At 37.5% G+C, this 71,078-nt stretch overlaps 5 protein-coding genes across 7 annotated transcripts; 3 read left to right on the top strand and 2 right to left on the bottom strand.

Annotated features, from left to right (window-relative positions):
• Window positions 1–15,170: 15,170 nt before the first annotated feature.
• LOC127135850 (uncharacterized) lies at window positions 15,171–20,771 on the bottom strand. The gene is made up of 2 exons (XM_051062481.1): window positions 17,079–20,771; window positions 15,171–15,833 (listed from the first exon to the last, which is right to left on the bottom strand). The coding sequence occupies exons 1-2, from the start codon at window positions 20,769–20,771 to the stop codon at window positions 15,171–15,173; spliced, it is 4,356 nt and encodes a 1,451-aa protein (XP_050918438.1).
• Window positions 20,772–30,370: 9,599 nt separating this feature from the next.
• LOC127138626 (zinc finger CCCH domain-containing protein 64) lies at window positions 30,371–35,931 on the top strand. The gene is made up of 10 exons (XM_051065111.1): window positions 30,371–30,569; window positions 30,643–30,916; window positions 31,458–31,587; window positions 31,715–31,834; window positions 32,648–32,765; window positions 33,139–33,578; window positions 33,776–34,061; window positions 34,361–34,454; window positions 34,840–34,985; window positions 35,150–35,931. The coding sequence occupies exons 1-10, from the start codon at window positions 30,498–30,500 to the stop codon at window positions 35,276–35,278; spliced, it is 1,809 nt and encodes a 602-aa protein (XP_050921068.1). The 5' UTR covers window positions 30,371–30,497; the 3' UTR covers window positions 35,279–35,931.
• A 738-nt stretch (window positions 35,932–36,669) lies between these two features.
• On the top strand, window positions 36,670–41,030 carry LOC127138624 (receptor-like serine/threonine-protein kinase ALE2). Of its 2 annotated transcripts, none has more exons than XM_051065106.1 (8): window positions 36,670–37,080; window positions 37,163–37,498; window positions 37,608–37,727; window positions 37,814–38,185; window positions 38,328–38,621; window positions 39,126–39,524; window positions 39,880–40,123; window positions 40,274–41,030. In XM_051065106.1, exons 1-8 carry the CDS (start codon window positions 36,990–36,992, stop codon window positions 40,872–40,874), a joined length of 2,457 nt encoding a protein of 818 aa, XP_050921063.1. In that variant the 5' UTR covers window positions 36,670–36,989; the 3' UTR covers window positions 40,875–41,030. The 2 variants fall into 2 exon arrangements, with proteins under 2 accessions (XP_050921063.1, XP_050921065.1); XM_051065108.1 differs by having other exon boundaries at window positions 36,674–37,080; window positions 37,163–37,438.
• Window positions 41,031–44,081: 3,051 nt separating this feature from the next.
• Window positions 44,082–46,308, top strand: LOC127138627 (uncharacterized). Its single transcript, XM_051065112.1, has 4 exons — window positions 44,082–44,269; window positions 44,353–44,453; window positions 45,932–46,010; window positions 46,098–46,308. Exons 1-4 carry the CDS (start codon window positions 44,267–44,269, stop codon window positions 46,143–46,145), a joined length of 231 nt encoding a protein of 76 aa, XP_050921069.1. The 5' UTR covers window positions 44,082–44,266; the 3' UTR covers window positions 46,146–46,308.
• Window positions 46,309–51,744: 5,436 nt separating this feature from the next.
• Window positions 51,745–56,392, bottom strand: LOC127138625 (beta-galactosidase). Of its 2 annotated transcripts, none has more exons than XM_051065109.1 (17): window positions 56,091–56,392; window positions 55,920–56,015; window positions 55,706–55,818; window positions 55,540–55,606; window positions 54,770–54,862; window positions 54,501–54,644; window positions 54,229–54,423; window positions 54,058–54,145; window positions 53,801–53,919; window positions 53,547–53,711; window positions 53,260–53,432; window positions 53,056–53,165; window positions 52,838–52,947; window positions 52,637–52,747; window positions 52,434–52,544; window positions 52,148–52,353; window positions 51,745–52,061 (listed from the first exon to the last, which is right to left on the bottom strand). In XM_051065109.1, exons 1-17 carry the CDS (start codon window positions 56,250–56,252, stop codon window positions 51,953–51,955), a joined length of 2,172 nt encoding a protein of 723 aa, XP_050921066.1. In that variant the 5' UTR covers window positions 56,253–56,392; the 3' UTR covers window positions 51,745–51,952. The 2 variants fall into 2 exon arrangements, with proteins under 2 accessions (XP_050921066.1, XP_050921067.1); XM_051065110.1 differs by having other exon boundaries at window positions 54,501–54,640; window positions 54,766–54,862; window positions 56,091–56,390.
• Window positions 56,393–71,078: the final 14,686 nt, after the last annotated feature.

Raw genomic sequence — 71,078 nt, 5'->3', positions numbered from 1 at the left:
AAAAGTGAGAATGAGTGGTAGGGAAGAGATATCATAGCAAGTGGGGCCCAATATTGAAAATACCTAAAATCACAAAATTTGAAAAATTTACCCGTTACAAACAACACGGCCGTGTTCCTGCACACGGGCGCCCGTGTTAATTCATTGTTTAGATTAACACGGCCGTGTGTCACCACACGGGAGCCCGTGTTAATCCACTGTTTAGATTAACACGGCCGTATGTCACCACACGGGCGCCCGTGTTAATCCACTGTTTAGATTAACACGGCCGTGTGTCAGCACACGGGTGGCCGTGTGGATGCCCTATTTTCCTCAATTTCTGAATTCGGCAATGCTTCTTTGGTCTGGCATCCTCTCGCTGGGAAGTGATCATGACTATACTCTCCAAGTCTACTCCTTACCTGCAACAACGTTTCATACCCATACAGAAAAGAAAAGAAAGAAACAAAAACAAAATAAGTTAACAATCGAACATGTGGGTTGCCTCCCACGAAGCGCTTCGTTTAACGTCGCATGGCTCGACGGTTGCCCACCTCATTAGGCGAGGCGCATATGGTCAATCAATCCAGTTTGTTGGCCTTTGTAATAGGGCTTCAGCCTCTGGCCATTCACCTTGAATATATCTCCATTGTTTTGGTTCTTAATCTCGATTGCTCCGTGAGGCAAAACCTTATGTACGACAAATGGCCCGGACCATCTTGACTTTAGATTCCCAGGAAACAACTTGAGCCTCGAATTGAACAACAATACCAGTTGTCCTTCCCAGAAATCCTTCCTGATGATTCTCTGATCATGCCACTTCCGTGTTTGCTCCTTGTACATCTTTGCATTCTCATATGCCTGATTACGAAATTCTTCTAACTCGTGAAGTTGAAGAATTCGGGATTCACCGGCTTTTGCAAGATCACAATTTAAGAACTTGGATGCCCAAAAGGCTTTGTGCTCTAATTCCAGAGGAAGATGACAAGCCTTACCATAAATCAGCTGATACGGAGACATGCCAATTGGTGTTTTGAAAGCGGTTCGGTACGCCCATAACGCGTCATCCAATTTGATTGCCCAATCTTTTCGTGAAGCACTCACGGTCTTTTCCAAAATCTTTTTAATTTGTCGATTAGACACTTCAACTTGCCCACTCGTTTGGGGATGATATGGTGTGGCAATCTTGTGCTTCACATTATATTTCTTCAATAAGTTCTCCATGAGCTTATTCAAGAAATGTGTTCCTTCATCACTGATAAGTGCTCTAGGCACACCAAACCTTGAGAAAATGTTTTGTTTAAGGAAGTTTACCACTGCTCTCGCGTCATTAGAAGGGAGGGCTACGGCTTCCACCCATTTGGAGACATAGTCCACAACCACCAGAATATAATTTTTTCCAAAGGAGGGTGGAAATGGCCCCATGAAGTCTATCCCCCAAACATCAAATAATTCCACTTCAAGCATGCCCTTTTGAGGCATCTGATTCCTCCTAGAAATATTTCCTGTCCGTTGGCATCTGTCACATTCCTTCACAACCAATTGGGCATCCTTAAACAACGTGGGCCAGTACAACCCTGATTGGAGGACTTTTGCGGCTGTCCTGTCTCCACTAAAGTGTCCCCCATAATCTGAGTCATGACATGCCTTTAAGACTTCATTTTGTTCTTCCTCAAGGACACATCGACAAATTAGTCCGTCTACCTCTTTCTTATACAAGAATGGTTTGTCCCACAAATAAAACCTGCAATCATGAAGAAACTTTTTCTTTTTGTTATAATCAAAGTCATCAGGAATTATACCACCCACCAGGTAGTTTGCATAGTCAGCAAACCAAGGAACACCCACCACCGCGAGGATTCTTTCATCTATAAACTCGTCCTTTATGGGATGTTTCTCTTCTGTTTCTTCAATCGGAGACATTTGAGATAGGTGATCAGCAACGGTGTTTTCACACCCCTTTTTGTCTCGGATTTCAAGGTCAAATTCTTGCAACAGCAAGATCCATCTGAGCAGCCTTGGCTTCGAGTCCTGTTTAGAAAAAAGATATTTCAACGCAGCATGGTCAGTATAAACAATTACCTTTGTTCCCAACAAGTATTGCCGAAATTTGTCAAAGGCATAAACCACAGCGAGTAACTCCTTCTCTGTGGTGGCATAATTCATCTGGGCTGGATTCAACACATGGCTAGCATAGTAGATGACGTGGAGGCGTTTGTCTTTTCTTTGCCCCAAGACTGCCCCTACTGCTATATCGCTCGCATCGCACATTATCTCAAAGGGTAGAGACCAGTCAGGCGAGACCACTATAGGAGCAGACACCAATTTATTTTTCAGAGTCTCGAAGGCTTCGTTGCACTTTTTGTCAAACAGAAACGGAGTATCCTTCACAAGCAGGCTAGTCAAAGGTTTTGCAATCTTGGAGAAATCTTTTATGAACCTACGATAGAATCCTGCATGTCCCAAGAAACTCCGTATCCCTTTCTCATTCACAGGATGAGGGAGATTGGCGATTACTTCCACTTTTGCCTTGTCAACTTCTATCCCTTGATGGGAAATTTTATGACCTAGTACTATCCCTTCTCTCACCATGAAGTGACACTTTTCCCAATTCAGAATTAAATTGGTTTGTTAACATCTTTCCAGCACAAGTGAAAGATTATACAAACAATTTTCGAAAGAAGATCCAAAAACCGAAAAATCATCCATAAACACCTCCATATGCTTCTCAAGCATATCGGAAAATATGGATGTCATGCACCTCTGAAATGTCACAGGTGCGTTGCATAAACCAAATGGCATTCTTCTATAAGCAAAGATTCCATATGGGCATGTGAACGCTGTTTTTTCTTGATCCTCAGGTGCCACAGCAATTTGGTTGTACCCTGAGTACCCATCCAGAAAACAGTAGAAATCATGACCTGCCAATCTTTCCAACATCTGATCGATAAAAGGTAAAGGAAAATGATCCTTCCTTGTAGCAGTGTTCAGTCTTCTATAGTCTATGCAAACTCTCCAACCTGTAACAGTACGGGTGGGGATCAACTCATTTTTCTCATTTTTTATCACAGTTGTCCCTCCCTTCTTTGGTACCACATGAACTGGGCTTACCCACGAACTGTCAGATATTGGGTAAATTAACCCCGCATCTAAAAGTTTCACAACCTCCTTGCGAACAACTTCTTTCATAGCTGGATTCAGTCTTCTTTGAGGTTGAACGACCGGTTTCTGATTATCCTCCATCAAAATCTTGTGCATACACATCGTCGGGCTGATTCCTTTCAAATCGTCCATCGCCCACCCAATAGCACCCTTGTATTTTTTTAGGACTTTGATTAGCTCTCCTTCTTGGGTCTCTCTCAACCCTGAATTGATGATTGTTGGACATTTTTCCTCATTGTCAAGAAAGACATATTTGAGATGTTCTGGTAGTTGTTTCAACTCTATCCCCTTTTTTATATCCTGTTTTGATTCTGAAGATGTTTTAGGTCGAAGCTCCTCCCACCGTTGTGGTCGGGAACGAACCCAAGGCGGTTGTTCCTTTAACATCGCTACCACTTCGGATTCTTTCTCATCAATTCCTTCAGTATCCTCAACAATAGATAAACTCAAAACTCTCTCCAAAGGAAGCTTGGGTGTTGTAATCTGTATAGATTGAGCAAAAACTGTATCTAACACTTCAATACTTTTACTCGCCCCTTCGTCATCCTTGAATTTCATAGTATCCCTCACATCAATTTTTAGCTTTTCATCATAAACTTTGAGGGTCATGGTTCCTTCCTCAATATCTATCATGCATCTTCCAGTTTCCAGGAAAGGTCTGCCCAATATGAGAGGAATCTCCTCATCTTCCGGCATCTCGAGTATCACAAAATCCACCGGGAATACAAATTTATCAATCTTCACCAGAACATCTATTGCTATACCATAGGGTCTCTTCATAGAATGATCCGCAAACTGCAGTGTCATGCGAGTATCCTGCACCTCCCCTAACTCAAGTTTTTTGTAAATTGAGAGGGGCATTAGACTCACACTTGCTCCCAAATCGATCAGTGCCTTTTTGAATGATCTATCTCCAATGGTACACGGAATAGTGACTGCACCTCTATCTTTTTTCTTCATCGGAATTTTTAGGCCCTGCAAAATAACACTACAAGTTTCAGTTAGCATGACTGGCTCGCTGTCGATCGACCTTTTCTTTGATATGATGTCTTTCATGAATTTGGCATAGATCGGCATTTGTTCCAGAGCTTCAGCAAAAGGTATGTTGATCTCGAGCTTCTTGAATAATTCTAAGAATTTCTCAAAAAAAAAATCATGGAGATCTTTCTTCTTTGTTCTTGTCGGAAAAGGAAGAATGATCTTTGGTTTTTGTTTCTCTTGCTGGCTTATCGGCTTGACCACTACTTCTTTAGTTTGTTTCGGCTCTTCTCTAATTTCCAAGTCAACTTCCAACAATCCATCTTCTTCAACCTGTTCGTCAACTTGTGGTTCCTTAGCTTTTCCTTTTCTGGTGACCACAACTTTAATGTGACTTTGATCACGGGGATTAACAACTGTCCCACTAGGAAGCGTGCCAGGTGCATAGGAGTTTGAGGCTAACTGTTGGGCGATTTGACCCATCTGAATTTCAAGATTTTTTATGGATGTTGTAGTGTTCTTCTGATTATTTCGAGTTTCCTCTTGGAATTGGATGTTGTGAGCTGCCATCTTTTCAATTGCGATCTCCCAATCTGCCTTCTTAGGTACCTGTTGTTACTGCTGCTGATATTGATTTTGATATTGACCCTGTGCCTGCTGTTGCACGTTCCCTCTTTGATCTTTCCATGCAAAATTGGGATGATTTTTCCACCCCGGATTGTATGTGTTGGAGTAGGGATTGTTCTGCTTTAAAATTTTTATATCTTCGATCTGTTGCGGTGTTGCAAAACAATGAACAATATTGTGTGGTCCATTGCAAATGTCACACACTTGACTCGGTGCCTGTTGCACTTGAGCCACTTTCTGAGCACCTATGTTTAGTGCTCTCAACCTTTTTTCTACCTCCGCAGCAACAGCTTCTTCAATTTTCACCTGTTTATTTGTTTCCAGTTTCAAGTCAATAATTGCAGATTTGCTTGATACCCTGTCATATAACTCTAAATGTTCGTTCGAGGCAATAGCTTCAATTATCTTCTTCATACCGGTGGCTGTTGCAAAGTTGGCTGAGCCACCAGCTGCTGAATCAAGGATTTGTCTTGTTTGAATTCAAAGACCATTGACAAACATTTGCATTTGTTCAGTTTCATCCATGTTGTGAGTAGGACAAGCCACTAGGATTCTCTTGAATCGTTTGTAGGCATCTCCTAGTGACTCACCCTCCTTCTGTTTGAAGTTTAGGATCTCATATCTTTTCCGCAATGACACCGATGCGGGAAAATACTCCTGCAAGAATGTTGTTTCCATGTGCTCCCATGTAGTGATACTACCAGCAGGTAAGGAATAGAACCACTCTTCAGCCTCATCTGCTAAAGTGAATGGGAACATACGAAGTCGGACTGCTTCTTCGCTATGTCCAGGCATTTTCAGTGTTGTGCTCATGGTTAAAAATCTTTGCAGATGCTTGTTGGCATCTTCATTCACTCTTCCAGAGAAGGACCGTCTTTCAAGTTGATTGATGATGCTGGGATGCAGCTGAAATTGTTCCACATTAACCGGTTGGTTGACAATTGTCATACGACCACACGGGGTGTTGGTTCCACCATAGTCACCGAGGAGTCTCTCTAGTGGTGGTGGATTAGCAACCATGATTTCAGGAACTGTTTCTGCGTCTGAATCTGAATTCTTTGAGTGCACTGAAACAACTTCTTTCTCCGCCTTCTCTGCTAATTCCAGTTTCTTTCTCTTAGCTTGTCTGAGTCTAGCGCGAAGAGTTCTTTCTGGATCTGCGTCAAAAGGAAAATCCGCTGAGGCCTTACCTCGCATAAACAAGTTAGACAAAGATTAGAATTGAATAACAAAATTGTCACAGATAAAATTTTAGTTGGCGAGCAACAAAATTTCGATAGAATAGAAATTAAAATATGTAGTTTGGCAATCCCCGACAACGGCGCCAAAAACTTGATCGGAAAAATAGCAAGTGTACTATTTTTACGGATGTAGTAATAAGGAGTTTTATTTCCAAGTATCGATCTCAGGGATTGCGTAGGAAATACTTATTTTAATTTGATTCTATCAGAACAAAAAGATAATGGTTTGGTTGTTTTGGAATTTATAATAGTAAACACAAAAATAGTAAAAGTAATTGATTAAGATAAAAGATGCTAGGGTGAGTGGTTGATCTAACCAGTTATGAATTCAGTCAAGATTTCCTTAATACATATGAAACATTCAATCACCTAACCTAAGAATGTTCTTACTTAAGTCCTTAAGGAAGAAACTATTAAACTACCAATTCTTACTCAAATGTCCATTCAATTAAGCATTGGTTTTAATCATACATAATGTCAAGGTTTACGGTGATTTACGAAAGTTACTAGTCCTAGATGATGCATTCATAAACCCAATTGTGTGAAAACCCTAACAATCACAATCCTGTTATTGAAAGTCATAGATCAATTTGTATTTGTCCGATACAAAAGCATAATAACATCACACAATTGAATTGAAATAAGTAACATAGTAATCAAGAAATCATTTGTTCAAATTCATAACATGCGATAACATCAGGACCACCCCCCTAGCATCAGGGGGTTTAGCCTCTCATAGTACTTAAAGAATTCATAATGTAAAGATTAGACATTACAAAGAATTAGGAGAGTTTGATCTTCAATGGTTGATGCCCTTGAATCTCGCCGTCTTCAAATCCTTCGTATTCGTTATCTTCTCCAATGCAATGTTTTCTTTCGTCTGTCAAAAAGTGCCTTCTTCTTTCTCTTCCAAGCCTTCTTATAGCTTCAGATGCATATCTTCCAAGCAAAAGGTCCAAACTACCCTTAATGAGCAGAATCGGTTCACAAAGCAAAAATTAGGTATTCCAAGCTGCGTCCAATCAACACGGTCGTGTGTCACCACACGGGTGGCCGTGTTGTTCTCCATAATTAATTATTTTCAGCACAATCTACAGAGGCAACAACACGGGCCGTGTTCCTACACACGGGTGCCCGTGTTGATGCACTGTTTTAATCAACACGGCCGTATGGTGGAACACGGGTGCCCGTGTTGATCTCTGCTTTTCTTCTCCTCTCTTGCTCTGCCTGATCAACAACACGGGCAGTGTTGTGGCACACGGGTGCCCATTTTGACCTGCTGTTTCTTCATATTTTTGCCTTTCAGAGTGTCCATAACTTCACCATTCTTGCTTTTAAACCTGTGCAATGGCCTGTAACAATGACACTATCAAACGAAGCATAAACGAGATCTTTTTGACATAAACTTGTAATCGAATGCAATGTGATACCAAACCAACAAAACATGATAAATGACTCCAAAGCAACTAAAAACAAACATAAATCTTACCAAAGTGATGAAAATATGTCAGATCAACGGCGGGAATTCAATGGAAATGGTGACCGATCAGTTGCTCAAATAACTTAATTGGAAATAAATAATGGTTGATTAATTTTGACTATAGAAAGAGGACAAAAATCACATGTGCCGATGATAAGTATTTGGATGCTGAAGGAATGAGAAATGTCAAGGTCAAAGTGAAGAATGGAAAAAACCGCTATGATCAAGGATGTTTGGTATGTTACTGACATGAAAAGAAAACTAATTAGTGTAGGTCAATTAATTGAGAAAGGTTTCTTAGTTACTATGTAGGACAATCTCTTGAAGTTGTATGATTCTGATCAGAAGTTGATTATGCAATATGAATTGTGAAGCAACAAAACATTCAAAGTGAATGTGGAAACAACTGAAACTAAATGCCTTAGTGCAGAAGATGCTGAAGGTGACAGTGAGTTATAGCACAAGAGATTGGAGCATCTGAACTTCAGAAGCTTAGGACATATGAGTTCTAAGAAGCTGGTACATGGCATTCCTAAGATTGTGAAGCATGTGAAGTCATGTGATATATACATGAAAAAGACAAGCAACCTAGATTTTCATTTGCATCAAAAGTGGCCCCAAGAGCAATACATGCTTTGGGAGTATTGCATTATGATGTATGTGGACCATTTGAATCACCTTCACTTGGAGGAAACAAGTACTTTATGAAATTTGTGGATGAGTTCATAAGAATGACATGGGTAACACTCATCAAGTTTAAGCATGAGGTGTTTGTTGAGTTTTATAAGTTCAAGGTGAAGGTTGAAAAACAAAGTGGTCAGAAGTTAAAAATTCTCAAAACTGATGGTAGAGGTGAATACAAATCTACAAATTTCAAGAAACATTGTGAGAGAATGGAATTGAGCATGAGGTTATTGCTCCATACATTCCTCATCATAATGGTTTTGCTGAAAGAAGAAACAAAATTTTGCTTGATATGACAAGGAGAATGCTGAAGGAGAAGAATACCTTTTTATTTTCTAGTAAAAATTTATTCACACCTCTCTATATATATTAATTTTTACAATTTAAAAATATGAAAATACCCTTTTTATCACTAGTAATAATAATTTAAAATATAAAAAATACTCTTTTATATTCTATTAAAATATATTGTCTCTCCTCTCCTCCACCTTCCTCTCCTCTTTTAATATTTATATAGGTATTTTAGTAAATTTTAATTATTTTATTTGTCATGTTCATTATTCATCAATATTAAACAAGACAAAAACTTGTCAAGTACTTTAAAGATTTACCCATTTACAAATCAAACGTACTTTAAGGGTGTTCGCGATGCAGTTTGGGTAGTTTTATCGTTAAAAATCATGCGAATTGTTAAGAGTCCCACATCGGACAATATATGGCCTGAACATGTGTTTATAAATGGAGGCAGTCCTCACTCTACGAACCGGTTTTGTAGGGTTGAGTTAGGCCCAAACTACACATTCTTAACATGGTATCAGAGCCTCGTTTAAGATCCGGTGGGTCACCTTTTATGGTTTCCGCTATCGGGTCACCACCATTTATTTCCACGCTCCAGATGTCCAGTCCTGGGCGTGAGGGGGTGTGTTAAGAGTCCCACATCGGACAATATATGGCCTGAACATGTGTTTATAAATGGAGGCAGCCCTCACTCTACGAACCGGTTTTGTAGGGTTGAGTTAGGCCCAAACCACACATTTTTAACACGAATTACAAGAGAAAAAATATGTGGTTCAGTTTGGTTCGGTTGACTTTTAAAAATAAAATCTAATCAAACCAAACATATCAATGCAATTTGAATTGGTTCGATTATTTACATGATTTTTATTAAGGCAAACATACACATATTGAGGACATAACTTTGTGTTTTGTTGTTCATTCATTACCAAATAACAACAAAAATTCATCATATTTGGACAACAAATTCCTATTTAATATACAAAAATTAGATGAGATAAAAGTGACATATGTTATAATTGCATGATTATGGATGTTCATCGATCAGAAGATTTAATATTGATTTTCTATTTATTATATATGTCATATAAATAAGGCTCATACTATATTTGAATGACTCACTCTAAATGATATATTTGAATCACTCACTCTAAATGAAAATAATATAATAAACTACCTTCTTCTCTTTCTCTCGTTGGTCTCTTATTATCTTGATAAGAGATTATAATAAACTATCAACACGGATAATATGTATTTGCAATTCTGCTTCATAGAAGAATTAGATGAATAATGTTAAAATATCTTTTAAAAATAATATTTTGTTATATACGGAGTAGTTCCTAAATAACTCATGAAACATCTACGAAGGATAATAAAATAATAATTTTATTATATAATTTCTGAAGAACTTATTAAACATCCATAAAGTATAGCAAAATAATAATTTATATACTTCTTGAAAAACTTATATAGCATCCCGGAGGATTGCATGAAAAATGTTTATCTTTGTCCTTGTTTGAAGATCTATGATCTATTAATCGGAAAAATATCGATGACGATTTTCATAGATCCTAAAAGAATCGTATTAATCAGAAAAATTTCGATGACGATTTTCATAAATCCTAAAAGAATCGCATGAATCATGTTATACAATCTCAAAAGTATTGCATCAATAATATTAAAGAATTTCATAAGGATTAAATCAATAATGTTAAAGTATCGTGGAACGATTGCAAATGTTGTTATTTTTATTAATAAAAGATTTGTAATTAAATTTCTAAATCACTATTTTAAAAAATAGAAAATTAATATGAAATTTCATAATTGATTAACATCCATAATCATGTCATTTATAACACGTTTATTTGGATGTACTCTTTTTTTAATAAGGTTTTAATGAGTTATATCTTAAACAAATATATAAGAGAGAGTATTACAAATGACATGATTATGGATGTCCATTAATTAGGATATTATATATATATATATATATATATATATATATATATATATATATATATATATATATATATATATATATATATATATATATATATATATATATATATATATTATGGAAATAATATAATAAACTCTCTTATTCTCTTTCTCTACTTCTCTTTACTCTTCTATTATATTGCTTCTTATTAATTTTATAACAGAATAAAAAATATAAAACAATATTAAAGAAGATGAAAAATAAATAACATAAGAGAGGGGAGATTAAAGAAAAAGAAGGGTGATAAAAACGAAATTGAAAGAGAGAATAAATATCATAAAAATGAGAATATGAAAAAGAATATAAGAGATGGGAGATTGAAAAAGAAGAATCGATGTATACTTGCGAAGAAGATGAGAAGAATGCATGATACTTCTAAGAGAGATTTGATAAGGTTGAAATTGAAATCCTAAATGTAAGGAAGTCGTTCGGTACACTTCTGGTAAAAAGACTCAAACACTTCCAATTTTTTTTTTTTAATTTCAATTAGATTTTGTTCGATTATAAATTTTTTATTGGACCGGTTCTATTTTAAATATCTGTAATCTCTACTAGTAAACAAGATTTGACATTTAAATTACACTAGAAATCAAATAATATCATATAAACTCTTATTTTAGACTTCTAATATTTAATGAGTTTAATTACTGATCTCACCTGATCAGGAGGGCCTTCCAAGGTCTTGGTGAATGGGCCGGAGAATGAAATGAGAGGGGGGGTGTACCTGCAAGGTGCTCCAACGCTTAAGTCAGAAAAGGTACAGAATGAGGTTATCAGAGTGTGAGTTAGAATACCTGCCCCTTTGCCATGAAAGGGGTATTTATATTGAGCCCCCAGCGCTGGGCCAAGGCTCCTAATGGGCTGGATTAGCTAGGCCCAAGGAGGAGCTGCCAGGGGACGCGTAAGAAGCGTTAAGACCTAGACCAAGGTCTGCCCCCTGGTCCAACTGCCCCTATCCCTAAGGAGACAATATAGGGGAGTTGGGTGACGTGGTGAGTGAGATGCCGTTATGGCTCTGCCCGACACAACTTAGGTGTCCGCGACGTGGGTCGACGATGAGTGGATGGAGATCATATGAGGAGGACCCGCTCGTTGTCCGACACGTATTTAAGGGGCCGGGGAGACATTCTTCGGGCGGACGGTCGTTCACCTGACGTGTCCTCGTGGTCGCTTGGACACGGTCGTTTGGACGTGGGCTTGGCGAGCATTGGGCCGTGCCGTGCCTAGTGTCATGGCCCAGTCCAGAACAGGAGCCCCCCAAGTCGAGTCTCTGAGCCAGAGAGATGACTTATGTTTCAACTAAGGGTTCCCCGAGACGATGGGGAAGCTTGATCGTTAGACAGGTGAGGTTGTAACAGACCTATTCATGACTGACATTTTCTCCGGGAATGTCGGGGATGGAGGTGATCGGTTGGTCTGCACCTTCCTTGTAGTAAACGTGGGTACGACGCGGGGAGGTGGCGTCTTGGTGAGTCGAGGAGACGGATAGGTGCTCGGGTCGTTTCAGCTTCTTATCTTTGATAGACGTGTCTCACGATTAGTGGCGTCGCTTCGTTTCGCGCGCAAAGACGGCGTAGGCAGGCTAGGCAATGATGACCTAGCGTGTTGGTCTACGTGCCAAGCCCTATAAAAAGGGGTTGAGTAACTTCATTTCTACCTTTTTTTCTCGCTCATACGTTCACCGGAGTTCTCCACCTTCTCTCTCGTTTGCTTGCTCAACCGTCTGGACCGCCGTCTCCGCCCGTCCTCCTATCTGAACCACCGCCTTCTGCTCGGATACCACCGTACCCCTTTCAACTTAACTATGTCAGGTATGATTTTCCACTGTGACCCATTCTTTTTCCTTGTTGTTTTCTGTCAAACGCATGCTATTTTTGTAGAAATGTGGTTAGGTTTAACTTGGGAACAGTGTAGTGGACTGTAGGTGTATATTAGATGGTGGAAAATAGGGTTGGGATCCTACTGTACCGGGCATAAACTTCATATGCTGGGCAATACTTGCATAGGCTGTATGAAGTTTATGCCCGGTCTCCATAGAATGCGTGCGCCACCGAGTTGAGCGCGGTTAGTGTCCGTCGCCGCTACGCCCTTTCACTTGACCTGCGGTGGAAGGGTGGATTTGATATGACGTCGAATTCACTCTTTCTGTCTGCGTTTCAGGTGCTACCGGGCGCTTACGACCGAGGAAGGAAGATTCTGGGTCCTCCACCGAAGACGCGACAATCGCTCGTCTCCCTGTCGGGGATGGGAGTGTCCGAGATGGTACCGAACACGCCTCCTCTTCCGGGCAGGTCGACTTCTCATGGGTTGCGGACGAGCCCTTGGAGGAGGAATCGGACTTCTGTGACGAGGCCATCACTGCTCACGCTATGGTCGAGACCATAAGCCGGGAGGATCCACCAAACTGGTATTGCTGCGCCCCCAAGGAAGAAGACCGCATTTGTCATCATTTCCCGGGGAAGCAGTTCACCATGTATGAATTTGCTTTTCGTGAGGCGGGGATTAGACTGCCCTTCAACTCCTTCCAGATGTCGGTCTTCAAGTGGCTCCGGCTGGCGCCGTCCCAACTACATCCTAATGCTCTCGCATTTATGCGGGCATTCGAGTTAGTTTGCCAGTTCCTCGGCATTGGTTGCACCCGGGCTCTCTTCTTCCACGTTTTCCATCTCCAGAGGTCCGGTTCCCGTGGTCGCCACAGTTGGGTTTCTTTCAAGCAGCCCGTGCGTCTGTTCAAGACGTACGAGGATTCTGTTCGCCATTTCAAAAGCCGGTGGTACGTGGTGATGCCGATTACCCGGGCTGCCCTTCACTCTCTCTACTACTATCAACGGGAACCCAACGGGGAGGAGACGCTGATGTCGAAGATACCGCTGAGGTGGCAGCGTGATCATTTCGATCTCTCCACAGCGCATTACCGGGTCAAGTACGCGATGCTCGGCGAGGAGGATAGGCTCGCGTACAAGAAGCTGGTCGATTACGTGCAGAGCTTCAGCTTGGCGTTCTGGGCGAATCGACAGGGCGTGCCCTACCTGGATGAGGCCGGGGAGCTAATCACCGAGACGCGTTATATCAATACGAAGGCTCTGCTCGAGTGTGATACCGAGGAGGAAGCTCTGGCGTTATTGAGTAGGCAGACTTTGTTTAGCTTTTTATTTCTGTTTATGACTTCGGTCGCTAACGTTTGTGTGTAATTTATTTGCAGGTGCCATGCCCAATGCTCGTGATCGGGTGCTGAAGCTAGCGAATCAGGTCGGCGCTCCTGACCGGGTGCCCAAGAAGAAGAAGAAAACTGCGGCCCGTGTCTCGGAGACTGCTGGCGATGCCGGGGTCGGTCCCTCGCAGGCGGCGAGCGTGATTCCTTCCTCTCCTCCTCGGTCTAACCCGATCAACATTCCTGACAGCAGCCCGTCGCCAGCGGCTTCTCCCCTCCATAAACGGAAGCGTCCGGCTGGGGCCCTTACCAGGTCGTCTCCAGGAAGTCCGAACGGACCGGGGAGCTATCTTCTACCTCCCTGCTATGTGGAACGGTCGTTCTTCAAGGCCGAGGAGTCGATTGTTGTGCCCGCGCCTGAGGCCAAGGCTATTCTGGACCAGGATGCTGCTGCTCGGAGAAAAGATCTGGCCAGGGATATTGCTGCTGTCATCCGGGTGATGGAGACGGCCATGGTTTTGACCGACACTTCGGTCTCCACTGCCTCGCTGGAGGGTGCCCTTTTGCAGGTCCGGGCGGAGAAGGAAAAATTATCTAAAGATCTGTCGGACTACAAAGAAGAGCATCAGCTGCAGGAAGGGCTGAGCCGGAAGCTGGAGGAGGTGGAGAAGGAGAGGGACCAGTTGAAGGCTGCGACGGCGAGCTTGGAAGAGCAGGTGGCCGACCATCAGAAGCTGACCGAGGACAACGCTGGCCTACGGGCTCAGGTTGCGTTTCTCGAGGGAAAGGTCCGTCCTCTGGCAGATGAGACCGAGGAGGAACGCGCCCTTGGTTCGCGCGGTGAGTTGCTAGGGCATATTCGGACTCTCAACCAAGATCTCGTGGCCTGCTTCAAAGAGGGTTTCGACAATGCTGTCGAGCAGCTCGGGCTTCTGAACCCTGAGTTGGTGACAGCAGGGTCGGCCTATAACTACTGCGTCCGGGATGGTGAGATTGTCTGCCCGTTCGAAGTGGAGGAGGAGCTGGGGGGAGAAGAAGAAGAAGAAGAAGAGGATGAAGAGGTGCTCCGAGCGGAGTCTTAGTTTATCTGTTTTTCTTTGATTCTAGTTATCATGGCCTGCGTGCCTTATGTATTTTGGCCTTCGGGCGTTGTAATATGGCCTTCGGGCGTACTTGGCTTCGGCTACTGTTATCGTTTTTAATGTATGAATATTTTCGTTATCATTCATTGTGCTCGTTTGTGTCTGATGCTTGTTTGTATGAATTCGTACTCTGCTCGACTTTGTTAATCTCCTCGGTTTAGGGAACCGACGAAGTGTCGGGCTTTGTGCCCGTGGGTATCGAAGCCCGGGTCCGTTGTTCGAACCCTGGTCCCGAGGCTTGGGTCCTCCCATCGCGAGCTGGGTGCCCTGCCAGTCTTGGTACTTCGACGTTGAGCCTTGGTCAAGATCCCAACCGTCGGGGAGGGTTGTGTTTGTTATGTGACCCCGGATCGTTCCCGGGTCTCGTGGTTCCTCCCTGGGGTTTTGGGGACGAAGAGCGTGGTCGTACCTGCCACGTCTCCCCGTGGTGTATTTAGCTGTAATATTGTCTAAGTTTTTCTGCGTTCCATGGTCGAGCGAGTTGTTCTCCTTGTAGGTTTTCTAGGTAATAGGCCCCGTTGCTCGTTTTGTCGCGGACGCGGTAAGGGCCTTCCCAGTTGGCCGCCAGTTTGCCCTCTCTCGGGTTTTTCTGGTTTCTTCTGAGGACCAGGGTGCCGACCTGGAACTCTCTTTTTATGACTTTCGCGTCATGGCGTAGTGCTATCTTTTGTTTGAGGGTTGTTTCCCGGAGAGCTGCTTCGGAACGTATCTCCTCGACTAGGTCGAGCTCGGCTCTAAGGGTTTCATCGTTCATTTCCTCGTCTAGGGGCTCCTCTGTCCTCCTCGTTGGCGTCCGTATCTCCACCGGGATGACTGCCTCGGTGTCGTAAGTTAGTCGGAACGGGGTTTCCCCGGTGGTAGAATATGGTGTCGTGCGGTAGGCCCATAGGACGCTATGTAGCTCCTCGACCCATGCCCTCTTTGCCTCGCCGAGTCTGCGTTTGAGGCCACGTAAGATTACCCTGTTGGCCGCCTCTGCCTGCCCGTTCGTCTGCGGATGCTCGACAGACGTGAAATGCTGTGTGGTGCCCAGGCTGGCGATGAAGTCCTGGAATCCTCCGTCCGTGAACTGTGTCCCGTTGTCTGTGACAAGTGCCTGGGGTATACCGAACCGAGCGAGGATGTTGCGTTTGAAGAACCGGAGAATGTTCTGCGCGGTTATTTTAGCCAGTGCCTCCGCCTCGATCCATTTGGTGAAGTAATCCACCCCGACGATGAGGTATTTATTCTGATATGATCCGGTGACGAAGGGTCCGAGGATGTCCATGCCCCACCACGCGAAGGGCCATGGGGAAGACAGTGATTTGAGGTCGTTCGGGGGTGCGAGGTGCATGTCGGCATGTCGTTGGCATTTGTCACATCTTTTGACGTGCTCTTTCGAATCGTTTTGCATGGTCGGCCAGTAGTAGCCTGCTCGAAGGGCTTTTCGTGCGAGCGATCGTCCGCCGAGGTGTTGAGCGTTAATTCCCCGGTGTATCTCTCCAAGTATGTCGGGGACTTTCTCTTCCTCGACGCATTTGAGTAGTGGGATGGAGAATCCTCTCCGGTAGAGTTTGCCTTCGAGGAGTACGTACGAGCATGCGCGTCGTTTGACGGTGGTCGCCTCTTTCGGGTCAGCCGGGAGTTCGTCTCGTGTGAGGTAATTGTAGATGGGTGTCATCCAACAGTGGGCATCTCCAATAGCGTTGACCTCGAGTGGAGGCGGTAGTTTGTCGATGCTGGGCCGCGGGAGAATTTCTTGGATTACTGATTTATTCCCACCCTTTTTCCTCGTGCTGGCTAGTTTCGAGAGAACGTCTGCCCGTGTGTTGTGCTCGCGGGGTATGTGTTGAACTTCCCATTTTTCAAATCTATCAAGTTTTTCTTTGACGAGGGACAAGTACCCGAGGAGGTTGTCGTTCTTGGTTTGGTATTCTCCTCGCACTTGTGAGGCCACGAGCTGGGAGTCGGTGGATATTTTTACCTCTTTTGCTCCCAGGTCCTCGGCTAACCTCAGGCCTGCGAGGAAGGCTTCGTATTCGGCTTGGTTGTTTGATGTTGGGAACGCTAGCGCTAACGATACCTCTATCAGGATCCCTTCTTCATTTTCGAGGATGATCCCGGCCCCGCTGCCTGATGTGCTAGAGGCGCCATCGACGAAGATCGTCCATTTGTGGGCGCTTTCTGCTGGAGTCGGGCAGTGGGTCATCTCCGCGACGAAGTCGGCCAGCGCCTGAGCTTTCAAGGCTTTCCTACTTTCGTATTGTATGTCGAATTCGGAGAGTTCTAGTGACCACTTGAGCATCCTCCCGGCCATATCCGGGCGCCCGAGCAGCTGTTTGATTGGCTGGTCGGTCCTCACCTTTATCGTGTGTGCGAGGAAATAATATCGTAGTCTCCTCGCTGTGTTGATGAGGGCCAGGGCGACCTTTTCGATTTGCTGATATCGGAGCTCGGGACCTTGGAGTGCTTTACTCGTAAAATAGATGGGCTTTTGTCCTTCGTCGGTTTCTCTTATTAGAACGGCGCTGACGGCCTCGGTCGCCACGGATAGGTATAAGTATAGGGTTTCCTTTTCTGATGGCCGTGATAAGACCGGGGGTTGGGACAGAACCTTCTTTAGATGGAGTAGCGCTTGCTCGCATTCATCGGTCCAGTCGAAGGTAGCCTCTTTGCGAAGGAGTCTGAAGAATGGCAATGCGTGCTGGGCGGACTTGGCGATGAAACGGGAGAGTGAGGCGAGCACTCCATTGAGCGACTGGATCGATTTTTTGGTTTTCGGGGTCGGAAACTCCGAGAATGCCCGGCATTTGTCGGGGTTGGCCTCGATCCCTCTTTCGGTGAGATAGAAACCGAGGAACTTGCCTGCCCGGACTCCGAACGTGCATTTCTCGGGGTTGAACCTCATTTTACACTGTCTCGCCTGCTCGAATACCTTCGTAAGGTGTCGAGCATGGGTTATCTCCTCGTGTGATTTGACGATCATGTCGTCCATGTATACTTCGAGCATGTCTCCTATTTCGTCCTTGAAGACTTTGTTCATCATGCGTTGGTATGTAGCGCCAGCGTTCTTGAGCCCGAACGGCATCACGTTGTAATAGTAATTGCCCGTTGGGGTCATGAACGCTGTGTGTTTCTTGTCTGCGGGCGACATAGGGATCTGGTTGTATCCACTATATGCGTCCATGAAGGACAAGAGTTTAAAACCTGCAGAGTTGTCAACGAGCGAGTCTATATTAGGGAGGGGGAAAGCATCTTTCGGGCAAGCCCTATTAAGATCAGTATAATCAACACACATACGCCATTTTCCATTATTTTTCTTAACGAGGACTACATTAGAGAGCCAGGTTGTGTACTGGGCTTCAGAAATAAAATTTGCCTCTAAGAGGTCTTTTACAGCTCGCTCGGCAGCCTCTGCCTTTTCGGGCGATTGCTTGCGTCTATGCTGTGCTATGGGCTTGGCTGCCCGGTCTACAGCTAGCTTATGACACGCGATCTCGGGGTCCAGCCCGGGCATTTCTGCGGCATTCCACGCGAAGAGGTCGGAGTTCTCTTTGAGGCATGCTACTAGCTCTTCTCTTGTTTCCTCGGGTAGTCCCTTACCTATCTTCACCGTCCTTTCCGGATCGTCCCCAAGAGGAATGAGTTCGAACTCCCCGTCGGGGATTGGTCGGACCGGGTGTTCGAGAGAGCGTTCCTTGGGGAACCTCCCCTCTTCGGTCTCGTCCAGCCCGATGCGACAGTCGAGGTCGATGGCGTTGACTCCTCGGGCGGGATCCTCGGTCTTGAGTTTTTTGTTGTTGCAGTTGCTCTTCGTGCTGACTACGGCCTGTCCTTTTACTGCGGCGTCGTAGCATCGCCGGGCTGCTTCGATGTCACCATGGATGGTGACCACACGTCCCAATTTGGTGTAGTATTTCATCTTCAGGTGGACGGTGGATGGGACCGCAGTGAGTTCGGCCAGTGTCGGGCGTCCAAAGATGCAATTGTAGAGAGACGGACAGTCTACGACCAGGAATTGGATTTTGACTTCCCTGGCCGTTTCTTGTTCGCCGAAGGTGACGAGGAGCTCAACATATCCCCACGGTCTGGTTGTTGCTCCGTTGAATCCTTGGAGATCTGATCCGACGTAGGGGGCTAAGTTGGTCTTGTCTAGCTTCAGAGTCTTGAAGAGGTGGACGTACATGATATCCACTGAGCTGCCTTCGTCGACCAGGATGCGTCGTACGTCGAATCGGGCCATCTTTGCTCTTATCAATAGTGGGATGGCCGAGTTCGGGGATCCGCCCGGGAGTTCCTCCAGGAAGAAGGATATTGGGTTGGATTTTCCCCGGTATTTTGTCAATGTCGCTTTCTGCTCGGGGGCAGTCAGTAGGAGTTCGTCGAACTTACGTTTGACGGAGAGGGCCGCGGATTCCCCGTTAGTTCCTCCTCCTGATATCACCAGTGTGGTAGGGAAGTCTTCCCAGGGGCTGAGTGCAGTGATCTTGCCCTCGGGCAATGGTTCGGGGAGGAAGAAATCTTCCGGTCGTGACACGCAGAGGGCCACTTGATAGGGAGAGTTGTCGGGGGGTGTGTTTTCCCGGGGTCTCTTCTTCTCTGGCTCGTCGTGTCTGGGAGCTTCGTTCTTCCTCGTGTACTGCTTCAGGTGCCCTTCTTGGATTAAAATTTCAATCGCATCTTTCAGGTGGACGCAGTCTTCGGTCACGTGCCCGTGACTTCTGTGGAACCGGCAGTACTTTGATTTGTCGGTGTGGGGCTTTGGTGCAGACGGTTTTGGGAACCTGACCCTGCCCTGCTTAAATTCAGAGTTGATACATTCTGCGAGGATACGCTCTCGAGGAGCTGTCAGTAAGGTGTACTCGCTATATCTGCCCGCGGGGCCTCTTCCTTCCCGGAGCTCGCGAGGTCTTTCTTCTCTTCGTTTGTCTCCGTTGCGACGGGAAATGCTCGTGTCCTCGCGTTTTGAGTGCTCGGTCTCCCCAGCGTTACGTCCGCTGCGGGCATTGTGTGCCACCTGCTTTTCCTCGTATCTGATGTAGGCCTGGGCTTTATGCAGGAGCTCGTTTAAGGTGCGGGGAGGCTCGATCCCTACGGCTCTGCTAAGTTCACTGCCGGGTAAGAGACCTCTCTCGAGGAGATACTTCTTCATGTGCTCGGTGGTATCTACCTCGACAGCTTCCTGGTTGAATCGCTCGATGTATGAGCGCAGTGTTTCATTCTTCTTCTGCACTATGGCTTCAAGGGTCGCCTCAGTCTTGGGGTGACGACGGGAAGCTGTAAAGTGCCGGGTGAACATGGACCTCATGACTCTCCATGACGTAATGGACTTAGGGGCCAAGCTTTTGTACCAGGACATGGCCCCTTTCCTGAGGGTCGTTGAGAACAGTCGGCATTTGAGGTGCCCGGTTATATCATTGCGGTAGTCGAGCATCGCGTTGACGTTGTCGACGTGATCGTCGGGATCTGTAGTCCCGTCGTACACAGCTAGGTTTGGCGGTTTCTCCATGCCTTTGGGGAGCGGGGCTTCCATTATTGCCCGAGATAGGGGGCAATGCACATCTTCCTCGTCGCTCCTTAAGGGAGACAGTTCGTTGTTGTCGGGGCTGTGCCCGCGCCTTGGTGATGTTCTCGCTCGACCACCGTCACGACGGGCGCGTGCCCTGCTGGCGTGGGGTTCGGGAGAGCGACGTCCTCGCTTCTTCGTTGGCTCCGAACGTTGTTGTATCCTACTCACCGGCTGGGGCCGGGCCTCTTGTCGTTCGGCTTCGAGGGCCATGATTCGTTCGTGCTGCTGGTGGAGCATAGAACCGGCCTGATTGAGGGCATTCACCATGGCAATCATTACGGCGTCTCCTTCAACGGGAACGGGAATGGGATGAAATGTCTCTGCCCCTAAATTGTGGGCGTGAGAGGCATCTCCGTTGTTTTGGGGCTCTGGAGACGGGGTGGATGGATGACCGTCCCGAACGTCCGCTTCATGGGATGGCGGGCCGTCGTCCATGTTGTAGTTGACGAGGGGACGGCTGTGATCGCTATGTTGTTCTCCGGCCATGTTGGAAGGACAGAAATAAATGAGCTTTTGATCCTCGTTTGATGAAGATGGGGGTAGCTAGTTCCCACAGACGGCGCCACTGATCTCACCTGATCAGGAGGGCCTTCCAAGGTCTTGGTGAATGGGCCGGAGAATGAAATGAGAGGGGGGTGTACCTGCAAGGTGCTCCAACGCTTAAGTCAGAAAAGGTACAGAATGAGGTTATCAGAGTGTGAGTTAGAATACCTGCCCCTTTGCCATGAAAGGGGTATTTATATTGAGCCCCCAGCGCTGGGCCAAGGCTCCTAATGGGCTGGATTAGCTAGGCCCAAGGAGGAGCTGCCAGGGGACGCGTAAGAAGCGTTAAGACCTAGACCAAGGTCTGCCCCCTGGTCCAACTGCCCCTATCCCTAAGGAGACAATATAGGGGAGTTGGGTGACGTGGTGAGTGAGATGCCGTTATGGCTCTGCCCGACACAACTTAGGTGTCCGCGACGTGGGTCGACGATGAGTGGATGGAGATCATATGAGGAGGACCCGCTCGTTGTCCGACACGTATTTAAGGGGCCGGGGAGACATTCTTCGGGCGGACGGTCGTTCACCTGACGTGTCCTCGTGGTCGCTTGGACACGGTCGTTTGGACGTGGGCTTGGCGAGCATTGGGCCGTGCCGTGCCTAGTGTCATGGCCCAGTCCAGAACAATTACTATTTATTAATTAGTATAAAAATTTACATCATCAATACATTGTTATTATTCAAATATATTATTAAAAAATTAAATAGTAATTAAACATTTTAATAAATTTAAGAATGTAATTAAGTAACGTAGATAATACTACCTATAATTGCATATGAATTAAATTTATAAATAATAAGCTAAAAATATTTAGTTGATCCCTATTCATAATTAATTATCAATTAAATATTAACCAAATTCTTTTACTAATATTTTAAATATTTTGAGTTGTTGAATCATGGTTGTTGAGAGTTTGACCGTGTATTATTTATTTTTTTGGCCTTGTCGGTAAAACTATAATGAAGACAAACTTGTTATCCGTTTTGATTGGGTACGTCTTTGAAAAGTTGACCCGCTAATTGTGATGGAACAAAACACATAAAAATAGTGAAAACTTGGTAAATAAAATTTATGATAGATACACAGATACAGTAGTTTATAAATGAGTTGATAATTGATAACAAATAAATTAAAAAATTAAATTTATAGTATTTAATAAAATCAATAATTAAATTAACTTATACTTATAAAATAATAAAATTATAGCAAATGAAACATAAAATATAAATTCAAAATATATTTTTTCCAAAAACAGCCATAAATTCTTTTAAAATGGGAAAAGCCAAAAGGTTACATAAGTATTAGGCTATAGATTCTTATCAAACAAAAACTTATAAAAAAAATTACACATGATAACATTTTCATTTTATAAGAAAACAAAAAAAAAGCAAAAATTAAATAAAAAAAAGAGAACATCTGTGATCACTTTTTTGGGATAATTATAATGGCCTCCTTTAGTATGGCTTTATGTTTTAAATTTAGATGATGTTTTATAAAACCAAGCAGGCAAGCAGATCTTAATATGGAAAATCGACGTATGCATATGTTAACACACCTGACCTATGCACATGCTCATGCATAAAGCTTAAACTTTTCTTTGTGCTGTTACCATCAACATGAGGATAAGACAGATTAAAAACACCTTATAAATAAAAATAAAATAAAACACGATTGGAAAATTCGAAATTTCTACTAGTGAGTAGCGAGTCTAGTGACCCTGCTAATTGGTTATCCTAATAATATACAATATTTTGGTCTTTTATTAGATTTAGACACTTTAAAAAGTAAGAATGACTCGGCAGGACAAAATATAAAGTAACATGATGGATGATGCAACATTTTCAAAAGTTGGGTGTTCACATGTTCAAGTCTAGATCTAATTCAATTATAATCTACAATATTTGGTTTGTCTTTCTCACGTTTTCTTTAAAGTTTGGATTCAACCAAAATTAATTCGGCTAAATTAAAATTGGTTTCGTTATTATTATAATTCTTGCATCTCAAAAAATATGATATTATGGGCGTATTGCACGTTTGGGGATGACGAATAGAGTAATTATCGGATTTTATTTATTCTCGAAAAGGAAAAGGGAAAAGAAAAAATATCGATAAAATCATTGAAAGATGACAAAGATAGAGTCGTCGCAACAAAATCGGATTCGGAAGTTGATTATGCAAGAAAAGGTATTAGCACCCATTATATTCGTTGTATTCAACGAGAACCATTTGGTTAGGTTTTGCGTGAAAGTGTTAGCTTAAAAATATTTGCTTCCTCGAGTTATTAAAATGTTTAAAGAGAAGAAGAAATGAGTCACAAAAAGTTTTTTATTAAGGTGTGTCTGACAAGATTGCTACATATCTCCGGATGCGATGGAAAACTCAAAGCTACGTAGTTTTGGGTAGAAAATATTTGTTTGTGGGTCGATTTTAGCGAAATATATTTTGTCACCATCATCAGAAAATCATTACTTACCCAAAATTGTTAGAAGAGGGGACATTTACATCACAATAGAATAGATTTATATATCAAGATTCGCAGGAAAATGTCACTTAGCTCACTCTCACATGTGTGGACGAAGCGTTGTTGAGTTGTTTTTAATAGTGAATATTATTTACAAATAAAAGAAAGGTAATTTTTTATATCTTTTTAGATAAGTTAAATTAAAATGGAAAGTTTCTTATTTAATTTTTTATTAATCTTTTTTATTTAAAAGAGGAAATAAAATTAATTACTTATAAATAAAATGAGTGTGAGTTTTTTCTTTTTGAAATGATTGATATTTTTAAAATCTAATTTTAATTATACTAATGTCTAATTAATTAAAAAACAAAACAAAATAAAAACATAAAAAAAAGCATAATCAAAAGAAATAAAAATAAGGATAATGGGTCAAGCGGTAACCTAATCAAAATACATCCAAAAAGAAAATAAAATAGGAGGAGGGTAGGCCACATGATCATCCAAGACCACATGATCAAAATATCACCCAGTAAAACATGATTTAAAGGGGCTAAGGAGTGTGTCCACAGGGCTTGAGTGCGGATTCCCTCATGGAATCCCTGATTGACTTGGTATAGTCAACATATCAGAGGGCTCACAAGGAGCCACTTGGCAAGCATGCATGGACAGTCAGAGGAGTATGTAAACGCGTTCAGAGAGAGATGAGAGCTTCATTTTTAGAATTTTTTCTCTCTCTTCCTTTTCTCAGTCTCTTCGCTCTCTCACCAACCCCAAGAACAAACAGATGGCCACCATATGCACAACCGCCCTCCGCCCTAGGAACCACTGTAAAACCTAGTTTTCAGTTGAGCTTCAACCAAAAACTCTATCCTCTACCAAAAATTTCCAGAAACCGTCAAATCAAACCCAATCCAAAAACTTCCAACCTAACCCCACCCTCAAATTCTCTTATAAAAACAAGCACATTAAAGGGGAAAACAAATGAGAAGTAAACAATTACCACTCCAGAAGTTACTGGAGGGACGTTTCCACGTAGGTACCTCTTTAAACCGTTCCTCTTTTTTTGTACTTTTGCTTCAAACTTCTTCCCTCTCACCTACTCGTCTATTTGCTTTGTTGTTGTGTTTTTTATGGTGTTAGGTGGTTGTATAGCTTAACTATCCTTAATCAGAGATAGAGTAACTAAGGAATACCGTAATGTACGGTGCACTTAAGTGAATTGTAGAACATCGTAAGGTACGGTGTACTTAAGTAGAATACAAAATATGGTAAGGTACCACGCGCTTAAGTGATATTGGCATATTATAAAATATGGGCCCCATACACTTGAGTGGGCTTTTTAGCTTGCAGCCCACGCAAATGGTTCTATAAATAGAACCGTTGTGTAGAAGCATTTGTGCAGTTGCAATTTCATTTCTCTCTCTCTCTCTCTCTCTCTCTCTCTCTCTCACACACACACACACACACACACACACACACACACTCAAAGTCTTCATTCGTAGCAGCTAGCACTGAGATTGAAGGAATTCGTTCGTGTGTACTGAGTAGAGGCGTTGTCATCGTTCAATGTTCGTGATCGCTCCGTAGATCTGCATCAAAGGTTATAATCACCACAAGAGGTAACGATTCTATCACTGATCATGCCCATTCGTTAGGATCACTAAAGGAGAAATTTTAAATTCCTCTGCGTTTTGGATCGCCCTTCTCCTTCAGTGGTATCAGAGCCACTTACGAAACCATGCATCTGATAGCTGTTTATTTTTTGTATTTTCTGTATTAATACGATTAAAAGACAAAATGAATCAAAGAATAAATGAGTAATTAAATTTGGCATCATGTGTGTACGATTTGGATGATTGATGTTGACTATGCTTCAGAATCCAACATTAGTATGGTGAAACAACGATATATCGATCATCCATAGGTTATGCAATTGAGATCGATCAAGTTATATATATGATATAAGTAATCCTGATGCAAAATATGGTATATATGATATACTGTTTCTGTTTCGTTCATTCAAACACTTAATGGTTGTTTTCCTTTGAGCGATCAATGATCGTTTGCTTCTCGATCCGACATTAGTATGGTGAAGCAATGACATATTGATCAATCATACTGAATCAACAATCGAGATGTGTTTGACGGTCTGAAATTGGTGCATTAGGGTTAATGACGGCACAAGGGTTATGTTGTCAAAGAGTTATGCGATTAGGGTTGTGACTGCGCAATAGTTGTGCTTTAAAGTATCAAGTGTTGATGCGAAAAACGACGTCGATTTCAAATGAATTATTTATTAAAATTTTCGACGCGGGGCAGCGGACCCCCGACTAACTCTACGTAGTGTGATTGGTCGCTGAAATTTAATTTGGTTTTAATTAATTAAAAGAATTAAAATTAATAATAATAATGTGTTTATTATTATTGTCTTGTGGTGAGCGGTTATGATCTTAGTTTTCCTTTATTTTGTTTTGGGTTTTTAAAATACGACCTGTGTGTCGTGCTTCTCTTTAAATCTCATAATGTAACTTCTTTTCTCATCTCATTCCCTCGTATGTAAAACGATTTTCTTTTATGTAATGTAATGTTATGAAGAAAGAGAAGAGTTCAATATCAAAGGAGGACAACCTTGAAGATCTTGCTTGGAGAAGCTTAGATCGTTACTAGGTTAGCTTAGGTTCTCTCATTGGCTTGGGAGAACAATTGTGCTAGGGGCCATAACTGTTTCATTATGTATGTATGTTGATGCATGTAAATGTATGTTGATGCATGTGAGAGATGATTTATATGATAAATAAGCCGGTGAGATCAGAATAATTGCAAATTCCCTCAAATTAAATATTAAGTTTATGCTTTCCAAGTTTTAACACTCATCAAGACTAGTATTGGATAATGTAGGTTTCGCCTACGCGAGGTGCATATTCTATATTAGTAAGGTGCGATGGGATAATTGTAATATCCAATTGTTAAAACAATGGGTCAAACTTAACTAAACAAATTATAATAAGATTATATATGTTTAGAAGCAAGAGTTGGAAATGATCCATGTGATGGATTATAATAAGGAGTTATTCACCCAACTAAAATATTCGAGCGTTGTATTAGATACAATTGGAAGGAGTTCCTACCTAAATAACCTAGTTTTGTGTAATCCGCTTACGCGGACTTAAAACAAAGTGAAAGATGGATCTCGACCCACTAGAAAATCTTCCAACGGGATTTTCCGAATCAAATGGTGAGGGTCATTTGTTTTGAGTAAAATAGTGGGAGCATATTTAATTAAAGGCCTAATTAAATATGTTATTAATACTTATATTTTCATTATTTTCATGTAGATTACCATGACAACAAACACCTCTAACAATATTTTGCGATCAATCCTTGACAAGGAAAAATTGTCTGGGACAAATTTTTTGGATTGACACCGAAATCTGAGGATTATCCTCAAACATGATAGAAAGTTGTATGTCTTGGAGAAACCTATTCCTGGAGAGGAACCTTCTAGTTCTGCACCTAAAGCAGAAAAAGATGCTTATAAGAAGCATGTTGATGATGCCAATGAAACTGCTTGTCTCATGATAGCTACCATGAACTCAGAGTTGCAAAAGCAACATGAGAACATGGCAGCATTCGATATGATCGAACACTTGAAGATGCTCTATCAAGAGTAAGCAAGACATGAAAGGTTTTGAAGTTTCAAAAGCCCTTTTTCAAGGCAAGTTACCTGAGGGAGCCCCTGTAGGTCCCCATGCGCTCAAGATGATTGGGTATGTGGAAAACCTTGAGAGGTTGGGTTTTCCCCTCGGAAAGGAACTTGCGACTGATTTGATCTTGCAATCGTTGCCAGATAGATTCAGTCAATTTATCCTAAATTTCAATATGAATGATATCGACAAATCTCTTCCTGATCTGCTAGCCATGTTAAGAACTGCTGAGCAGAATCTGAAGTCAAAAGGGAAGTCCGTTCTGATGATTGGAAAGAGACAGAACAAAAGACCCACCAAGCAGGGTAATTATATAATCGTGCTCGTGGTGAAATTTCGCTTCTAATCATGCATTCATTTGATTGAAACAGTTAAGAATTGTGATTTTGACATTTTCGTGTTCTTGAGTTCATGAGAGTTTTTGAACAATTTTTTTGAAAATCTTAATTAAATATGTTTTCATGCAGTTAATGATTGATCTAGAAATTTATTGATGTACAAGATGAACACGAAAATATGGATTTAGATGAGAAGATAAAGATTAAAGATTTTGATCTATGAGGTGCATATACGGTACATAGTAATGGTGTGCACCATATAATCCTGCGTGACATTAATTAAGTCAACACTACTTTTTGATTGGACAAATTATGACTTCACAAAAAAAACTAATTTGACGACTTCACCTTAAAATTTTCCTATTATTAGTGATAAAGATGATAATGAGTTAAGAGTTCCTTGATTTTAAATGGTAAAGTTCACATTTGAAGAAAGTCATGCAAAAGGAAGAGGTGATGACAAGGTGCCGGTAGGATGTCACACGTGCAAAAATAGACATCTTTAGTGAGAATTAGACATAAATGACTTATATGATACAATTTTAATAAATAAGGGATCAAATTAACCATTTTAACAGATAAGAGACCAAAATGGACCCATAAGTATACTTAAGAGATAAAAAAAAGGGTATTTAGCCATGATATAACTATAAATTATAAGTTTAGTTTTGAAAGAGGTATAAACAATTTTAGATATGTAAAATTGAATTTAGTAAGATTGTTTATTTATGTATTTGATTTTTTTAAAGTAGAGTTGGTGATATCTCCATAATTGATTCTACTTAAGTTAGAATTTGTAACTTTTGAATTTAAACATGACTTTTATATTAAAGTTTATTATTCAACTCATTTCTAAATAAATATACAAACATAAATCACTTTATCTTCAATTCACATTTAACTAAAATCAATTTTACAGAATCAATTTATTCAAAATCATTTTTTTTCGGCGCAAAACTAAAACATACTAAGTGTGTGTATTGTTATGCAGTGATGAGAATTGATTTTAGTTGAAAAAAGAGTTACATGTAAAGTGATTTATGTTTGGAGAGGTCAGAGGCAACTTTTAGTCAAAATGTGTTTGATGAAGTCAAAGACATGATGGGCGTAAAGACTGTGATATCTCACTCGCGATACCTAGGTCTCTTCGTGGTCCTTGGAAGATCCAAGAAGGAAGTTTTCTCCATTGTTGTTGATCATTTGTGGAAGAAGATGAATGTTTGGAAGGAGATGTTTCTTTTGAGGGTTAAGAAGGAAATTCTAATAAAGGCGGTAGCTCAAGCAATTCCAAGTTATATCATGAGCTACTTCAAAATTCCCGAAGGGGTGTGCAAAGACATTAAAGCGTTGATGCCCAAGTTTTGGTGGTCGCCAATAATGGTGAGAGGAAACTGCATTGGGTGAGTTGGGATAAACTGGCTACGAAAAAAGGATCACGGGGCATGTGATTTAGAGGAATTGGTGATTTTAACTTAAGTCTCATATATAAACACTTCTAGAGACCACACACAGGGGGATAATCTCTTCTGGAACGAGTCTTAAAGATTAGGTACTACCCTAACAACATGATTCATGAGGCGATGATGGGTTTTCCCATAAGCTATGCGTGATGAAGCATCTTGAGCTATGAAGAGTTGATAATGGCAGGATCGAGGTGGAGGATTGAGGACGGTTCAAAAGTTAAAATATGGGAGGATAATTGGATGCTTGAGAATGCAGGTTTTAAAGTGTTTATTGCAGTTAGAGGTTTGGACAAAGATGCCATGGCGAAAGAGCTTATTGATCGCGACTTTTCCTGTGGAAGAAAGACATTTTAAACGTATGCTTTGACCCTCCAGAAGATAAACAAATCGATAATATCTCTCTTTCCCTTAGAAGATCGGAAGACAAACTCATTTGGCAAAAGGAAAAACATGGGAAATACTTTGTAAATTTGTCTACTACGTCTTGGGTGCTAAGAGAGCTTCAAAGCATGCAGGCCCTTCAAGCCCACCTCACGCTAAGTTATGGAAGAAGATATGACAATCTCCGGTGCACACAAGAATTAGGAACTTCATCCGTAGGCTTACAAAAATCATTATGCCAACAAAGCACAACTTGAAGAAGAAAGATATCAGGTTAGAATCCCTTTGGCCACTCTCATGTAATGCCTAAAACCACTCAATACTTGTTTTTGGATTGTTGCTCATAAAAATGGTCTAATTCTCCTCTCCCGTTGGTTTTCAGATAACTCCAAACTTTGACCTCCTGGTCTGGTTTGAAAAATGTTTGGGATTGGATGACCCGTTTGAAAATCAGTTGGTTTGCACCACATTATGGAAAGTCTGGTGAGCCAGAACCAATGTGTGTCTATAGTCAACTGCAGACCCCATCTGATAGCCAACGCTTCAGCCAAACTCGAGTCAGTGTTACTTCCCCCCTCTCTATCATGTAATGCCTAAAACCACTTAACATTTGTTTTTGGATTGTTGCTCACAAAAACGGTATAATTCTCCTCTCCCATTGGTTTTCAAATAACTCCAAACTTTGACCTCTTGATCTAATTGAAAAAATGTTTGGGATTGAATGACTCGTTTGAAACTCAGTTGGTTTGCACCATATTATGGAAAGTCTGGTGAACCAAGAATCAATGCGTGCCCATAGCCAACTGGAGGCCCCATCTAATAACCAACTTTTCAACCAAACTCAAATCAGTGTTACTTCCCCATCTCTCTCCCTCTATCCTTCCCCCTTCACTCACTCATATTAAAAGATATGTTATTAAAAGGTTTCATTGAAGCATCTATGAGATTAGTGCCCACCGTATAGTTGGTGTTGGTAATAGAGTAGGCTTTATAACGTATATGAATTGCATCCCTAAAGATTTGATGATACATATTTGTATTCTTATGTTGGTTGATTTGGTTGGTTTATTAAAATAACCTTTTTATAAAAATATGAATAAAAATCACTTTAAATTTAAAAACTATAAATTATAATTTCACGAAGAGTTGAATCAATTTTAAAAACCCTCCAAAATCAATTATGCATTTATTACTTTTACTTTTCCATTTCCAAAATTTTAACCAAAACTACATTCTTGATAAATTACTCCTTGAAAGTTACAGTTGACCCCAAATAGTGTGACATTGTGCTTTGGCCTCCATTTCAATCAAAGTTCATTTCGTTATGGCCCCTAGAATCCTACTCTGCGGCGACGTTTTTGGCCGCCTAAACCAGCTCTTCAAGCGCGTCTCATCGGTTAGCACCTCTCTCTTTCTTTTTCCAGGGTTTTGTTTTGTTTTGTTCATAATTTCAATTAATTTTAATTCAGGTGAACAAATCGGCCGGTCCTTTCGACGCCCTCTTGTGCGTCGGCCAATTCTTCCCTGATTCACCGGAGCTGCTTGATGACTTCATGTCATACATTGAAGGCGGCTCTCACATTCCCCTCCCAACGTACTTCATCGGCGACTACGGTGTCGCCGCCCCTAAAGTTTTGATGGCGGCTACTAAGGATTCCGCCAACCGTGGTTTCAAGATGGACGGCTTCAAGGTTTGCGATAATTTGTATTGGTTGAAAGGCAGTGGCAAGTTCAACCTCTTCGGTATGCTTTTTTTCTTTTTTTACTTCCTGTAATTTTTTAGTTTCTTTCTGGTTTTTAATTTCAATTTCAATGTTAATTTCCAAAATGCTTCGCAAAAATGTAACTGCTGATTAGTACTTGCCAGAGTTATAGGATCACATTTTGTTCATTTTTTTTGCCTGCATGGAATGCATATGTCTATTGAGTGAGGGGCCTGTTTGGATTAATTTATTTGAGTTAGGCAATGTGAAACTGTTTGGAAGAGTTTATCCATAAGCGCTTATATGACAAAGGTGCTTAATTAAGCTCTTTATTCAATCATGATGAGGGTATCTAAGTGTGGATTGGGAAATGTGTTTTGCTTTTAGTTGTTGATTATGCTTATGTGATCCGTAGTAGACATTGGTTTAGGTAGTAGTTGCATAGCGATTACATGACTAAGTGATAAGTTTTGGTGATCACAATTATAAATAATTGGTAATGTTTGGCTTCCTGATTTGTCTTTCAACAGTGGAATACTTGTTGGGAATTGAGTTTAGTTCCTTGTTGTACTTATGTGCAGGGTTATCTGTCACCTATTTATCTGGTAGGAAATCGTCGAATGTTCAGCAGTTTGGAACTTTTAGTGAAGATGATGTTGATGCTTTGCGTGCGATAGCTGAGGAACCTGGAGTTGTTGATTTGTTCTTGACATATCCTTGTGTCGATGTTAATTAATTCTTGATTATTCTTTGTCATACATACTGTATTTGGGCTTAATGGCACTTGCTTGTTTTCTAAGACACAATCTGTCTGTTGATTTCCTTGATTCATTATTACTAATGAATGGCCAAGTGGGGTTACAAATGGAGTAGCTGCTTCAGACATTCCTGCTGGATTCTCGGAATCTAGCGGCAGCGATTCAACCATATCAGAGTTAGTACAAGAGATTAAACCACGGTAAATATTGGATAGATAGCTCACAGTCTCTCCCTTGTCTGATTATCTATGCCCCTCCTCTGAAACACAAAAAAGGATCAACTACATTTTCTTGCAGAATGTTTCACATGCGCACAATAGTGATAAACAAATTCCGAACTTTCTGTTCAACAAACATAATTGTATGCATAATCCTGATTTCATAGTATTTGATGCTCTGCACTTTTAGCTTCGAAAAGATAAGCCCTCAAGTTCTTTGTTCTATTGAATGTATTTTGTGTTTTTCCATATACTACCTTTATCAAATGTAAGCTCATTGAAAAAAAATTGTCCCTTTGTATGAGTCTCTTTTCTAAATGGCTAGATGTGCTCAATCTTTTTTAACAGAACTACCCTTAATTATTCAAAAACTTTGGAAAATCATTAGTTCAGGGATAAAATAAGTCCTAATAATTGGAGGGCAATTTTGAAAAATCAATACACGTTGTTGATAAATTTAATGTAAGTAACAAGATTACTTAATTTTTTTAATTCTAGCAAATTGGTTAACAGACTTGTATTTAGGGACACACGTAATACGTGTTATAGGTATTATATTTGCAATCCTTATATCTGGGAATGGCAATCTCGAAGTGGTAAAAAGAAAATGGGATTTGATGGGACTCATTGTTAGCAAGATTTTCTAATAAGAGGTTAACTCATTCACTAAATCAGTATTAGTGTCTTATTTTTCTGGAGGAATTTGCTATGTCAATTGTGCCTTTTGTGGAATCTCTTTTAGTCTTTGCGAAAGCCGATTCTTTGATCATAACAGTTCTTTCTATTTTTTTGTAGCTATCATATTGCAGGTTCTAAAGGTATCTACTACGCCCGCGAACCATATTCCAATGTTGATGCCGTGCACATTACCCGTTTCATCGGGCTTGCATCTGTTGGAAATAGGGATAAGCAGGTTTGGCTATTCTTCTTTAGCATACTGCTGTCTGATATTGATTTGATTTGATTATATTTTATTTGATCAAAGTTCATACTTGTGAGTTCTTCTAGATTTTTTCTTTAGAGTAATGCCCACGAGCTGTTATGCAAAATATCTTCTCTATCTGTTTGTGTGTGCCACTAGTTGCTGTTTATTATATACATATCTTTGGATTTTCTGGAGAAGGGGATGAAAGACAGGACTAATCTTATAATTACTTAATTACGGACCTGTCAGTTTAAATCATACATTTTTTCCTTGTGAAGAAAATAAACCTTCCTTTAGGTATCTCTCTCTGTAAGGCAAATACTTTCATTACCGTTAAATTTTGGTCACTTTTGCGTTTCAGAAATTTATTCATGCAGTTTCTCCAACACCTGCATCCACCATGTCTTCAACTGATATTGCCATGAAAACCACAAATACTACCTTATCACCATACACGTCCCCAAAGGAAAAAGCTTCTCCTAATGACACCGCAAAGAGATCTGGTGACTCTGATTCTCAACATTGGAGATATGATGTTTCGCAAAAACGACAGAAACATGAAACTGGAGATAAGTTATGTTTCAAATTTGTATCTTCTGGCTCTTGTCTACGGGGAGAGACATGCAATTTTCGACATGACACAGATGCAAGGGAGCACTGTTTGAGAGGTGTTTGTTTTGATTTTTTGAACAAGGGAAAATGTGAAAGGGGTCCAGATTGCCGCTTTAGGCACAGCTTGCAGGATGAAGGTGATAAGCATCCTTCCAGGAAGCCTGGATCAGAAAATACAAGGTCTAGCAGGTGTGTCTCTTGATTAATTATATTCTGTAGTGAATGTATATTCTGTTATTTAGTGATTCTTGACTTGTGAATTTGTGAGTGAAGATAATTCTGAAGTGGTAACTAGTAAGATTTTGGTTTTATTATTCCTCATCTGTTTATTTGATTTATCCTTTTAAAGCATTTTTCCCTTGACAAATTCTACAATACAACTGCAGATCAAGAGAATGCTGGTTTTGCTTGTCAAGCCCCAATGTGGAGTCACATTTAATCATAAGCATTGGGGAAAATTACTATCTAGCACTGGCTAAAGGTCCACTTGTGGAAGATCATGTGCTGATAGTACCTGTTGAGCATATGCCAAATACTTTATCTTTGTCTTCTGAATCTGAAGCTGAGCTCTTACGATTTCAGAACAGTCTAAAGAGATGTTTCAAGAACCAAGAAAAGGAAGTCATATTTTTTGAGTGGGCTTCCATACGCGGCACTCATGCCAATCTTCAGGTAAATGAAGTTTCTGTTGCTAGTTGCGAAGTAGTTGAAATCCGGACTAGGAAATGCTCTTGCACTATGTTTATTTAATTGAGCTGGCTTTCCACCCCCTCCTCTGTACCTTTCATGGCTGTCCACCTCCCTTTATATGATTTGCTTAATTCCACATTAGATATCCAATCTGTTCGTCACTTTTTGGGTTCACTATTTTCTGTTCTAACAATAGTGGCTTCTCAATTTAGTTTCATTTATTTCTTGCTTGATCAACTGTAGTTTTATATTCTCATTGGCATTCTACCCTTTTTATGCAGGTCATTCCCATTCCCTCTTCCAAAGCAGTTATGATTGAAAAAGCATTCAACTTAGCTGCACAAAAGTTGGGATTTGAATTTGTGGTGAAAAAATGTAAGCATTAATCTTTAGGCCGTGCTTTATATTTCAATTCTATGAAACACTGACACCAGACATGACACTGATACATCGACGCCGGTAATAATTGAAAGAATGAATAAGCTAAATGTAATCACATGTGTTGGTGTCGTGTTGGACGCCGGATGTGCCTTTGTTCAGCGGTGTTGGTGCTTCAGGTTATTTCATTGCTTATGTGATCACTGTCAGACCTAGATCTTTTAAGTTCTCCATAACCCGTATTCCCCCTTACTTTTCATACCAATCTTCACTTATTTGTTATTTGGCTTGAAAAATAATCCTCAATTTATTTTATCTGGGAAGTACAACTTTTTTTTTGGGTTTCTGTTGCATTCATATGCTGTTTTTCTTGGCAACTCAGTCGATAGCATTTCTGATGGAAGAAAGTTTTTGAAGACACAAACTGATGGGAATTCAAGCTTGTTCTATGCTGAAATCCCAGGAGGCACAATTCTGCTGCACCATGTTGAGGAGAAAGACACATTTCCTGCTCAGTTTGGACGTGAGGTAGGCTTCTAAAAGCAAATTACTTAGTGAACACAGAAACATATCAATATATATGTCTTGACCATAATTTTTTCTTGAAGAGGTCTTCAATGATTAATTTATTCTTTATAAGATTATGACTATTGTATTTATCAGAAAGAGTTAAAACTTGAAAATTGAACCAGGTTCTGGCGGGGTTGCTTAATATGGCAGATAATGCAGATTGGAGGAATCGCAAACATAACAAAGATGAAGAGATGAAAATCGTTGAAGATTTCAAGGACCGATTTCAAGAATATGATCCAAACCGTTGATTGTTCCTTCATTAAATTCTCAATTTACAGTGATCCCATGATGATTATGTTGACTCACGCAAGCAGGATTTCGAACTGAGGTGTATATCTGTTTAAATTTACAATCAACACTTTTCTGTTGCTTGGTTATTGGGACCAACTGATTTTACACCATTTAACCTCATGAGTTGGTGTTGGGATGCAACTTGATAGTCCTACAGGATTTCAATCGGTCACTTTTTGCAGCAGTTTCTGTGGTGAGCTTCACTTTCCTTTCAAATGGACTTCTTGGAGCTTGTATCTTCAAGTCTGAATGGCAACTTTTGTGTGACTATATAAGCACATGTCTAGAAACCTCAACCGTTGGTATTGGCGTTCTAAATATTTTCCAGACTGTGAATGACCCAAGCTGAAGTGGCTATCATATCATCTAGGCTTTATGCGTTGGTAAATGGTTAACCAGCAGCAGCTGCCCGCATTTATGTTTTGAAACAGTTGGGTTTGCACCCGCGTTATGTAATTATCAATATCCTTTTTTTAAATGTTCAGATAAAAGATACTCTTGCATTTCCCTAGAGTGACACATTTGTATCATCTCTAAATCCGGCTTCAACCTTTTTATGGAAATTCGACTCTGTAGAAGCTAGTTTTGGTATTTATTTTCTTTGATTTGATTGTTCCTTTTCATTTGTATTTTTGGTGTCCAAGGACTATAACATACTCATTCTGTCCATAATCAAAACATTTTATTGTTGTTTTATAAAATCAAAATATAATTAGCAGGTTTTTTTCCCCTTCATACCCTATCCTCTTTTGCATTTGAGACCAATGCTCATTCACTACAATCCAAGTAAACAATCACGGAGATTGGCTGTTGTTGAGGGAAATATTAGAAGTCAAATCCCTATGTCTCTTGTCTCTTTCTGTCTCCTCTATGACAATACCTTAGATTCCCCTATTAATTATTATTCTCATCATACTGAGTACTTTTTTTCATTGAATCTTAGCCCCTCAATATCTTTCGGCAAATGTTTGGTCATTATTTAATCAATTAATATGAAAAGGTTATTGCATGTTTGCTTTTAGTCACGGGTGCTACATTTTTCATTTGTATTCGCCAAAAAACAGATGGACTCATCTCACCAACTCACATTGGAGTTTAAACCCTTTCAAAATCAATTATAAACTGACAATTAGTGTTATTTTAATTAATAATAGTTTAAATTTTTCTAAGATTACTGAAATATACAAATATATATATATAAAACTAGGTAGCCTCTCTGCCCCACTAAACTGCCTCTATCAAAGATGAAAAAAAAATGATTTTCAACTCACCATTTTTTAATTCTTTTGAGGTCCCTTAGAGTGCTTATGGACTGTGAATTCACGTGTTAATATGTCTGTTCATTAAACTAACCTCATGGAAAAAGGTTTCAAGGTTTCAACTTTTAGCTTTCACATGGAAATTTCTAAACTCTACCAATGCCAGTGCTGATTTTCGCTAGAGACATATTGATTTGGCCTTTTGGGTTTTGTCCTTTACAACAAAAACAATTATTGGTTGTACTCCATAAATTGTCTTATCATTGTTTTTGGTGTCAATGTGACAGTCTTGCTTTATATGTGGCTGTGTACCTTCTTCAATGTAACCTGTTCTTTTGTTCTTTGCTATTTCTGGTTACCAACTTGAGAATCAGTTGATTTGAATCACTTCTGAGGAGATTGGAATGGGATGGAAGTGGTTTTGGCACTGATGATGCAGTTGTTGAAGCTCTGCATCATCATCATCATAGGTTTTGTAGTGGCAACCCAAGGATCCAGAGGTAGGTGCTTCCTTAATCTTCACATTTCTTTGTTGATGTTAATGAAATAGTTTTGATTAGTGCAAAAGAAAATCACTTGCAGGGCCATTATCACCTCCTGCATCAGCTCCAACTCCTCAAAAGAGTAAAGAAACCAAACCATTCATATCTCCAAGTTCAAGTTCTATAGCATTATCACCACAATATGAAGTTGTTCCTTCTCCAACAACACTGCAAGGAAATATGCCACCATCTGTAGCTCCTGCAGCACAAAAGGCAAGACAATTACATCATGCTCCTCAGCCATTAACTTCAGCTCACTCTCCTGCGTTGACACCTTCAGTCTCAAACTATAAACATCATCATACAAGGAACATAGGTACCATTCCTGCTCCCGCATCATCGTATATGGTTTCTCCTCCTATTTCAAGACCCCGAGGTTTAATCGCCACACTCTACTTGACTGATTTATTAAATTGAGTTACAAATAAAGTTCTTGGCTGCAACTGAATATATAAGTAGTTTTAATTTTACAATTTTTGATCTAGATAGAGCAATTCCTCCCTCAATATCACCAACAACTGGTAGACAAAGACATCATGTTCCTCCTAGAGTATCTCCACCTGGTTCTTCTTCCAAGACACTGCCACACCCACCTCCTAATGAAGGTTAACACTTTGTTTACTTAGTATTTTTTGAAATTGTTCTGAGCCTTATTCATCATAATTAAATTTAATTTTTTTAATCTTTTCAGATTGTTTATCAACTGTATGCACAGAGCCTTATGTAATTTCTCCTCCTGGAGCACCTTGCAGATGTGTCTGGCCAATTCGAGTAGGTCTTCGCCTTAGCCTTTCTCTTTATACGTTCTTCCCTTTGGTCTCGGAGCTGGCTTCTGAGCTTGCCAGTGGGATTTTTATGAAGCAAAGTCAAGTTACAATTGTGGGAGCGAATGCAGCAAACCAGCAACCTGATAAAACAGTTGTCCTTATTGATTTGGTGCCACTCGGGGAAAAGTTTGATAATGCAACAGCCTTTTTGACTTCTCATAGGTTTTGGCGTAAAAAGGTTGTTATTAAAGCCTCCTACTTTGGCAACTATGATGTATTATATTTGAACTATCCAGGTAGGAACAATTGGCCGAATTCTGTGATCAAATCTTGTGTATTCTCTCTTTGCACATTCCGTATTTGTTTCCTTTTGAACGAGGGTTGTTTCTCTAACATATCCTATTATTATTATTATTATTATTATTATTATTATTATAGGTTTACCTCCTTCTCCTCCTTTACCACCTTCAAGCATTACAATAATAGATGGTGGTCCTTATACCACTGGTGGCAATAATGGAGGGACAATAAAGCCCATTGGAGTTGACATACAGAAGAGGCAGAAAAGAGGTGATCTTAGCAGAGGATTTATTGCCATCATTGCTATTTCAGTTTTTGTAGCAGTTGTTTTATGCCCTGCAGCTGCCTGGTTCATGTTTAAGTTCAAAGTTCCTGTTACTCATCCGGCATCAACTCCGTGGCTTTCATATCCTTCTCTTACCAAAGCACCAGGTAAATACAACCAGGTGAATCAGTTAGTGCATTTTACCCTCAGTTTATTCCTTTGTCTCAATGTTTGATTGTTAAAAAAGAATGCTATATTGTTAGACTTCTCATATGACTTAGCAGTTATGTTTTTAAATAACAATTATTATATTATTAAGAGTGGTTAGTGGAGAATTATTATATTATTAGGAACAATTACGTTTTAAGATAAGGGAGAGATTATCACGGTGGAGTTTGATAGGAAAAAGGCTATTTTGGTATTATGGAGGTGCAGACCCTCGAAGTTCTTTGGTACTACTTTGTAATTAAAGGGATTTTCCGTATTTTCTTCGATGTTCTGTGGTACTACTTTGTAATTAAAGGAATTTTCCTTATTTTCTTTTATATATCAGTTGATTCGTATCGTATATCTACAAATAGAAAATTATGTTTCTTAGCACATGTTAATTGTGACGGTTTGATTCTTTTATCATTCTATAGCCCTTTTCTTACAAATCTTATGAATTTCAGGTACTGCTGGATCATTAACTGGAGATGAAAGGGTTGATTCTGTTTCCTCGTCATTTGAATCTGGCATGGCCGCTTATAAAGCGTCTGTTAAGACTTTCAGCATGAATGACATTGAGAAAGCTACTGATAATTTTGATTCTTCAAGAATACTTGGAGAAGGTGGTTTTGGGATTGTTTTCGGAGGTGTCCTTGGAAATGGGACAAAAGTGGCAGTCAAGGTTCTAAAAAAGAGGGATGATCTTCATAGTAATCATGAATTCTTATCTGAAGTTGAGATGCTTAGTCGTCTTCACCATAGAAATCTGGTCAAGTTGATTGGTATATGTACCGAGGAAGACAGCTTCCGCTGCTTGGTTTATGAACTCGTTACAAATGCAAGCTTGGAATCACATTTACATGGTACTTGAATCTGCTTCTTGTTTGCTTAATTGAGTCTTTTAGGCTTTGTTTTGATAAACAACTTAATTAAAAGCATATCATAACAGCATTACACTTATCATATAAATGCTTTTGAATAAGTTATTTCTATACACAAAAGATGAAAACAAAGTCAAATTGTTTTCATAAGCTATTATGGAGAACTTACAAAAATAAGCTGAAAACAATTAATGTTCATGTCATAAGCTGTTTCCATAAGCTCTCTGAAACAGTCTTAAAAATCCTTATACAAGTAGATAAGTTCAAATAAACCAATTCCATCAAGCCTTTAGTTGTTCAATATAATGTTTTTTTCCCTTACTTGGTCTTGTGATAGGGGTTGACAGAGAAAAGTGTGCACTCGATTGGCGTGCTAGGATGAAGATAGCTCTTGGTGCAGCTCGTGGTTTAGCTTATCTGCATGAAGATTCAAGTCCATCTGTTATTCATAGGGACTTCAAGTCTAGCAACATATTGTTGGAAGATGATTTTACTCCAAAAGTATCTGATTTTGGATTGGCCCGGACCGCCGTGGACGAGGAAAATAGACACATATCAACTCGTGTCGTGGGAACATTCGGGTACAAAGTTTTCATACCTTATTTTCTCTTCATGTTGAAGACTTAGAGCATGTTTGGTTTGTGAAAACGATGTCTATTTGTCTGTTTTTTTCTGGTTGATTTTCACAATCACGCATTTCCTGATTTTGACGATTGAAAAAATGAATTCAGCTACGTGGCTCCAGAGTACGCAATGAACGGCCATCTTCTCGTCAAGAGTGATGTATACAGCTATGGCGTCGTTCTTCTAGAGCTTCTGACAGGAAGAAAACCTATAGACATGTCACAAACTCCCGGCCAAGAGAATCTCGTTGCTTGGTCTCGTCAATTTCTCACAAGCAACAAAGGATTAGAAGCAATAATAGATCCATCTATAGGACTCGACGCGCCTTTTGATAGCGTGGCCAAAGTAGCAGCCATTGCTTCAATGTGTGTTGAGCCAGAAGTATCGAACCGTCCATTCATGAGTGAAGTTGTCCAGGCTTTAAAACTTGTATGCAGTGAATGTGAAGAAGAAGAAGCAAAAGAAGATGATGGTTCAAGAAGTTATAGCCAAGAGCTCGAGGATTTATCGGTTGTTGATAATGATATTGAAAATGGTTTGTCAGCATCAGAACTATTCAGTTCTTCTGCTAGAATTGGTAGAATGGAGTATGAAACATTTAGAAGAAAATCATATTCAGGTCCTATGGGAAATGGAAGAAGCAAACAATTGTGGCAGATAATGAGAAGGCTTTCTGGTGGTAGTGTTAGTGATCATGGAACTATATGATCAAGTAATTACTATAGAGAAATAGCGTCTTTTTTATTTGTCTAATTTGTGGATATTGTTTTTCATGTATATTAAAAATAAACAAAATAGATAGAGATGATGATTATTTTTTGATGTGCTTTTAAGTTTTTAATAAAATATAATGTTTTGAGAGTAGTATGTAGTTTTAAATAAAAGATAAAATTAGAAAGTTTTTAATAAAATATAATGTTTTGAGAGTAGTATGTAGTTTTAAATAAAAGATAAAATTAGAAAAAGTAACTAATAATATTTTGGTGCGATAAAAATGTAATTGAAAGAAAAAATAATAATATAAAAATGAGAAGATGAAAAAGAAAGAATATAAGAGAGAGGAGATTTAAGTAGAAGAGGTGAGACATACATGACAAAGAAGATGAGAAGAATGTGTGATACTATTAGAAGAGATTTGAGAAGGTTGAAACTGAAATCCTAAGTGTGAGTAAGAGATAGTCGTTTTTAATTGGAAGGTTAAGCATAATAGGTTTCAGTTTTTGGTTGGATGTGAGATGAGTGAAGTTTGGGTTGTAACATAATGCAGTTTGATTTGGTTTAGTTTGGTTTGCAAAATAGAAACTTCAAACCAAATCGAACCGCGCAGTTTTGTTGAAAAAGTCCCAAACAAATCCGAATCAAATGTGATTTTTTTGCGGTTTTGGTTTAGTTCGATTTGATTTGCAGTTTTCTATTGGGTTGATTCAGTTTTGAAAACCCTTATTCGCATCCACTTAAATCAGACCATTTGACGCGTAACGATAAAATGTACTTCACATGACCTTTAGATCTTCATTCGTCTTCAGTTCAAAGCTGGTGAACTGCATCTTCAGTTTGCTGTCAAACGAAGGTGAACGATACCCGAGTTTGACAACTCTCCGATTATATGTGTATCGCAGTTTCTGTTTGATTTTCAGATCGACGAGAAGTATGTCTTCTCAGAAATCATATTAAATTTCATGTATAATTCACCTTACAATATCCGCGCAATTTAAAACACACTCACATTTTCTTGATCTAGTGTCATCACATTTCAACTTCTGAATTGGTGGAACATACGTGCCACTTCTCTCGCATCTCATGGTTGTAAATGCTTGTCTTCTATTTGAACCATTGTTAGACCTTTCGATTATATGTCAAACTCCAATTTACTGGCCTCCATGCGGACCCATTCACGCATATGTTCACTAGGAGCAAACATTTGTTTATTTCTAAAATGTTGATCAAAATCTATCTCGACAAAAATCAGTTTAATATCATCATTCACTTCATCCGGATTAACATCATCCTTCACTACGTCCGGTTTTACATCATTACTCACAGTAGCTTTAAAAAATATATCCGGGTGCACCATATCTAGTACGAAGCAAAAAATAAAAATGGTTTAAAAAACTCACGGTAGCAGTAAAATCTAGATATGCACATCCGAAACATAACCAGTTAAATTAAGAGATGCACATCCGGACGTAACATACATTTTTTATAGCTCAAGAACAAAATTAATGCAAGCGATTGGGGATAAAATAAGTCAACTTTATCATAAATCGCAGTTTCTTTTACTCTTTTTGATGTGATAAAACACAAGAATGATGATTTAGAGTGGAAAAATTGATTGAGAATGAATTCTTTTTAAGGGTTTTGGGTTATGAAAGTAATATGAAGTGTGAGAGAGATGATCATGCAAGGTGTTGTTATATTCAATTTTATGCTTGACATTTTCGGAGATGCATTTATGAAAATATCATTGAATGGTTAAATAAATCAGCTCAATGAAAAATGTGAAGTAAACGGGGTTCGGGGTTACTTTCGGAGATTCATCTTCGAATACACCCTAGAAAATTTTGCTGATGCATCTCTGAATCAATTTTTATGCAGAATTGAGTGACAACTTGATTTACAAAGGATGAGGTGATCTAAGGTGCATCCAGAGATGCATATCTGAAAACAGTTGAGGAAAAATTCGAGTTTTCAATGATGTGAGTCGCATCCTAAGGGTGAGAAAAGAAATCGCCAAATGTTATACCGAACATGAATCCAACGACAAATAAAGAAAATAAAGTCCACCATTAGTCTACATAACAAACACCGAAGAGGAAAGAAAATAAAAAAGGAACTACTCCAAGATAACACGGGATATAATTCGGCCCAAAAAAGAAAAAAAAAACTTTCAAGACACCACCAAATACTCTCCACCACCAAAGCTAAAATTACTTCCCCTCCTATTGGCTTAGACAAAGAGTAGGATTCTCATGACACACCAAAAAAATACAAGAGTTTTTCGCCTACCTACCAAGATATTATTTCTAAATAGGAAAAATTCTCTTATCTTCCACATCCTTTAGACCGGTAGACGAACCTGAAAAAACGATATCATTCAGGATTTTTCAAATTGCTCAAACAATCGTGTACTATATGATAATTAAACCACCTATCACCTTAAACCTACCTCCCAACTAATAAAAAATACAAGAGTTTCCCTCGTACCAAAGAGTTTCCCTCATACCAACCAATATATTATTTCTAAATAAGAAAAATTCTCTTATCTTCCACATTCTTTAGACGGGTAGACGAATCTGAAAAAAACAATATCATTAAGGAATTTCCAAATTGCCCAAGCAATCGTGTACCATATGATAATCAAACCACCCATCACCTTAGACATACCTCCCAACTAATAAAATACAAGAGTTTCCCTCATACCTATTAATGTATTATTTTCAAATATGAAAAATTCTCTTATCTTCCACATCCTTTATACCGGTAGACGAACCTAAAAAAACGATATCATTCAAGAATTTCCAAAAATACCTAAACAATCACGTATTATATGATAGTCAAACCACCCATCACCCTAGACCTACCTCCACACTAATAAAAGAAAATGAACTAAGATTCCTTAAAAGAATAAAGCACCATCCCGAATATACTCGACCAAACAAACTCTCTTTTCTATTGCAATGTTGAACCCTCTCCTTTTTATAAATTTTTAAGAATGATTCAATTTATGTAAATTTCATTTAAAATTACAAATTATCATGTTAAATTAACGATGAATGAATTAAAATATATTATTATTTTATGAATAATATACTAAAATTTTTTTTGAGGGAAATTAATCACATATTTAAACTGTGTTAAAATTAATTAATTTAAAGTTTTTGTATAAAAGGGTGCATGGGTGAAAAGTGGGCGTGTTGAACAAAATATGGGCCTTGACAGTTGGGCTTATTACAAATAAAATCTTTTCAGTACAAAAAGTTGACCGGAAAAGGAGACGAGAAAGTACATAACCGAGTTCAGTGAGTGAGAACAAACGAGTTTGTGTTCACTTTGCAGAAGCTTTTTCAAGTTCGGAAGGTGCAAGATCTTCGCATTCTATCATGGTAATCCTCCGAATCCATTCAATTTCGTTTTCAATTTCATTCTACATATTTTGATTTTGCGTTTTTGTTTCAAATTGTGGAAGGCTGCAAAAGCGATCGCGAGTCCTATCCCTGATTCGTTGTACCCTACACTCTCCGTTTTCACACTCGCAATCGGTCTCATCTTAACCGCTTCTTTCTTCATGTAAGTTCCGATCTCATCCTTCTTCCTTTTCGATTTCTACATTTCTGGATTTTTATCTGAATTTGCATGGATTTAGCAATTTGATTGTATGTTAGCAACTCTGGATTTGATTTTGAGATCTAGACTGTTTCTTGAGGTTAGTAACGAGTTAAGATAGATCATTTTTTAGGAGTTTGTGTTGATCGTGGATGCAGATTTTCCTTGTTAGGGTGGAGAGATTTTGCAGATGCGAGTTAAAGTTAAATTGAATGTATGATGTGTAATTCATTGAATTTGAGAAAAAAATGCATTCTGAAGAATATTCTATAGCTCAGGGCTTCAAAATCGACACAGATATATTTGTGATTAAGTCTAATTTATTCATTTTTCCAAATTATTATTAAGTGTCCGTGTCGGAGTCTGAGTTCAGGTGTCCGTTCAAATTCAACTGAATCAGTCCCTTTTATACTTTTGTTGTTAAACCAGTTGATGCACTTCTGAGGAGCATGTTGTTTGTCACCAAAACAGTTGTAACACAAATGGAAGTGAAACTTAACTGTATTATTTACTGAAGGTATGTTTACAGTATAGAAGAAGGGAAAACAATAACTATCGGCAATCGAATAGTTCCTATACAATCCATGTTCCAGCCTACCACTCAGTTCATCCCCACGTGCTCATATAGCCAGTAACCATTCTCTAGATAACGAACTTGCGCATAGATCTAGATTCTCTCATCAATGCCACATCAGCAGGCAGTTATGAATCACACCTTTCTTTATTCTTTTGTAGACTTGAAATTTTTTGGGCTCTGGGACTAGGCTATAACATGCATTATTATTTCAGCATGTGTTGTTAGTTAAGATCTTGCAATTTTTAGAGCTTCCATTGGACCTAAAATATGACGGGCATTCTTCACCCTAAAAAATTAAATTGCACTTTAAATGTTAAAATAAATAAAACTGATCTGTTACTTAAATTATCATTATCTATTTTTTTTTAAAATTTATTTATAATCTCATGAAGCAGTGGTGATTGCCATGAAATGGTGTTTTTTGTAAGGCTGGGTATATATGAAATGTGATCGTGGAACTGATTGATACAGTTGGTATTTTGATGTATTAGTGATGGGTGTGTTTAATGGATCTGACCTAGTTTGGATTGGCTTATAGTGTATTTGAGTTTTTCAGTTAATATATTTGTATAGATCTCACTTAAGCAAAAGTTCTTACAAGCTATTGTTTGAAGAGAGAGCTTAAAAAATTTGAGACGCATAATCATGATCTGAGCTTCAGCGAGAAGCTATTGTTTGTAAAACTCAAGAATTATTGTGCAAGATTTTTTAATATTTCATTTTCTTCAAGTGCTTCTTGAGAAGTTTAATCAAATTAGCCCAGTCTTGTATTTTTATTTTGATTGATTAATATTAATGATGAAGTGCGATCTTGAAGCTTTGTGATATCTTGTTATCATTCAAATGAAATCTGTGTTTTTTGCAGTTATGAAGCAACTTCATCTAGGAAAACCCGTTCCCTTGCTCAGGAGCTGATAACAGGGGCAGTTGCATCAGTCTTCTTGGTATGTATTATTTATACTTTGTTTGACGTGATACTTGTGTAAGGTTGGGAACTTATGCTCATGTCTTTATCTTCCTACTGATAACAGGGTTTTGGGTCGTTGTTCCTCCTACTTGCCAGCGGCGTGTATGTCTAATCATTCGACATGAAACTGTGAAATTTTTGCTAAGAAGATAGCTTTAATGAACATTTACATGAGACATTTTAGTTTTACAACTTACTAGAAAATTATGTTCTTAAACTGTGCATGACGATTCTGGTTATGTTTAATGCTCAAGAAGATTATGAATTGCTGAATATATGCTTGAAACTCTAGTGGGCTTTCCATAAATAGATGGGTTGGATCTTGGGTGTGGATTTTAAGCTTCTTTGTTCTTTTCATTGATAAATGAGAAGAGAGATGCTTTTAACTAGGGGTGGCAAACGGGCATGTCCGCCCCGTTTAGGCCCGCCCCGCAAAAGCCCACAAAAAAACGGGGCGGGGCGGGGCGGGGCGGTCATAGTTGAGGATGTGGGCATAAAACTTAGGCCCGCTCCGCAAAAATGTGAGGGCGGGGCAGGGAAAGCCCGCGGGCACGGTATTATTTAAGCCTAAAAATACAAAAATTTATGTAATACACGTGCCCGCAAAAGCCCGCGAAAAAAATGGGGCGGGGCGGGGCAGACACATTAGAGGGTGAGGGCCTAAATCATTGGCCCGTCCCGCAATAAAGTGCGGGCAAAACGGACATGCCCAGTGGGCCGGACCCGTTTTGCCACCCCTACTTTTAACACCAAAGATGAAATATACAGGAACAATAGCAAGATATAGAGAATGTTGCATGCAATAACAGTTCTATCCAAATTTGGATGATTAAAAATTCCCACATTCTGTGATCTAATTACCGTTTTCACCATGAGATACCTTGCGTGAATAGTTGAATACCACACCAAAACAATATGCTTGGGATGAAGATGAAGGAAAAAAATAGCGAACCGTAGTGAGAAAGAAGGTTGAATGGTAGTTGAAATGAAAGTTGCAATTTAACCGAACTATGCGATTTCCAGATTGCCAGAAACCATCTCTACCCTCGTATAGATAATAAACAGATTATATGATTTTCTCACTTTTTTTTCTTCTTTCATTTACATTACTTTTATGAAAGGAAAAGATATCCTCAAGTGAGTGTGAGGTTTATCTTTCTTTTCAATGTAGGCTATTTTTTTTCTCAATTGCATTTTTATCTCAATTTTTTTTTAAATAATCAACTTAAAAAAACTCAAATAACTAATATTTTAAATTTTTTATTAAAGTAATCATGTTATAAACATTTTTTTTGTTATATAGAGAATAGTCTGTGGCGCTTGCAGTCTGCCTCCTATTTTGTATTGTTTTTTTTTATAAAAATAGGTAATTCTCTTTTAACCATTTGTCATCCATTTTCTAATTCTCTCCTTAAAATTTTCTTCAAAGTGTCTTATATCATCAGAAAAAATACTAATTTTATTATTCGACAATAAAGTTATTGATGAATATTCGATTTTAGAACATTGAAACTTCTGAGCATCTTGAGAGGAGCTTGATTTGTTGATTAGATGGAGACATTGGAGACGATGAAAATATCAGAAGAATTGAAAGACTTGTTACAGTGTTCAACAATAATGAAGAACATCATGTTTGAGAGTCAGTTAAAACTGAATGTGATTGTCGTATTATAATGCATAGTTTTGATGATATTGTCATTATGGTTGTAATCTCATAGATATGTTGTTGTGTTTAGTCATTTTATTTGTTTTTTTGTGTTATTGGTTTAATTGTTGTAACCGAAAGTTGTAATCATTATAAAAAGAACGTTTTCAATATGAAATTAGATGACTACATAAAATAAACTACATATCAAAAGCAAGACTAAAAGTAAATTCAATAATTATGTTGTGGAACCTGCTCCAACGTTGAGACAGTTTGTACGATTGTGTCCAGGCTGTCGGCATGTACTATGTATTCTTATCATTTTGTTCGTCGTATCCATTTCGGTTCGAATACATGTGTTATTAGGGTGACATTTTTTCTTTCTTCACATATTTTCGTTGTGCAAAACTATGTCCCCTTGATATGTAGGCCAATAATCATCCTTTGCTACCACCAGAAAGTTATTGTTGTACACATTGCATACGCTTATGACTTTGTAAATGACGTATAGTAGGTTGGAAGGGTCTTGGTGAGCATGTGAACATGTCGCTACCCGATAGTATCCTCATGGCCTCCCCTTATTATGGTCCATTGTCTCATTTACACTGAACCAACTTCTATGACAGTCAAACATTGTAACCACACATGTCTTAACTTTGTCAGTTTCCTCCTTAATAAATTTCACATAACTTTTACTGAACAACTGTCCCGATTGTAACACTGAACTCCATTTTGAACCCATGGTCTCAAACAGTGACCCTAACCTAAAATAGGTTGCTCTCACCAACGAGGCTATTAGTAGGCTTCTGATGCATTTGAAGACAAAATTCATTGATTCCACAAGATTTATTGTCATGTGACCCCATTGATGACCATTGTCGAATTCCCTGGTCCAATTCTCCACTAGAATATTATTGATCCACCTTAATGCATCTTCATTTGTCAATCTGATCTCTTCGCGGTAGTGTTGGAATGATGGTTTTGTTAATGCATACTCTGCGTTTACTATAACATCCCAAATTTGATTAATTTATATAATTGAATTATTTAGAATTTTATTTAATTATTTTGGTGTTTGACGTGCCTTTAAATAAAATTGGTGATTTTATGTGTCGTTGGGGTGTAGTGGTAATGGTAGGGTGTGGTGAGAATGTAGTAGTTTGGTAGAATAATTTAGAAACTAATTATAATAATTCACATTTTAATTATTATTATAAATAAAATTAGAAAATTGGTAAAAATAAGAAATTGAACCAATTGTGCAAATTGAGGAAAGTATGATGCGAGAGGAGAGAAGTTAAAAAATTGGTGGAAAATAATAATAATTAGGCAAGAGTACTTAGAATCCTATATATTCTAAAAGTTGAGCGAAAATTAGGGAAGAAGAATTTTCTTCTTCATGTTTGGAAGGAGAGCTAGGTTTTGAAGGAAAAATTAATATTAGTTGTTTGATTCGTTATTGTTGCTGTAAATCTAAGGTAGGGGGGGGGGGAGATATCAATATGTGTGTATTGCATGATGGGATAGAGAAGAGAGGTCCTTACTCTAGTTAGAGTTCCATGCTTTGCTTGATGAATTGTTGTATCATAAAAAATTAGACTTTTGTTGGTTGATTATGTGTCTATATGTGTTTCTATGACTGAATCTATGTTTGAGTTATCTGAATATGCATGTATAAAATTATGCTATTGATGAATATTTGAATGCTTGAGTCGTGTTCATGATTTTTGATGAAATTATTGATCAATATGTGTGTATTGCATGATGGGATAGAGAAGACAGGTCTTTACTTTAGTTAGAGTTCTATGCTTTGCTTGATGAATTATTGTATCATAAAAAATGGACTTTTGTTGGTTGATTATGTGTCTATATGTGTTTCTATGACTGAATCTATATTTGAATTATCTGAATATGCATGTATAAAATTATGCTATTGATGAATGTTTGAATGCTTGAGTTGTTTTCATGATTTTTGATGGAATTATTGATGAAATTGTTGATGGATTGCTATGGATCATGATGAATATAAATGTTACAATATGTGATGGTTATGATAATAGATTGGGATCATGTATGGGGGATAAGGATGAAGGAGAATGATAATCGTATGTGAAAATTGGAAATTCTGGAAAAAACACAATGTCAATCGATTGACATTCTTGATGCAATCGATTGCATGCATCTATTTATGGAAAAATTATCCATGAAAATCAATTGTCATGTTGGAGCAATCTATTGCTCAGCGATATTTTTGGAAAATTTTGATATGGAAATCGATTGCAAGAGTGAGTCAATTGATTATAAAAATTCATAAATACTATAATTAGGCTTAGGAATTTTGAAAGTAAGTAGGAGTACCTTGCCATTTAGTTACTTTAGAGATAAAAAATTAAAATTATAGAAAAAGGCATAATTCATTATAAAAAAATTCATAAATGCTATAATTAGACTTATGAATTTGTTTCATAGTTATCTACTACATAAATCTAGATATTGTAGGTATACACCACTAGATCACGTTTTAGCCTCATATATTCAGATACTAGATGAAATAATTAAATGGATCATTGTCCAACATGCTTCTAAATTCTGTTGAACACCCTTACTTCTTAGTTTCTATTTCTTATTTTGACCAAGTGACAACCATAAATTATTATTATTCTTTGCTCACGTCTTTTCGCAATTTCACGACTTGAAAATCAACTTAAATTAATACAATTTATATGGACGAATACTCTTACTTTTAACACTTGCTACCATTTTGACTACGCATAGTTGCACATACAAAGCAACCTACAACTATCATCATCTAAAGGTCAAAAGATCTTTGTGTTACAAATATTCAATTGAATGACCAATTCTCTTGAATGATTTCAATGAATTTAGCCACCTTCTTTGAACCCCTTATGATGGTCTCATCATCATGATACTGAACATGAAGAAGAAATTTGCATTTGTCTTTAATATTATGAATGAGAGGGTGTAACACAATAGAAAACATAAGTGTCCCTAACAAGCCTCCTTGTTGCACTCCAGTGAATGACATAATATGTACTACCCATAGATAGAACATCGTTGTTTGACCATAAACAAAATTAACCCACAAAGAAATAGAGAGACATTTCACCTTCACCTCATGAAGTAAGACCGATCAAACTACCATGTTGAAAGGATTCCAGAAATATACGGTGAGAATAGCCAAAGAACCATCTTCATGTCACTTGCTCAATACCTTGTTAGTATTGTGCAAACTAAACTCATTACCATTAGATACTACGAGCTTAAACTATAAGTCATTGAGATATTGTACCACATATTTATCGACTCCTTTCATATCAACCTTAAGCACTAGATTCCTCCAAAAAGAACCTTAAACAATTCGGTGTATCCCATCATCAAACTTCAATAACGACGTCCAGGATGAAAAAGCTACAAACTCTGTCAAACTCATAAGGCATCTTCCTCCTAGCCATAAGTTAATAACTAAGTGATTGCACATAAAAGATCTTTTGCCACAACAAAATCTTCTCCACATAATAAAGTGTTCAATATGCGTTGGACTCTCAAACCATCTCTACCGCATGATGTCATTTTGGGAAAGAATTCAATGCACTTGAGAATAATGTCAATTTCAGCCACTAAGAGGCATGAATTGGTATTTAGCAATAAAGCACGAATACGATACAAGTATCAGATACGATACATATCCTATACAGCGATACGTCATTAATTAAAAAATACTAGATACGATACTTTTAAGATACATATATTAAAATTATAATTAAATATTTAGTTAAATTGTAGGTAAATTAACCAGCTTTTAAATTTAGTTCATAAAGTTAGGAGAAAATAAAAAGTGGCAAATAAAGTATTATTCTGAATAAAAATATTCTATTATAAATAATATTAATAAGTAATAATTAATATGAATGAAATTTTAAATATTAGTCACGATAAGAAGTTTGGGAAATCAAACCAATTTTGAAAAATGGTAATTATATATAAATACTTAATTAGGATATTAAAGTCGGTGACTAGAAATGAAATAAGGGTAAAAAGACAAAGGTTTAAATATGTGTAGGAATAATTTATTTAACTAAAATATAATACAATTTAGAGGAGTGATTTTAAGTCAAACAACCTTAAGTCACTCCTCATCTGACTAACTTTCAACATTTTTTTCATAGGAACAACACTTTATATACTCTGAACCTACAAATACTTATTGCTCACTTTTTATTTGCTAAGTTATTGCATCACATGATCCCATCTGCTTAGGCTGTTCTTTTCACCAAAGATATTCCAGCAGGGTCACCTCCCCATTCTTCAAACACAACCAAATAGTTCTCACTTGAGCTCAACCATGACCTAGGAACATGGTACCTGTCCAATTCAAACAACAATATTTCATGATATATTCAAATTAAACCATTCACTATAGTAAATTACTAATGTACTACAACTCTTACCATTTTTGGGAGGCTTGTCCGCAATTCGTCCGACATTTTGTTTCTGTATAAGTTCCGGCATAATAACAATCGCCACATTCCTCACGCGCTTTATATCCGGGCCAATGACGTCCGATGTTCCGACCGTTTATCCATACTTGACCCTTTCCCATACTACTCATATCTAGAGCTAATGGATCATTTCCGGCTGGTGTACTAAAAGTTGTCTAATGACATTGTAGTACAAAATGATTCAAATTTAGATGATCATAGTGACAGAAATAAAACATGTTGAAAATTTACATACCTTGTACCATGTCAAAGGTTGTCCTTTAGCCAATGATGATCCTTCTACCCAATTTACTGATTTACTTCCACTTTGAGTGTAAAGTTGTAAGGCTTCACCCTTGAGACCAATCTACACCAACAACAAAATGCAAATGAAATCTCTTAATGATTCATTACTCAGTTATTTCTTCTACCAAAAGGAAACATGGTTAGGCATCAAACCTTGTAAGACCATTTCTGTCGAGACAAGTCTCTATTCCCTTCGTTTAGACCCCCGAGTGTGACCGGGCCTAACACCCCAGCATTCCATTTTTCATAGTGCACGCCGACATTCTAAAATTAATCCAAAAAAATTTATATTCATAAAAATTTGAAAGCGATAAAAATAGTTAAGATGTAACCAAATTTCAAGAGAAAACTTACCGGGAGACCGACAGTAATACTAAGCAAAGATATCTTGTTATTTCCAGCATTTAGTTTAACATTCTTACTAAATGTCAATTTAGGAAACTTCAATGATCCATACTCAGTACCTAAATTCAAGCATAAGATGATAAATAAGTAAAACTGCAGTTTGTTATAGCAGGAAAGGAAATAAGAAAATAAGAAAAGAAAGAATATAATTTGCTAGTTTTATTGACCTGAAAGTTGACCGTTAATAAAAACATGCATAACATGGCCTGCTGAATTTATTGTAAGAAGAGGAGATTTTCCATTCTTTATAAAACCTTCATTCTGATCAATGTTCACACTGAACACGCGATGATAATATTTAGTCGATGAAAAAATAATATAAAGTTCAAACAGAATAATAAAGAGGAAAATTCCAATTGAAAGAAACTTACTCTGTCATATACCACAAATAATCTGTAAAATCTCGTGTGACATTAACTTGCTCCCATAACGCATATGCTGTGAAAGAATCTTTCACAGTGGAATAGGATGGTTCTTCATTATAGGACTGCCAAGTAAATGGAGTGTTTGTAGCAATCATCTTCATCGGGGATTGAATACCAACCTGTACAAATTTTCACTAAATCTTCATACAAGTTTGGTTTAAGACAAATCATTAACGGTTCGGTTCGGTTCCGTTTTACCAAGAAAATGGCTACAACGAGAAGTACTATCTTACCTTTGCAGTGTTGAAAGCTGCAGTTTTGCAGTCAGGAAGAATGGTAATAGACCAAGGCGGTACGTCATATTGTCCATTTCCAAATTTAATTGTTGCAGAAGATTTGGTGTCGTAATTCCCAAGAAAAGCAACACAATCACCAGTTTTTGGCTTGAAAACATGAACCTAACACAATATTAACAAAAGTAAGGAAAAAAATTAACAAAACTAAAACTTTTTTTTTTGAAATTCTCATAAAACCATGTAACATTTACCTCCAAGTTTTTTCCAGGCCAATATACTGTAGAATCAGCCGAGAGTAAAACTGGTTCACATTGCTTAATTACTTTATGCAAATATTTCAAATGTCCCCATTTTGGTTCGTTCAAAAGTCCTGATAAGAAATTAAGTAACATACTGATAAGACAGTTCATGATTCGAATCTCACTCATAACATGATACGGACAACTTTTATCGAATAAAAGTTGAGTATAATGTACAAAATATCTCGCACAAGAAGTGTAGAACATACCAAATTCATCAATGGGAGCATCAAAGTCATAGCTTGTGGCAATAAAAGGCCCACCAGATGTTCGATCAAAGTTAGTTCCTCCATGATACTAAACACAAAAAAATTGACACATTAGAGTGATTTATTTCAGAGTTTACAAAGAATGAAATGAATACATAGTTTTATAATTACCATATAGTAGTTAACAAATGTGCCACCATTTTGCACAAATCTTACAACAGAGAAAGCCATGTCTTCCGCCGGTCTACGCGGAACTCCGCCGCCAAACTCTGTGTACCAGCTACTCCAATTCTCAGTCCACATTTTGGGTTTATAGTCCTTGTTGGGCTTGAAGTTTTCACAATAGTAAGCATTGCAAGTATCAATCTATTACACAACATAAATACAAATTAGACACGATTCAGACACTTTTTAGATTCATTGAATAATAAAAAAGAATTTACAATAGGATCAGGAGCATCTTCTTGCTTGCACATGATCCACGGGACGCCGGTATTTAAACCAACAGCCATTTGAGAAAACCATTTGGTGTAAGCTTTTCCAGGAGCGCCAATTTCCCATTCCACTGGTCCATACTCGTTCTCTATCTATCATCATATTCAATTAGGATCATTATTAAACTTTGTAGCAATAATATGAATATAAAGAACTTCTCTGTCTCTGGTGTCTCTGGGACACTCGTTAGCATAATGTTGAAATGACATTTACTTGCCTGAGAAAGAATGATCGGACCTCCTTGCGTTTGAAACAATTTCTCCGCCTTCATCATGTCAACAATCTTAATGGTAAATTTTTGCATTGCTGCCTACATCATCAAAAAATATTTGCTTTTTTTAGAAAATTTTCAGAATTTCATAATCAAATAGTTTATTAGCAGCATAATGAGTGTGAAAATTAAATTGTAGAAGGCTGAAAATTTTGTAATTGGGTTAAGAATGAAAAATGTATAATAGTTTTAAAATTTGAAGATATGCATGAAGCAAGAATCAGTAAATAATTAAATGTTTTGAATCCGTAAATATATTTAAGATATTGGATAAAGAAACTTTGATAGTATTCATCATTTTACCTTAAAGGTGTGCATTATTCCAAAATTATTATATTGAATTTTGTATTTATGATGATAATGAGGATAATATTAATACTATATATTTCGGTCAGCTCAATATATTTTTTTTAAGCAAAAAAAATTAAATTTAATTCAAACTTTTAAATTATCTCATGCTGTGAAATTTAATTCAAACTTTTTTTTAATCATAAAATGGTAAAGAGATTATTAAAAATCTTGCATTTAATCTTTTTTTACGATAGACTAAGTGATTAAAATGACTTAAATTCAGACTTAAGAGTAAATTCTGAACGAAGATATTTAATCTATTAATATGAAATTTATGATGAGTTAAGCATTGTCGATACTATACATTTTTTTAATGTGTGTTAATTGAATAAATGTGACATTAAAATAATGATAATAATTCAAACCTTGAAAGGCTCATTATCTGTTCTGAATTCAATTCCTGGAACATACTTAAGCCAAACTGGAAATCCTCTGTACACATTATTAATGTAAGCATATTATTGTTCATTTTCAATATCAATATTATGCTAATCATATAATAAAATATATAGAATTATAAGAATTGATTACCCTAAGTTCCATTCAGCACATGCATAGGGACCAATACGAAGATGAAAATAAAGTCCAGCTTGTTGCACCAGTTTGATGAACTTAACCAAATCATACCTATCTTCAAAATAATACTATAGTATTTTATACATAAAAAAAAATGTATTAGCCTTCTAACTAATAACATTTTAACAAAATTAAATTATATTTTTATAAAAAAATATATTCTAATTACCTTGCCAGGAGAAGGTTCATGCCCATTCCAAAACACATAAGATTGTATAACATCTAAACCTCCATCTTTAGCTTTTTGAATAAGATCTGGCCACATCTGTTTCAAAATTTCATATACATCAAATTTATTTAATTAATGCATGCACCATATAATATAATATAATATAATTACCTCTGGTGTGCTTCTTGGATAATGAATGGATCCAGAAAATAAAAATTTTCTCTGTCCATTAACAAGGATGGCTTTGTTATCATAACTCACAGAGGCATGGACAGAACAAACCCAAAGAAATAATAGAAACGTTAAGAATTTTGTCTGAATTAATTTCTCCATTGGTAGTTGAAGGGTGTGTATGGTGTTGAGGCCTACATCTTATTCATTTATATATACATTTCAAAGATCAAATGATGCATAGCTTTACAGCTTGGAAATATTTCTTTCCTTCCATGGTGTTGATCCCAATCAAAACAATTTAACCATTTCCGTCGCCTTTGCGAATGCATGTTTTTTCCTTTCTTATTTCTTATGATGTGGATTAGTTATTGATTAATCAATTGACTTAAATGATTAGTAATTAAATTAAATTATTAAATTAATTAAGTAAGTAATTATATATTTATTTAAATTATATGTGATTAATACGAATAGATATGGATGATTTATTTTTTGCACCCCTTCGATTCGGTTTTTTTGTCTCCTATTCATCTTGATCAAATGGTGGATTCGAGCGTTCAATGAAGCCGTTGATTTTAGATTTGGTGTCTCTCCTCGCGGAAGGAAGGTGTTTCTAGTCCATCAGAGGTTGAGAGTTCTTTATACATCTTCGCTCTCAGATTTTTTGGGCCTAAATTAGACAGTTTCTTGCGTGAGGTTGAGAGTTCTTTATACATCTTCGCTCTCAGATTCTTTTGGCATAAATTAGACAGTTTCTTGCGTGATACGCCTTTATTTGAATAAATAGTTGTATCTTCGTCTAATGGTTGTGATTCTCAGTTTATTACGCATATGTTTTTTTTTCTTTCAGTGAATGAGTTTAACCTATTATATTACTCCATGTGAGAGATTGGATGTTGTCCTTTATCAATGCACCAAATCCTCATCACTTGCTTTGGTTTCAATTTTCCCTATGAGACACTGACAAATTAGGTGATCGAGCCTATTTCAGATTAGTTCTTTCCTCTCATCTCTTCTCAACCGCTAGATATGGGTATATATAGTCCTTTTTCTTTTATTGGTTTTTGTATGCGTAGTGTACCAAGGTTTCTTCCAGAGGAAGACTTGAGTCCATGTGAGCTTTCTTTGTCTGGTAGCTTAGGAGGTGCTCCCTTTTCTCGTGTTTCTTGTGTGGTACAACCTATTGCAATATCATATAGGATTTCAACTAACCATGACGAGAGGGTGACAACTAAGGTTTTTCATTAGAAAAAACAAGACTTAAATAGTCTTTTGATCCCGGTAAGTTAGCGAGTTTTTGATTTTGGTCTCTGTAATTTATTTATTTTTGGTTTGAGTCCCTGTATATCACTTTTTTTGTTGCTTGTAGTCCTTAAAACTAAAATCCGCAGGAAAATCCGAAGTCAAATCCGCAGAAAACCTGCGGATTTTGCCTTTATGGACTAAAACCAACACAAAAAGTGAGATATAGGGACTCAGAACAAACTAAATAAATTATAGAGACCAAAACCAAAAACTCACTAATTTACAGGAACCAACAAACTATTTAAGGCAAAAAAACAATTACAGTATTTTGTTAAGCAAGTGATAAGTTTGAAATGGCTAGATTATGAGGGTTATAGAAAGAGATCGCCAACTTAGGTATACTAGGAGGTATATAAGAGGTTTTTGATGTTAGTTGAAGCTTTTAATGTTTGTGGGTTCATAGTAGGGTTAAGAATCAAAAAGTGAAAGAGCTTATTATTTCAAAATCCCTTGACTTCTTGGATATTCATGAAACTATGTTAAGTGTTATTTTGACATATCTTATTCTTTCTTTATGGAATAATTTGTTTTTGTGAGTGTAGCTTATCTCCGTCTATCGAGAGTAGTGAGGGTCTCTTCTCTACCTGGTGTAACTCTAAAGGTTGTTCTCGTTTCTCCTTATGTGGGCATGGGTACCTTGGTGTTTGTTTATTATGGGGAGCTTCTAGATATATGTGTTTCATTTTTAATGTTTATTATAAGTGTTCTTTGTCTTATAAGATGGTTATCTAGGAGGACATGGTAGCTAGAAGATTCACCCTTGGGGGTGCGATGTGATGTGTCTTATGAGATTTTAATTCTATATGTACCTTTAATGAGAGTCTGAGAGGTGTTGATCCCTCTACTATTTCTAGTAGGGTGGATTGTAATGCCTTCAATAATTTTATTTCCTATATAAAGTTGGTTGACCTTCCACTTTTAGGAAGGAAAAGTACTTGGTTCTAGCCCAATGGTGTGTCTTTGATAAGATTCTTATGTTCGATGACATGTGGGATTTGTGGAGATGTAGCTTCCTAATTAGATTTTCCTAAAAATATCTTGGATAATTTTTCGATTACTCTTAGGTATTCCAATCAATTATGGGATCCTAAACCTTTTAGATTAAATAATCATTTACTTGCTCATGCTGACTTTCAAGTGTTAGTTCACTCAAGTTGGAATAATCCCACATCCTTTGGTTGGAAAGCTTTTGTCTTAAAAGAGAAAATAAAATCTCTTAAAGGGGTGGTGAGTTCTCTTGTTTTTAGAATTGACTCCCAAATTGACTCCTTGAGAGAAGATGTGAGTTCTCTTGTTTCTAGAATTGATCTAGGTATTCTATCTATGGATGAGATTGGAGATAGATCAAGAGCTATTACGGGTCTATGTTCCATACTAAGGATTATATATTCTCAATGGTTCTAAAACCAAGAGGATTAAGAAGGGTGGTGACAATTTTGGTTTCTTTCATGCTTGTGTGAAGAGTAGGAATATGAAGATATAATTCTTTCTTTTAAGGTAGGTAATAGTTAATTTAAAGGGGTTGCTAAAATCCTATAGGAGATGGTTAGTTTTTTCTCTAATCAATTTAAGGAACATCTAGAAGATCCCCGACTATTGGATGAGGTTAGATTCAAATCCCTATTTGCGAAGGTGAGTTCTTATCTCACTTCTCCTTTCTTGCTTTTTGAGAGTAATAGGACAATGTCGTCTTGTGATGAGAATAAAAGTTTCGGGCCTGATAGTTTTAACTTTTCTTTTTTGAAGAGGTTCTGGCCTCTCATTAGATAAGATTTAGGGGGTGATGTTTAACCAGTTTCACCAATTCGCCTCTATCCCTAAGTGCTTTTCGTGCTATTTTTCTACACTTATATCCCTAAGGCAAACTATCCACCCAACTGAGGAACTTTGGGCTCATATCTTTGTTGGGGCCTCTTTACAAGATGGTTGTTAAAGTTATGGAAGGTAGACTTTTTGAGTTATAGACAACATCATTTCCCTAAACCAATCGATATTCTTTTAAGGTAGATTGCTAATGGATGGAGTGGTGGTTGTGAATGAGTTGGGGGATCTGGCTAAGAAATCCAAAAATATTGTCTCATTTTTAAGATGGATTTTAAGAAAGCGTGTGATTCAATTAGTTAGTGTTTTGTGGATTGTATGTGTTGGATGAAAACTATAAAATGCACAAGTATACACGGTCCATAGTAACAAGTGATAAAAAGTAAGAATATTATTCCCAAAAAGGAGTGTAATAACTTATATTAATTTACAAGGATGACTTTTGTGAAAGGGCATGAGCAAAAATAATAATAATTGATGTTTGTCACAAGTTTAGTTGTAAATGATAATAATGAAACTTGGTTGCTTTGAAGAAGTTTAGATTATAATGAAAAGTATGTTGGACAATGATCTATTTAATATATTTTTCTAGTGTGTGTATATGATGTGATATGTCGTGACATATGATGTCAGAAAGTGATCTAAATGTGTATTTCTACAACATTAGCATGTAGTACACCAATTTTACCTCTTTCAAGAGGAAATTTATTAGCCTTGATTTTAATTTATTTGGATTTTTTAGAAGAAAACCAATATATATATATATATATATATATATATATATTATATATATATATATATATTATATATATATATATATATATATATATATATATATATATATAAAAATTAGAAAAAAAGAAATAGTAATATTAAATTTGTTTGCATTTTACTAAAATCTTACTAATATTAGTTTTAACTTTTACCATTTGAAAATAAAGAAAAATAACACAAAGAAAGAGAATCATATAGTTAAAGTTTCCACTTTTTCTACTTCTTTCTTCTTTGAAGCATTTATCTCTTTCCCTTTTCTATTTGTTCTTTTCAAAATCTCACTATTTCCACACAAATCCACTACATTACAACATACACCTTACTGCAATTTTCAGAGGTTTATAAAGTCTCTTTTTCCTCTTGAGACCCACAAAACCCCTAATTGTGCACGTATAAAAGCTAACTTCTCTCATTAGAAAAGAGGAAGTATTTTGAAAAAGAGAAGGTTGAACTCTGGCGTGAGTTAGAGATATCAGAAAAAGCAGAGGCAAAGAAGAGTGTTTGAGTAAAAAAAAGAAACCACAACCACCACTAATCATCATCGTCAACCTCATAACAAACTCTCACTTTCATAACACACAAAACCTCCACCCTTGCCTTCTTTACCAACAACAACATCATCAATTTAAACTTATTGGAGTTTGATAAGTCAGGTGCATTTAAACTTGACTCACAAAGATTAAATAAAAAAAATAGAATTCACATTAAATTTTTTAAGTCGATTATGCTCACTAGCTAACTTAAATTGTTTATTTGTTAACTCAGTGTCGCTCATCTGATCTAAATTTTTTTATTTAAATTTAAATTCTAATATGTATCATGACAAAATAGTACCGGGTATTCTTTATAGAATATTTCTATATCAAATCAAATTTGTCAAAAATAATATATAAAAAATATTTTTTTAGGGTTTAATGGTGATGCTCTAACCGTGTAAATTTTTTTTACACTATTATCTAATAGAAATATATCATTTTGCCATGTCATACAAGTATTTTGAAAATTTCAGTTCGACTTGATGAAATGCATGATCGTCATTGGTTGACAGTGTAAAATAAATTTACACCGTTAGTGCATTTTATTAAAATCTTACTAATATAACTTTTACCATTTGAAAATAAAGAAAAATAACACAAAGAAAGAGAATCATATAGTTAAAGTTCTCACTTTTTCTACTTCTTTCTTCTAAGAAGCATTTGTCTCTTTCCCCTTTCTATTTGTTCTTTTTCAAAATCTCACCATTTCCATATAAATCCACTACATTACAACATATACCTTGTTGCAATTTTTAGAGGTTTAGTAAAGTCTCTTTTTTCTCTTGGATCCATAAAAACCCTAATAGTGCATATATTAAAGCTAACTTCTCTCATGAGAAAAGAGGAAGGTTTTTGAAAAAGAGAAGGTTGGACTTTGACGTGTGTTAGAGATATAAGAAAAAGCAGGGCAAAGAAGAGTGTTTGAGTAAAAAAAGAGAGACCACAACCACCACTATTCATCATCGTCAACCTCATAACAAATTCTCACTTTCATAACACACAAAACCTCCACCCTTGCCTTCTTTACCAACTGTTGGTGCAAAGGTAGAATGAATGGAAATATTCTATTAAGAATGACGGCTACAAAACATGATAAAAGTTACAATGATTGTCACCCTATTTATAAGCTAAAACTAGGGTTACTAGAATAGGATAAAATACTAAAATACCCTCTAACAAACTTAGGGGCTAAGAAAATAGTACAACTAATAAATATGAATTACTTCTAATACCATCCCTTAATTCATATTCCATCAAAACTTGTAACACCAATTCCATCCCTTAATCTGAGAAATTGATCAGTCTTGATAGTTTTCGTCAGAACATCTGCCAACTGTTTCTGAGTGCTGCAGTGTACAACTTCTAACACTCCCCTCTGAACTTGATGTCTCAGAAAATGATACTTGGTCTCAATGTGCTTGCTTCTCCCATGCAACACTGGGTTTCTGGCAAGATTGATTGCAGACTTGTTGTCAATCATCAGCTTCAGAGGTTTGTTTACTTTAATCTTCAGATCCTGCAATAGATTTAGAATCTACACAGCTTGGCATGCAGTAACAGCACCTGCAATGTATTCAGCTTCACAAGTTGACAACGCCACAACAGGTTGCTTCTTGGAACACCAAGAAATAGGACCTCCCAGAAATTTGAATAAGTACCCAGACGTACTTCTTCTGTCAACTCTGTCTCCACACCAATCAGAATCTGAATAACTCAGAAGTTCTGACTCATCCTTTCTTCCAGAAGGAAATAATACTCCATACTTCAGAGTTCCCTTGATATACCTCAGAATCCTGACAGCAGCTTGATAATGGGACCACTTAGGTTTACTCATGAACCTACTAACCATCCCAACTGAATAGCAAATATCAGGTCTGGTATTGCACAAATACCTCAGAGAACCAACCAACTGTTTGAAGGTTGTAGCGTCCACATCCTTTCCATCAGAGTCAGAATCCAGTTTCTGATTTGTATCAGAAGGTGTGACAGCAATCTTACAATTCTTCATATTAAATCTCTTCAGAAGTTCTAATTCATACTTGAGCTGATGCAAAATAATACCTTTCTCAGAGTATCTGAACTCCATCCCTAGAAAGTATGTCATTTTGCCTAGATCAGTCATTTCGAATTCATTCATCAGAACTTTCTTGAACTTGGCTATCTCCTGTTCAGAACTTCCAGTCAGCAGTATATCATCAACATATAAACATACCAGAGTCATATTTCCTTCAGAAGTATGCTGAACATAGACACCGTACTCCATCTCACATTTCTGAAAACCTTGCTTCTTGAAAAATGAATCAATCTTCTGATTCCAAGCTCTGGGCGCTTGTTTCAATCCATATAGAGCTTTGTATAATCTGTACACCATCCCTTCCTGATTCTTTTTCACAAATCCAGGAGGTTGTGACACGTAAACTTCTTCTTCTAATGGACCGTTCAGAAATGCAGATTTTACATTTAAATGCATCAGAGGCCAATTCCTGTTAGCAGCTATTGCAATCACCATTCTGATTGTTTCATGTCTTGCTACAGGTGCAAACACTTCAGAGTAATCCAGCCCAGGTTTCTGTAGAAATCCTCTGGCTACCAACCTTGCTTTATGTTTGCCAATTGAACCATCTGGCTTTAACTTCTGCTTGAAAACCCATCTGACGCTGATGGCTTTCTTGTCTTTTGGAAGTTCTGTCAGCTTCCAAGTCTTGTTTCTCTCTATAGCATCAAGTTCTTCTTTCATGGCCTTCAGCCAGAGCTTCTGCTTAAGAGCCTCTTCTGTACTTATGGGTTCAGAGTCTACTAACATGGCACACTGAATAACTTCTCCTTCAGAGTCTACTCCAGTGTCTTGCAGCATGTCAAATTCTGCATATCTTCTGGGGATGTTTCTGATTCTTTGCGATCTCTGAACTTGTTCAGAGTCTTGAGCTTCAGAGTTTCTAGCTTCAGATTGTTGACTTCCTCCAGAACTTTGATCATCTTCAGGGTCTGGCATATTTCCAGAGTCTGAATTGCCACCAAAATCTGGATTACCATCAGAGTCTGGGTCATCAGAGTCTGGATCATCAGAGTCACCTTCATCTTCTGAGTCTTCTCCAGAGTCAGAATCACTATCAGAATCAGAATCAACGTCAGGGTTTACTCCAACTTCAGAAATTCTTAACTCTGACCTTTCTTCAGAGGTTCTAACATCAGAATCAGATTGAGATTTATCCCCATTCCAAAATTCTGATTCCTTCACAATCACATCTCTGCTGAATTCAATTTTGTTGGTTTCTGGACATTAGAGCTTGTATGCACCTGTACTGTGGTACCCTATCAGAATCATCACTTTGCTTCTATCATCCAGCTTCTGTCTTCTGGCTTCTGGAACATGTTTATAGCAAACAGAACCAAACACCTTCAGATGACTAACACTTTGCTTATCTCCAGTCCACTTCTGTATTGGAACTATTTCCTTCAACTTCTTCGTAGGACATCGGTTGAGTACATACGTTGCAGTGGCAACAGCTTCTCCCCAGAGCTTCTGAGGAAGTTTCTTCTCCTTTAGCATGTTTCTCACCATATCAAGCAAAGTGCGGTTTCTTCTTTCAGTAAGACCATTGTGTTGAGGGGTATAAGGAGCAGTAACCTCATGCTCAATTCCATTCTCCTCACAGAACTTCTGGAACTCTTTGGAGTTATACTCACCTCCACCGTCAGTTCTAAGAATCTTTAACTTCTGACCACTCTGATTCTCAGCCTTCATTCTGAACTTCTTGAATTCATCAAACACCTCGTGTTTAAACTTAATAAGGGATACCCATGTCATTCTTGTGAATTCATCAACAAATAACACAAAGTATTTATTCCCTCCAATCGATGCTACTGGAAATGGACCACACACATCAGAATGTACAACTCCCAAGGCATGTTTTGCTCTTGGAGCAGTTTCTGACGCAAATGGCAATCGTGGTTGTTTTCCTTCCATGCAAACTTTGCATGACTTTTCAGGCTTCTTAATTGCAGGAATTCCACGTACCAACTTCTTTGAATTCAGATGTTTTAAGCTTCTGAAATTCAAATGACCAAATCTTCTGTGCCACAACTCACTCTCCTTCTCAGCACTTGTTGCACTAAGACATTCTGAGTCTGCAGTTCTGACATTCACCTTGAATGTTCTATTCCTTCCCTGTTCTGACTCCATAATCAACTTCTGATTGCAGTCATACAGCTTCAGAAGATTGTCCTTCATGGTAACTGAAAAACCTTTCTCAATTAATTGTCCCACACTCATCAGATTGCTTCTGATGTCAGGTACATACCACACGTTCTGAATCAATGCTGTTTTCCCATTGTTCAGAATCACTCTGACATTTCCCATACCTTCTGCATTAAGATATTTGTCATCAGCACATCTGATCTTTGTCCTCTTTTCAGAGTCAAAGTCAACCAGCCATTTCTTGTTTCCAGTAAGATGATTTGAACAGCCAGTGTCCATATACCACCATTCTATCAGATCCATATCATCAGATTCAGAGGCCATCAATAGCACAGATTCGTCATCAGAACTTCTGGCTATATTTGCTTCTTCTGATTTTCTCTCCTTGTTTGACCAACAGTCTCTAGCAAAGTGACCAAATTTCTTACAACAGTAACATTGGATCTTCTTCTTGTCATACTTCTCTTTTCCCTTCTGAGCACTCTTTTGTCTATCAGAGGTTGAGCTTTCTGACTTCTGACCACCATCAGATCTTCTCCTGGCTTCTGACTGCTTCTGATACCTCCTATCAGAAGTTGCTTTCAGAGCCTGCTGCTCTACTTCCCTTTCAGAAGTTCTCTCAGTCAAACGCAACTCTTGCGCTTCTAGACTGCTCTGCAGCTCTTCAATTCTCATGGTGCTCAGATCTTTGGAATATTCTATTGCTACCACAATGTAATCAAATTGAGAGGTAAGGGATCTCAATACCTTCTCCATGATTGTTTCTTCAGAAAGAGTTTCTCCACACGCTTTCATCTCATTAGTGATCAGAATCACTCTGGAGATGTATTCAGAAACTTTCTCATTATTCTTCATGTTGAGATTCTCATATTGCTTTCTCAAGGACTGAAGCTTCACCTTCTTCACTGATGCGTCACCACCATAACATCTAACCAGTGTGTCCCACGCAGCCTTTGCTGTCGTTGAATCTGCAATCTTCTCAAACACATTTACATCAACACATTGATGAATGAAGAACAATGCTTTCTGATCCTTCTTCCTTACTTCCTTCTGCGCGTTTTTCTGTTCATCCGTCGCATCTGCTGCTACCGGAACATAACCATCAGTGACAAGATCTAGAACATCTTGAGCACCGAACAGTACACACATTTGGATCATCCAACGATTCCAGTTTTTACCGTCAAATACTGGAAGTTTGGTGTTCATGTTGCCGTTTCCGTTCATCTTTCTACCTTGCACAGTACACTCAGATTTCTCACACAGTGTTTCCCAACCCACAGAATTAAAATTCGGATCAGATTTTGTTCAAGATTCAACACGAATCTAAGAATCAAAATCAAACACACAAGACCTCACGTTCACTCGTGTTTCCCGTGTTTCCCAATGAATCCGAACCGGAGCTCTGATACGAATCTGGTCTAAATGTTTTTATTTAAATTTAAATTCTAATATGTATCGGGACGAAATAGTACCCGGTATTCTTTATAAAATATTTCTATATCAAATTAAATTTGTTAAAAATAATATACAAATAATATTTTTTAGGGTTTAATGGTGATGCTCTAACATTGTAAATTTTTTTTACACTATTATCTAATATAATAAATATATCATTTTGTCATGTCATACAAGTACTTTAAAATTTTCAGTTTGACTTGGTGGGATGCTTGATCGTCATTGGTTCAAAGTGTAAAATAAATTTACACCGTTAGTGCATTATCTTTTTTTTTTTTGCTTAAATACACTTTTGATCCCCTTGTTTGAGCGTTTTAAACAATTAGTCCCCCTATTACAATATCAACGATTAATTTTGATGGTCTTTGGATTTTTGTAATCTCACTCCAGTTTTGTATAGGTGACAATGATGATTAGAATAAAAAAATTTATTTTTAATTATCTATAATTAATGATTAAGATATTTTAATATTTAATAATATTTTTAAATAATTTAATATATTTTTTTTTTAAAGAACTAAGAATTTTAATTGATATTTAATTAATTAAAATTTTGGAAAATTATGTAGGACCTAAAGCTCATTTCATTGCAAAATATATTTAACTCTCAAAGATTCATTTTCACTCTAACCCACTTACACAGTATATTATATTTGATTAAGTTTTATAAACATTTCCATAATATAAGAAGAAAACGACGCGGGACTTTGCAAATGCTTTACTGCAACATTTATCCTCAGATGGTGAATGAAGATTGAAATGGAGAAACAATCATACAAGCAAAGAGGTTGACATGGTTGCTAAATTAGGATCTTCTTTTTGTTTGGTAACTTATTACCTCCCCCGCCTAATTTTACTAGGTGGGACTTTGGATTTTTGGAGAGCTTCTTAATGTAGATGTCAATGGCATTGGCAGTTAGGAGAGAGTTTGGGTCGATTTGGAAGAGTGATGAATGGATGTGTAATATGAGCAAATTGGATGGTGGTTACAGTTACAAGATAGATCCTACGGTAATTCAGCCAGAGGCTTACAACTAAACCATTTAATGCAATTAGATATCACCTTGATTGTCGATTACATTTATATTATTGTATGCTAACGGATTAAGTTTTAGTAATTTAAATAAATATTTGGTTTAAATGTATTTTTGATCTCTTTTTTTTAATATTTTTTATTTTTTTTATTTTTAATTATAAGTCGTTTTTAATTTTTCATATATATTAAGAAATATAATAATTATGGTATGAAAAAAAAGAATTATAAAGGATTTTATAAAATTGTCCTTTATTAATTGTATTAAAAAGATAAATTGACATAAGAAAATAATAAATATTTAAGAGTATAATAAAAAAAATAATATTAATGAATCATTGATATTATAAAACGATTTATACTGTGGTACAAAATATTTTTCCAAAACAACTTATAATAAAAAATAGAGGTATTAACTTTTAGTCTTCTATTTTAAAAACCAATGATTTGGTTCGTGAACTTTACATCACTTGGTATTTAGAGTTTTCCATTTTAAAAATCAGTGTTTTGGTTCATGAACTTTATATCATTTGGGATTTTGATGATCTCTCTCCAATTTTGTATACGTGAGAATGATGATTGCGACAAAAAAATTATATTTGACTTGATAAAGTTGACTAGGATAATTAATTTATTAATAATATTTTAAAAAATTAGTTATTCATATTTTTAATTAAGTTTTTATTTAAAAATTTATTTGAACTAATACAAATTTATTTATATTTAAATTTTAAAATAAATCTTGTTGGACCTAAGCCCATATATTTGCAACATTCAACAACCTACAAGTTTACAAGTGTATGCTTTATAAACACTTAAAGTAAAATTAAGACAACTAATATGGGGCTTGTGAAAAACAAAATCAATAAATTCTCCACTATTGTCCATCTTCATGCAATCATTCAACTTGTTTATGAAAGAAACTCAAGAATTAAAGCTACAGGAACTTCTAGAAATGACAAAATTGTAACTTTTAGAGATAACAAAACTAGAAAATTCAACCAGGCTTACAAATTAGTATCCATTAATCATCTACCACCAATGAATGACATTGAAATCTGATTTATGCTATACGCGTTAGAAGACTTAATGCCGACACCATTTTCAACATTGAAAGAAGACGATGATGCTTTTAGTAATTTATCATCTTTATGTATGATTGATGTATAGAATGGTGTAAAAGCAGCAAAATTGCTCAAGAAACTGTTGCTATTCTCAATCTTGTTCTAAATCCAAGTTCTAAAGATTTGTTTTGATCATTAAGATGCTCAAAAATAGTATGTTCTAAATGAATTTATAATTTTGTCTCTAAACAACAACCTAAGAGCTTGACCTCATTCATATTGTTGATTTGAGAAAGCACAATCACTTCATTTATGAACTGTTCAACCTGATTTGGATCACTAATTTTGGACCTTTTTATTGCTACAGTTTTGTTATCTTGTAAAACTCCTTTGTAAACTGTTCCTTGACCACCTTGGAGTTGAAATATCTTTTTTGGATTCTTAACAAATTTTCTTCCCACCTGCATGGTTGGCCACAACGTCTACAGATAGATAATCAACTTTGGATATCATGTGCCCGTATGGTGTTGGTGATTGACAACAACCAGTACCAGCACATGAATTATTAGTGATTATACCATAAGTTGTATAGTTTTTTTCCATTAGAATCAAATACCTTAAGTGCGTTAATAGTGTCACAATCTACTCGTTAACTAATTTCGAATTGAAGAGATCTGGAGGTTAGTTAAGTTAAGTTGATGAGTTGTTTGAAACTCTTTACATTGCATTTTATGTCCCATATCGTTTTATATATAGAAAACTTTAGTGTTATATAGTTAAAACAAACACAATATCATGCACACTTGCGAGCTGGAGTTATGTTGTCAAAATTTGGAGTCTTTAGTCCAACAATTTCTTTTACAATTATATTAACTAATTTTCAAATAAATTTCTAATAATTTATAATTAAATTTTTTTAATTTATTCTATAAAAAATAAAAAATAAAAAATTATTCTCCGACTCATAAAAAACAATTTTTCGTCCCACCCATCATTGGAGGGATCATCAAAAAACTATATTATTGTATGCTAATTGGTGATTGACTATCTGCAGCAGCATTCAAACACGTGAGTTATTATCTGCAACAACATTCAAATTCTTCGAATTTGGATTACAGTAGAGGTTGCTTTGCTGGTTGTGCCTCATTGTTCTCTTGAAATGAAACTGTCTGCTGTGATAAAAGCTCTTGCTGTGTACGAACCCAACCTTGGTTTTGCTCCATTTTCATTTTAGTGTCTACTGTGTGTTTTGTGAGTTGCATTCCACGGTGTAGTTTCAGTTCAATACGACTTAGATTTTGTTGAAGAGGTTGAGTATGTGTTCGTTGTTCCGAAAGTGATTGTTGTGTATTGTTTCGATAGTGGTTATTCTCCCTTTCACTACTTGATATGTTTTACTTGGAATAATCATTATGTTGCAGTGAATGGTGTATGATTTTCTCCTTAAAACTGTGAGAAACATGTCCTAGATTTTGCTCTTTCAAACTATCAGTTTATGATTTAAATTTTGCTCACCATGATTTCTTGAATGTTGATGTGCCTGCTCATTTGAAATGATGTAATTATTGTTGTTTTGTTCCTTAAAAATGAGAGAAATCATGTGTAAATTTTGTTCCTTTAAGAAGCGATCATTGTGCTCCTTATAATTAATTTAGTTATGAATTGAATGTTGCTCCTTGGGATTCCATATATTTGTTGTATTTGCTCCTTTGAATTGCTGAGATTGTTTGTTTGCTCCTTAGATACTTTTGCAGTATGTTGTTGGATTTGCTCCGTAAAACCGCCGTGTAGTCGCTCTTAAAACTGTCTGCACTAAATTGTTCGTGAAAAAAATCCAACTTGTTAGGTCAGTTAAATATATTTGATTTTAAAAAGAAATTTTTTAAGTCGGATACAAATGACTTAAGCGCTTTCTGAAAACATTGATTTAATAAGCCAATTTCTATTTAACGGACCTAATAACATTTTCTTAAGTCTGATCTAAAATCGACTTAAGAGGTCAAAACTTCTTATGTCGACAACTCTTAGGTTAGGCTCAAAACCGTCTTAAGAAATCCTTTATAACCGACTTAAAAAGCCTTTTTTCTACTAGTGCATGTATTATATGTTAGTTTTAGATTTGTGTAAAGAATACTCATGTATGATATTTTTATAGTTTTAGTATTTTTGTTTTCATGAATGATGTTATTGTGTGCGTATGTTATTTAAAAACATCCATGTGTGTTGTTGTTTTTGTTTGAATGAATGAGTGAGAGACGAAGAGAATGAGCTGCTAAAAACGGGAAAAACACAGGCATAGGAAGCGTTGACAGCCGTCAGCACTGCGTGACGCCTGTCACTTGTGTAGGCGTCCACGAAGGTCTGTCAGTCGACATGGGTGAAAACCTTCACCTATCTCCTTGGCCTGATGCCACCCGTCACACTTCCGTGATGACTATCACATGGTTTGGCCTTGTGACGGTCTGACCGTCAACCGCGGTTATTGTAACACCCTAAATCCTGATTCTTACTATAAAAGAGAAAATAATACATGTTTCCTCCAAGTGAAGGTACTTCAAATGGTCCACAAACATCAGAATGTACTACTCCCAAAACATGATTTGCTCTTGGGGCTACTTCTGATGCAAATGAAAATCTAGGTTGCTTGCCTTCATGCTTATCTCACATGATTTATCAGGTTTTACAATCTTGGGAATACCATATACCAACTTCTTAGAATTCAGATGCCCTAAGCTTCTGAAATTAAGATGCCCCTATCGGTTGTGCAACAACTCACTCATACCTTCAGTTCCTTCTGCA

The sequence above is a fragment of the Lathyrus oleraceus genome, chromosome 4, assembly GCF_024323335.1.
Source record: "Lathyrus oleraceus cultivar Zhongwan6 chromosome 4, CAAS_Psat_ZW6_1.0, whole genome shotgun sequence".
In the NCBI taxonomy this organism is placed as follows: Eukaryota; Viridiplantae; Streptophyta; class Magnoliopsida; order Fabales; family Fabaceae; genus Lathyrus; species Lathyrus oleraceus.
The sequence above is the reverse complement of the archived record's forward strand: the minus strand, read 5'-3'. Positions and strand labels throughout refer to the sequence as shown.

What these genes read in the sequence shown, in the direction of transcription:
- LOC127135850 (XM_051062481.1), bottom strand. Translation starts at nt 20,771, where the DNA reads ATGGCCGGAGAACAACATAGCGATCACAGCCGTCCCCTCGTCAACTAC. An exon ending in TCCTCGCACACACGATAAAG is followed by an intron (nt 15,834 to 17,078) that starts GTGAGGACCGAC and finishes GGTATACCCCAG; the next exon opens with GCACTTGTCACAGACAACGG.
- LOC127138626 (XM_051065111.1), top strand. Translation starts at nt 30,498, where the DNA reads ATGGCCCCTAGAATCCTACTCTGCGGCGACGTTTTTGGCCGCCTAAAC. An exon ending in TCTTCAAGCGCGTCTCATCG is followed by an intron (nt 30,570 to 30,642) that starts GTTAGCACCTCT and finishes ATTTTAATTCAG; the next exon opens with GTGAACAAATCGGCCGGTCC. An exon ending in GTTGTTGATTTGTTCTTGAC is followed by an intron (nt 31,588 to 31,714) that starts ATATCCTTGTGT and finishes ATTCATTATTAC; the next exon opens with TAATGAATGGCCAAGTGGGG.
- LOC127138624 (XM_051065106.1), top strand. Translation starts at nt 36,990, where the DNA reads ATGGAAGTGGTTTTGGCACTGATGATGCAGTTGTTGAAGCTCTGCATC. An exon ending in ATTATATTTGAACTATCCAG is followed by an intron (nt 38,186 to 38,327) that starts GTAGGAACAATT and finishes TTATTATTATAG; the next exon opens with GTTTACCTCCTTCTCCTCCT. An exon ending in CGTGTCGTGGGAACATTCGG is followed by an intron (nt 40,124 to 40,273) that starts GTACAAAGTTTT and finishes AAATGAATTCAG; the next exon opens with CTACGTGGCTCCAGAGTACG.
- LOC127138627 (XM_051065112.1), top strand. An exon ending in TTAACCGCTTCTTTCTTCAT is followed by an intron (nt 44,454 to 45,931) that starts GTAAGTTCCGAT and finishes TGTTTTTTGCAG; the next exon opens with TTATGAAGCAACTTCATCTA. An exon ending in CAGTTGCATCAGTCTTCTTG is followed by an intron (nt 46,011 to 46,097) that starts GTATGTATTATT and finishes TACTGATAACAG; the next exon opens with GGTTTTGGGTCGTTGTTCCT.
- LOC127138625 (XM_051065109.1), bottom strand. Translation starts at nt 56,252, where the DNA reads ATGGAGAAATTAATTCAGACAAAATTCTTAACGTTTCTATTATTTCTT. An exon ending in TATTAACGGTCAACTTTCAG is followed by an intron (nt 52,948 to 53,055) that starts GTCAATAAAACT and finishes GCTTGAATTTAG; the next exon opens with GTACTGAGTATGGATCATTG. An exon ending in GGACAAGCCTCCCAAAAATG is followed by an intron (nt 52,062 to 52,147) that starts GTAAGAGTTGTA and finishes TGAATTGGACAG; the next exon opens with GTACCATGTTCCTAGGTCAT.